Source organism: Leucoraja erinacea, chromosome 6 (genome assembly GCF_028641065.1).
Source record: "Leucoraja erinacea ecotype New England chromosome 6, Leri_hhj_1, whole genome shotgun sequence".
Lineage (NCBI taxonomy): Eukaryota > Metazoa > Chordata > Chondrichthyes > Rajiformes > Rajidae > Leucoraja > Leucoraja erinaceus.
In genome coordinates, this window is record NC_073382.1 from 86,104,129 (window position 1) to 86,175,160 (window position 71,032).

Genomic DNA, 71,032 nt, shown 5'->3' on the forward strand with positions numbered 1-71,032 from the left:
AGAAGGTTCGCCAGAATGATTCCTGGGATGTCAGGACTGTCTTATGAAGAAAGACTGGATAGACTTGGTTTATACTCTCTAGAATTTAGAAGATTGAGAGGGGATCTGATAGAAACTTACAAAATTCTTAAGGGGTTGGACTGGCTAGATGCAGGAAGATGGCTCCCGATGTTAGGGAAGTCCAGGACAAGGGGAAATCCTTTAAAACCGAGATGAGAAGAACTTTTTTCACACAGAGAGTGGTGAATCTCTGGAACTCTCTGCCACAGAGGGTAGTTGAGGCCAGTTCATTGGCTATATTTAAGAGGAGTTAGATGTGGCCCTTGTGGCTAAGGGGATCAGGGGGTATGAAGAAAGACTGGATAAACTCGGCTTGTACTCGCTATAATTTAGAAGATTGAGGGGGGATGTTATAGAAACTTACTACATTCTTAAGGGGTTGGACAGGCTAGATGCAGGAAGATTGTTCCCGATGTTGGGGAAGTCCAGAACAAGGGGTCACAGTTTAAGGATAAAGGGGACCGAGATGAGAAACACGTTTTTTTACACAGAGAGTGGTGAATCTCTGGAATTCTCTGCCACAGAATGCAGTTGAGGCCAGTTCATTGGCTATATTTAAGAGAGAGTTAGATGTGGCCTTGTGGCTAAAGGGATCCGGGGGTATGGAGAGAAGACAGGGATGGGATACTGAGATGGATGATCAGCCATGATCATATTGAATGGCGGTGCAGACTTCTGCACCTGTTTTCTATGTTTCTATGTTTCTATGACTGCGTCCAGCTTCTGGTTCGTTGATCGGTTTGCTAGATATGAACTGTTTTGGGAGAAAAATGCTCACAGCAGACCAAACGTGTTAAACAGAAATTGGTCAGATATTGAGCTTTACACAGTGAGAAATCATGTGAAATAATCACTGAATTTAATTTTAAATGAATGTACCTGCATGTTATACTGTTTAGTTTGGAGATACAACCAGATAGTCTGGTTGATAGAACCAGATTAATTTCGAGATACAACCAGATAGTCCACTTAGTTTGCACCGACCAGCGATTTTTGTTGCATATTTGACAATTTTATTTGGCGGCCAATCAAACGCTGTCTCTAAGGTGGTTGCATCCAATCACCAACCAGCTTGCCTTAAAATTCCCGTCCAATCAACAACAAATAGGTCTCCTCCCATCCAATCAGCTGCTGTCTCCAAGGGCATTGTGTCCAATCATATAATTAGCAGCTACGGTAAATGTTGGAAGCCAGCGGAGCTACTGACAGTCAAACGGGAGGGAGCAGGAGACATTCACACAGTGTATAATCCATAGCACCCAGTGTACAATTTCATAATATATACTAAATAAACTGGGCTGACAGACCTTGGCTGGGAATCTGGGGTTCACCAAAATTGTTCCCAAGTGGGCCGCGCACCCCCTAAGGCCGGACCTGACTGCAGTGATAACAGTCAATGTGAATTATCTAGGCAGATAGAAGGGCCTGCACTTTATCATCAGGTATTTCAGGTCAGCAGAGCAGTGACTACCAGTCATAACAGCGTCCGTACACCATGAGTTGTTTACATAAATGCACATGTTTCCACTAGAGGGGCATTGTAGGACTAGTGGTCTGCACCTCAGAATTAAAGGACGTTCCTTTAGGAAGGAAATGAAGGGCAATTTCTTTATAGGGTGGTGAATGTGGAATTCTTTGCCACAGAAGGCTGTGGAGGTCGTCAATTGATATTTTTTAAGGCAGAGATAGATAGATTCTTGATTAGTACGGGTGTCAGGGGTTATAGGGAGAAGGCAGGAGAATGGGATTAGAATGGAGAGATAGATCAGCCATGGTTGAATGGCGGAGTGGCTTTGATGGACTGACTGGCCTAATTCTGCTCCTATCACTTATGACTTTATAATCTGCGTGGACTTTTTCCTGGTGCTCCGGTTTCCACCCCACATGCCAGACATACAGGTTTGTAGACCAATTGGCTTTGTGTAAATTGTATCGCCTGTGCATGTACAGTAGCGTTAGTTTGCGGGGATCGCTAGTCAGCATGGTGTCAGTGGGCTGATGGGCCTGCTTCCGAGTTGTATCTCTAAACTAAAAAATAACTAAACTAAACTCTGTATCAATCCTAGTCCCGATGCCTTTCTCTCTCCTCAAAAGTTAGTATCAATCCCAAACTAATCCCACAGCTCCCCCCGCCCCGCAGCTCTGTATCATTCACACACTAATCCCGCAGCCCTGCTCTCTCCCCAGTCTTGATTCAAGCCACAAACTTAACCCACTCCTCTCCTCTCTTCACAGCCCTGTATCAATTTCACATGAATCCCACGGCCCACTCTGTCCCTAAAGTAATCCCATTCCACACTCTCTTGCCACAGCCCTGTATTGATCCTCAAACTAATCCCACCGCCTACTCTCTCTTCACAGCCCTGTATCTCACCTAAATCATCCCATTATACTGTACTATCTGCACAGCCATGTATCAATCCTGAAGAATTCCCACTGTGCCATGCTCTCCCATGAGCCTTGTGTCAATCCCCAAATTAGTTCCACTGCCCCACTCCACTCTTCCCACAGCCCTGTATCACACGCAATCCATTGCGCACTCTCTTCCCACAGCTCTGCTTAATCCACAAACTAACCCATTGCCCGCTCTCTCTCTCCCCCAGCCTTGTATTGATCCCAATCTCACTGCTCTACTGTCTCCACAGTTTTCCAACCTACACTAATCCCTTCACTCTGCTCTCCTTTAATGTCAATTTCCTTTCTCTGAATCCCTCCTCTCTCTCTCTCTCTCCTCTCTCTCTCTACTCTCTCTCTCTTCTCTCTCTCTCTCTCTCTCTCTCTCTCTCTCTCTATCTCTCTCTCTCCTCTCTCTCTCTCTCTCTCTCTCTCTCTCTCTCTCTCTCTATATCTCTCTCTCTCCTCCAGTATATATAGAAAAAAACAAACAGAAAAATAAATAAATAAATCGACATTGGTAGTATAAGTAAAAAAAAATACTGTCCCGAGGCTATATACGTGGATCTTATTTGGATGTTGTAGTGTATAATAGTCCGATGGGCGAACGGAAAAAGAAACATTTACTTCAGGCTGGAGGTGTCACCGGTTTTTGAGGCTCCTGTAATGTCTACCTGATGGCAGCGGTGCAATTTAGCGTGGCCAGGGTGGCGTGGGTCTCTGATGATGCTGGCTGCGTGTTTGAGGCAGTGACTCTTGTGGATCCCTTCGATGGTGGGGAGGTCAGTATTTGTGATATGGTTGAGTTCTTCATTAGGATGGAGAGTGACATTGTTAATTCAGAAACAATGGTTCTGAACTTTCAAGAAAGGTAACTTTGAGGGTATGAGACGTGAATTGGCCAAGATTGACTGGCAATTAATTCTAAAAGGGTTGATGGTGGATATGCAATGGAAGACATTTAAAGACTGCATGGATGAACTACAAAAATTGTTCATCCCAGTTTGGCAAAAGAATAAATCAGGGAAGGTAGTACATCCGTGGATAACAAGGGAAATCAGGGATAGTATCAAAGCAAAGGATGATGCGTACAAATTAGCCCGAAAAAGCAGCATGAACCGGAGGACTGGGAGAAATTCAGAGACCAACAGAGGAGGACAAAGGGCTTAATTAGGAAAGGAAAAATAGATTATGAAAGAAAACTGGCAGGGAACATAAAAACTGACTGCAAAAGTTTTTATAGATATGTAAAAAGAAAGAGATTAGTTAAAACAAATGTAGGTCCCTTGCAGTCAGAAACAGGTGAATTGATCATGGGGAACAAGGATATGGCGGACCAATTGAATAATTACTTTGGTTCCGTCTTCACTAAGGAAGACATAAATAATCTACCGGAAATAGCAGGGGACAATGGAGTTGGAGGAATTGAGTGAAATCCAGGTAAGCCGTAAAGTGGTGTTGCGTAAATTGAATGGATTAAAGGCCGATAAATCCTCAGGGCCAGATAGGCTGCCTCCCAGAGTACTTAAAGAAGTAGGTCCAGAAATAGTGGATGCATTAATAATAATCTTTCAAAACTCGTAGATTCTGGAGTAGTTCCTGAGGATTGGCGGGTAGTAAACGTAACCCCGCTTTTTAAGAAGGGAGGGAGAGAAAAAAAACGGGGAATTACAGACCAGTTAGGTCTAACATCGGTAGTGGGGAAACTGCTAGAGTCAGTTATTAAAGATGGGATAGCAGCCACATTTGGAAAGTGGTGAAATCATTGGACAAAGTCAGCATGGATTTTACGAAAGGCAAATCAAGTCTGACGAATCTTATAGAATTTTTCTCGAGGATGTAACTAGTAGCGTGGATAGGGGAGAACCAGTGGATGTGGCTGTATCTGGACTTCCAGAAGGCTTTCGACCAGGTCCCACAATGATCTGGATGAGGGAATTGAAGGCAATATCTCCAAGTTTGCGGATGACACTAAGCTGGGGGACAGTGTTAGCTGTGAGGAGGATGCTAGGAGACTGCAAAGTGACTTGGATAGGCTGGGTGAGGGGGCAAATGTTTGGCAGATGCAGTATAATGTGGATAAATGTGAAGTTATCCATTTTGGTGGCAAAAAACAGGAAAGCAGACTATTATCTAAATGGTGGCCGACTAGGAAAAGGGGAGATGCAGCGAGACCTGGGTGTCATGGTACACCAGTCATTGAAAGTAGGCATGCAGGTGCAGCAGGCAGTGAAGAAAGCGAATGGTATGTTAGCTTTCATAGCAAAAGGATTTGAGTATAGGGGCAGGGAGGTTCTACTGCAGTTGTACAGGGTCTTGGTGAGACCACACCTGGATTATTGCGTACAGTTTTGGTCTCCAAATCTGAGGAAGGACATTATTGCCATAGAGGGAGTGCAGAGAAGGTTCACCATACTGATTCCAGGGATGTCAGGACTGTCTTATGAAGAAAGACTGGATAGACTTGGTTTATACTCTCTAGAATTTAGGAGATTGAGAGGGATCTTATAGAAACTTACAAAATTCTTAAGGGGTTGGACTGGCTAGATGCAGGAAGATGGCTCCCGATGTTGGGGAAGTCCAGGACAAGGGGTCACAGCTTAAGAATAAGGGGGAAATCCTTTAAAACCGAGATGAGAAGAACTTTTTTCACACAGAGATGGTGAATCTCTGGAACTTTCACACGAGGCCAGAGCTATATTTCTCTACAGAGAGTGGAACCTCTGCCACCAGAGGGTAGTCGAGGCCAGTTCACATTTGGCTATATTTAAGAGGAGTTAGATGGGGCCGGAGTTCATTGGGACACAGGGAGTGGTGATTCCGGTAGGCGGCGCGGCTCTGGCCAGCAGCGGCCTCTGCAGCCTGTCCGCGTTTTTATTATTTTTTGTCTGTGTTTTTATTTAGTTTTTGTTATTTTATGTTCCTGTTGGGGGGTGTGTGTGTGGGGGGGGTTGGGGTGGGTGGGAGGCAGGGGGGGGAAACTTTTAAATCTCTCCCTGCACTGGAGACCCGAGGGATCCTTGCCCTTTTCCTCGTCGGGTCGCCAGTCGTCGTTGAGGCCAGTCAACGATGAGCGGCCTCCAACAGGAAGAGAGACCGGGACTCAGCCTGTGTGACTGACGGTCATGCACGTTGCCGTCGCGGAGCTGGCCGAGTTGGCCGACGAGCGGTAAGGAGCGCTTCAGAGCTGAAATGCGGTTGTGTAGGCTAATGGCTCTGCTTTTTTAGTGCTGAGTGTCTCGCTGCTGCTAAGTTCATGCCGGAGAGTCGGAGGGCTCTCTACAGGTCTGTGGAAGAGTGAGTCAGGGCCGGGAGTTTCCCACGGCTCCCTGGTGGGAGACCGCTTTTTTCGGTGGACTGGCTTCTGTGCGGCGGCGACTTCTCCCGCCCGAGTTGCGGGGTCGAAGAGCCTCCTGGAGCGGGGCTGACATCCACTGCCCCGCGCAGGCTGGAATGGCCGCGGACCCTCTGCGAGCGCACACCGGGGGCTCCAACATCAAGAACCCGTGTGTGCGAACCTCGCACGACCCCGGCGTGGCTTTAATGGGCCGCGGGACAATCGCCATCGCCAGCCGGGGCTATGACTTTGACTCTGACATCGGGGGGGGAGAGAGTGCAGTGGAGAGATAAGTTTATTTGGCCTTCCATCCCAGCTATGTGATGGATGTTTATGTTAAATGTAATTATGTTGTGTCTGGGGTCTATTTGTGTGTAATGTATGTCTGCAGAAACGGCATTTCGTTTGGACTCTCTCTCTCCAGGGTCCAAATGACAATTAGCAAATTGACTCTTGACTCTCTCTTTGAATCTCGGGAACTCTCTGCCACAGAGGTTAGGTTCCAGGCCAGTTCATTGCTATCTTTCAGAGGAATCCAGTGGGGCGGCGCGACTCTTGGTCCCAGCAGCGGCCTCTGCAGTCTGTAACCCTATCCGCGTTTTATTATTTTCTGTCTGTGTTTTTATGTAGTTTTGTTATTTTTTGTTGGGGTGTGTGTGTGGGGGGCGGGGGTGGGATGGGAGGGGGGGAAACTTTTTAAATCTCTCCCTGCACACGGGAGGCAACCCCCGACCTTTTCCCTCGTCGGGTTTCCGTTTCGTTGGTGGGGGCCCCGCAACGAGGAGCGGCCTCCAACAGGAAGAGACCCGGTGACTCTGGTGCTACGACTCACTGTCACCGTCGCGGGGGCTGGCCGAGTCCGGAGCGGGTGGAGCGGTGGAGGAGCGCTGCTGCTGCTGCTGCTTGCTGCGGCCCGACCCGGAGAGTCGGAGGCTTCAAACGGCAGGACTGTGGACGGCGGCCCCGGGGAGCCCGCGGGTCCCTGGAGGGAGACCGCTTTTCATGGCTCTCGCAACGGCGGGACTCGCCAGGAATACTTACCCGCCCGAGTTGCGGGGTGTGGAAGAGATTTGGCCTGGAGAGCGGGGCCTACTACATCTGCCCCCGCTGAGTGCTTGGAATGGCCGCGGAAAAAAAAAAAACTCTGCGAGCGCACTTCCGTGGGGCTCTACACCCCAAGACCCGGTGTGCGACCTCGCACCACCCGGCGTGGCTTTAATGGCCGCGGGACATCGCCATCGCAGCCAGGGGCTTTGACTTTGACTCTGACATCGGGGGGGGGGGAGAGTGCAGTGGAGAGATTAATTTTTTTTGGCCTTCCATCACGGCAATGTGATGGATGGTTTATGTAAATTATGTTGTGTCTTGGTCTCTATTCTGTTTGGTGTAATGTATGGGCTGCGGGAACGGCATTTTAAATGTATCCTCTTGTATGTGGCCCTTGTGGCTAAGGGGATCAGAGGGTATGGAGAGAAGGCAGGTACGGGATACTGAGTTGGATGATCAGCCATGATCATATTGGACTGGCGGTGCAGGCTCGAAGGGACGAAATGTCCCTACTCTCCTTGCACCTAATTTCTAGGTTTCTATGTGAGGGGCGGGCAGTGTTCATCTTCACCTTTGCAACTTCCTTTTGTTCTTTGGGCACTAGAGTTGCCGAATCGCGTGGCCATGATACAACAAATCAATATGGTCTCGACCGTACACCTGTAGCGTTGAAGAGAGAATCTGCTGAAATACCAAATCTCATCAATCTCTTGAGGAAGTAGAGGCATTGATAGGCTTTGCTATGATAGCATTAATGTGCTGGTTCCAGGACAGATCTTCAGAGATATGCACACCCTGGAATTGTTCTGTCCATGAAGACAGGTTTATGGATCCGCATTCCTTCTCTTCCGAAGGCAACAATCAGTTCCCTTGGTCTTGCTGACATTGACAGCAAATTTGTTTGTTCATCGCCAACCAAGCTGCCCATCTAAACATGCTCTCAGGAATTTCTACTTGATGGTCACCATGGACATGGAGGCCTCAAAGTATCTGTGTCTATGATGTGTAACATTGTGATTCTAAATCCCTTGCAGTTATTGCTGAGTGAAGCTTTGCTGAATTACTTTGTTGACCCATTTTTCTGTTCCAGCCTCTGTCCCCCTCCGTCTGTATCTGAATGGGAACAACATGTGCTCCGGAAGAGTGGAGATCTATCATAACTCCACCTGGGGCACCGTCTGCGGCAGGAGCTGGGATATCAATGCGGGGAACGTGGTCTGCAGGGTGTTGAAACTGTGGGGGACAGCACGGTCCAGTACAACAGCTGTCCTCCTACGGAGAGGCCACTGGGAACCATCTGGCTGGATGGGTGAACGTGTAAACGGGACAGAGCCTGCCCCATCGACCAGTGTCCTGCCAGCCCTTGGGGGTGGAATAACTGTATCACACGGAGAATACGCTGGAGTCTCCTGCTCAGTGAGTGTAGGATAGCGTGCTCAGGGTGTGGGCATTGTGTGTGGTCAGCAATTTTAACCTGGAAACAGTATTCGTTTGGTTATGGAGGGCTTTTTCCAGGAATTGCTTTCCAGAGAACAAGTAAAATTGTGGGAAATATGAGGAAGTTTTGTGAGCAGGACATGGATTCAGTGGGGGCACAGTGGTGCAGTGGTTGCTGCCTTACAGCGCCAAATACCCGGATTTGATCCCGACTACGGGTGCTGTCTATATGGAGTTTGCACATTTTCCCGATCTCCTCCCACATTCCAAAAACGTATTGTACGTTTATTGGCTTCAGTAAAAATTGTACATTCTCCCTAGTGTGTAAGATGGTGCTTGTGTACAGGATGACCGTTGGTTGGCGCAGACTCGGTGGGTGGTAGGGTTGTTTCCGCCGCTGTATCCCTAAAATAAACGAATGATGCGTTGAAAATACGGGCAGAGAAATGGCTGATGGAGTTTAATCTGGACAAGTGTGGGACCACATGGAAGAGGGAAGAGTACAGTAAATGTCAAGACCCTTGGGAGCACTGATGCACATGGGGCTACTGTAGTAAAGAAAGATGTCGAGAAAATGCAACACTGGGATGGTTCTGCAATCCATGATACATCTGGCTGCTCGTGACCCCCCTGTCCCTCCAACCCTGCCTGCACTTGAGTGTCCAAATGCATCTTAAATGTTGCTGTGTTGAATTGACTTCCATCGCCACCCATGGCCACTTCCTGTTTTGCTTTTTCATGATTTTTTGAAAAACTGCCACTTATGGCTGTGATTTTTGGCCGTTTACTCATAAGTGCCCCTCCGCTGCGTAGACATGAGAGTTTTTCCATCGATGAAAAATAAAACAGTTATTACGTGGTTTTCAAAATGTTAACATTCTCTCTCTGCCGCCTGCTGGTGGAGGGGTGAAGGGACTATAAAAACCCAGAAGTGTTGTTGTTCCTCATTCAGTCTCTGCAAGATGGCGGAAGCAAGAGGGTCACGTCTCTCTGATCTGTGAATATACACTGAACACATGTCTACTCAAATGTGAGTGCTCTTAATGCGGTTTGAAAATGCTAAACTTGTGGTTGCTTCGAAATGCTGCACTGCAAATGGTTGTTGCCTGGTGGGTAACTGCTTTGAAATGCTGCACTCCAAATGGGTGTTGGCAGTGGTAACTGCTACCCTTCGAAATGATGCACTGCAAATGGTGGTTGTCGGTGGTAACTGCTTCCAAATGCTGCAATGCAAATGGTTGTTGGCGGTGGTTACTGGACAAATTCCTGTTTTGCCACTTTATTGTATGATTTTAGATAAAATTGCTACCACCTACGGCTGTGAATTTTGGCCATTTTATTCAGTCTCCCTCCGCTCATCAGGAGCAGAGGATTCTTCCCATCAATTAAAATAAAAGTGTTATTAGTGTTAAAAAAACTGTGGAGACTCCTGTCAATCACGCCATTATAAAACCTCGGAAGTGTGGGTGTGGCTCAGTCCCTGCAAGATGGGGCTTTTGTTACTGCACGTGGAAAAAAAAGCTGTTTTTATGTCTGGCTGTGGCGGGCGTTGGACAGTCTGTAGTCGCCTTCCAGAGAGATGTGATTCAAAGAGTTTGTGGCCAGGGTGAGAGGGGTCAGAGATAGATGATCTTACACGCTCGCTTTCTGGCCTTTGCAGTGTACAGTTCGTTAATGTAAGGAAGGTTTGTTGCAGCCTCTGGATGGAGAAGGTGAGGCCAGATGGCCATATAGAATTGGACCATCATTGCCTGTGGATGCCGCAGTGAAAGTACATCTCTGTTGGGCCTTTTTGAATGTGGAGTCAATGGTGGCCCCCCATTTAAGGTGCTGCGGAGATGATGGTTCCAAGGAACTTAAAGGACTCCACAGATGTGACTGTGGTGTTTGTTGATGGTGAATGGGGGGAGGGGAGGGGGAGCTCTTCTAAAGTCTACTATCAATTCCACTGTCTTAAGAGCATTGTGCGCAAGGTGGTTACGAAGGCATCAGGTTGCCAGCTGGTTTACTTCCTGTCTGTAGGCAGATTCCTCCCCATCCTGGATTAGTCCAATCAGGGTGTGTCATCTGCAAACTTGAGATGCTGACAGAGCAGTCAGTGGAGGGTTGCAGTCAGTGGTGTAGATATAGAAGCGGAGAGGGGTGAGTACGCAGCCATGTGGTGCTCCTATGCTGATGGGTCTGCGAGTCCGAGATGGGCTTTCCCAGCTTCACATGCGCTCCTGCCCTGTCAGGAAAAGCTGGTATTCCACTGACAGAGGGGTTCAGGCACAGCCAACTGGGAGAGGTTGAGTGGTAGTAGTTCGGCTGGCCAATGGTGTTAAATGGCAGAGCTCAAAATCCACAAACAAAATCCCTTGCATAGGGGTCCCCTGCCGATGCAAGTGCTGGCAGATGAAGTGCAGGCCGAAGTTGTGACCGTATCCACTGATCTATGTGGTCCGGTATGCAAACTGCAGAAGGTCCAGCAGGGTTTTTTCAGCTGGGCCAGCACAGGTCTTTCTTTAGGAACTTCATGGACTACAGAGGTCAGGGGGGCTGGCCTGTTTGTCATTCAGACCAGTAATCCTGTCTTTTTGGGTACAGGGACAATAGTGGAGACTTTGAAGCAGGCAGGGACAGTACAGCTTTGCTGAGACTGGAAAATGTACTGAACAGAAACTGCCAGAAACTTTAAACGAATCTACAATAACACTTATACTAAAAACTGATAAGGATCTTGAAGACTCAGGTTCATATAGAGCAATAGCTCTCTTAAATACCGATCAGAAAATATTAACTAAAATCCTAGCACAGATACAGTAATTAATAAATGACTACACCTGACCAAACAGGTTTATCCTGAAACGTTACTCATCTTTATAATTTGAGATGATTATTTATAATAATATACTCAAAGAGAATCACTAGCGTAGACCTAGTAATCATTTCGCTAGATGCTGAGAAAGATTTGATCAGGTTGAATGGCCCTGTTTATTTTCGGTGATGGAAAAATTTAAACTGGGTTCTGTTCTGTACAGTGGGGTCTGTACATGTTCTGTACATGGGTAAATATTGTATACACTACCGAACAGCTAGAATATTAACAAATCAAATGTTATCAAACTAAATTTAATTTATCTAGAGGTTGTAGACAAAGGATGCCCGTTATCTCCATATTATTTGCACTCGCTATTGAGCGACTTCCTGAAAGTGTTTAGGGCCCATCCAGAAATATACAGGTATACTACTAAAGACACTGTGAATTACATTTCTTTATATGAAGATGATGTATTAATTTACATTACAAAACCAGAAATTGTATCCCAAACTTATTAAATCTAATAACTCAATTTGGGTGTTTTTTCCGGATTACAGAATTAATTCGATTTAAAAGCAATATCATGCCAATAATGGAACTCAATCCACATATAATACACCAATACCTTTTAAAATAGTTATTGAAAATTTAAATATCTAGGAATTTATGTCACTAAGACATATGCCTCATTATTTAAATTAAATTTCCCCCCCTTTATTGAATACAACTACACAAGAATATTCAGTATTGGAAAAACACTCCCTATTTCAATGTGGTACGGTAGAATTAATGCCATAAAAATGATTTTTTTTACCGCAATTATTATACCTCTTTCAATTCATATATCCCCAAAATATATTTTTTAAAAGGTGGACTCCATCGTCACTGATTTTATCTGGGATTATAAGAATCATCAGAATAAGCAAAAAACATTTATGCAAATCAAAGATAAATGGAGGTTTAGCTTTACCGAATTTTTATGTTTTATTTCTGGGCAGTTAATATGAAAAATATGAAATTTGGCTGGAAGAAATGGACCAACAACCAGATTGTGTTTAAAGATGGGAAAGGAAGATGTTTACCTTTTGAAATTGGTTCGATTCTGTTTGTTACCTCAAAATTGAATAAAAAAAACTTACTGGAAAATCCTATAATATGCAGTGGTATGCAAATTTGGAAACAATTAAAAAAGACATTAAAAATAGATAACTTATCTCTTTTTCTTCCAATTGTGAATAATTCATTGTTTAAGCCTGCTATGTTGTAGACGGGGGTTATACACAATGGAAAAATTATGGAATTAAAAGGATGGGACAACTTTATAAGAAAGGCATCTTTCTTTCATTTCAGGAATGACAAAATACTTACGGACTGCACTCAAATGATTTTTTTAGATATTTACAACTTAGAGATCATGTTAAATAAAATACACAAAACCTTAGAACTAGAGATCCAGAAATTCTTGATGATTGTTTGAATAAACATCCTAATACAGATAAAATTAATCTCATATTTATAATATCCTATTAGATAGTGAGATACCACCGATGGGTTTATATAGACAAACATGGGAAAATGAACTAAGCCAACCAATAACGAAAGATATTTGGAATGAAAGTTTACAACATATACATCAATGTTCATTAAATGCCAGACACTCTTTAATACAATTTAAAGTACTACATAGATTACATTACTCCAAAACAAAACTAAATAGAATCTTCCCACATATCTCCCCTGTCTTTGATAAATGTAAACATTTAGAGGCTAACCTAACTCACACATTCGCAAATTGTGTAAAAATCAAAAACTTCTGGCCGGACATTTTAAAAATAATATCTATAGTTGTCAACACTCAATTGGATCCCGATTTAAAAACTAACTAGGAATATCAGAACAAAGCCTAACACTTAAAACAACCACAAAGAAACTTTATCGACCTATAGTATAATAACTGGGGGGAAAAAATTAATATTAAAATTTTGGAAAGGTCCTATAAACCCTACAAATAAAATGTGGATTGTGGAAATGTTAGAGACCTTACATTTGGAAAGAATCAGACTTGTCGTAATGGACAAACAAGACTTTTTATCAGAGTATGGTCTCCATTCATTGACTACTTGAAGGGGCAGACGGGTTCGGCACAGGAAACCTGACTGAAACTCGAATTAAGGATTAGGTGAAAAGTTATACTTTATAATTTACGAACTTATCTCCAAGTTTGTATTTTTAGTAAATTATTCCATTCTTCTTTATCATACTTTTTCTTTTTTTTATTTCTCTTTCTTATTTTTAAGGTGTTTTATTATGATATGTACCTGCCTCTAATAAAAAGATTATTTAAAAAAAAAAATAAAAAAAATGTCTGTGGAAATGTGGTGCCAGCTGTGCACAGAGCTCAGGGGGGGTAGAGGCGGGAAAAACATTGTCTGGTCTGGGTATGAGCAATAAATGCTAGTACCCTTCACAGAACTGATGTGCACGGGGATCTTGGGAAACACATCTGCAGCTCCCTGAATGTGGCAGCAACAAGAAGTTCACAGCTTTAATTGTTGTTATTGTACTTGCAGCAACTACACTCTCTGGTAGCTCAGTCCATGTACCAATCTCTTTCTGCTTGAAAGAGTTGCCCCTCAAGTTAATTTTTAATCTTCCTCTTCTCAACTTAAACCTGTCTTCCCAGATTCCTGATTTCACTATACTGGGGAAAAGATAATGTGAAGTCACCCGATCAATTCCTCAAGGTTTTATACGTGTCCATAAAATAACCCCTTATCCTCTTGTCTGGAAGTAGTAATAAACTCCGAGGGAAAAGTTGGATAACATTGAAACCTGATAATTGTTTATAAATTAATGGGAAGCGTAGACAGGGTGGGCAGTCAGATCTTTATTCCTTAGAATAAGGCAAGGCAGTGCCTTTACCACCTCAGGCAATTGAGGAAATTCAGCATCTTGTCCGGAAATATCACAATCTGGTTTGGGAATTGCTCTGTCCAGGACAAGAAGGCTCTGCAGAGAGTAGTGTGTTCGGCCGAACGCGCTGTGGGTACTACACTCGCCCCTCTGCAGGAACTATACATCAGGAGGTTCCACTCCAGAGCCAATAAGATCATGGGAGACCCCTTCCACCCCTGCAATGGACTGTTATAGCTGCTACGGTCAGGCAACCGCCTCCGTTGCCACGCTGCGAGAACGGAGAGGTTGAGGGTTTCTTCCCAGAGGCCTTTAGGACTGCCTTAAACTCCTACCTCACCAGGGACTAACTTTATTGTACCATTCTACTGTGTTTTTAAAAAAAAAATATATTTTTAATTGCTGTTTTTTTCCCCTCTTTCCTTCCGCCCACAATATTTAATATGTAAAATAATATGTGATTCTCTTCCATTCCGTTTGTTTGTTTTTTGCACAAAGTCCACGAGCATTGCAACTTTTCATTTCACTGCACATCTCGTATGTGTATGTGACAAGTAAACTTGACTTGGCTTGACTTGACTTGACTTGCAATGGAAATATTAAATACAAGTCAGCACAGGTTTAAGATGAGAAAGGGATGATTTAACGAAGATTTTCAAATGTGAGTTTTTACTACTTAAATCGAATTTTAACCTAATTTCCCCTCTGTTGCAGGTCCGGTGCCCGTTCGTCTGGTGAATGGGAACAACATGTGCTCCGGGAGAGTGGAGGTCTATCATAACTCCACCTGGGGCAATGTCTGTGGCAGGAGCTGGGATATCAATGCGGGGAACGTGGTCTGCAAGGTGTTGAACTGTGGGACGGCCTGGTCAGTAACAAAAGCTGTCTCCTACGGAGAGGCTACTGGGAACATCTGGCTGGATGGGGTGAAGTGTAACGGTACAGAGCCTGCCCTTGACCAGTGTGCTGCCAGCCCATGGGGGGTGAATAACTGCACACACAGAGAGTTCGCTGGAGTCTCCTGCTCAGGTGAGTGAATGAATGAATAAATTAATGTTTATTGGCCAAGTATGTACACATACAAGGAATTTGTCTTGGTGCTCCGCTCGCAAGTAACATATTGACATACAGTCACAAAACCATTAAGAATAAAACATAAAACATTAAAACATTAAGAGTATGTCACTAGAGTTTAAACATGTGAATTAAATAAAATACCTGAGCAAAAGGAGGCTACAGATGTTTGGTTATTGAGTAGAGCTACTACTCATGGGGAAAAAAGCTGTTTTTATGTCTGGCTGTGGCGGCTTTGACGGTCCGGAGTCGCCTTCCAGATGGAAGTGATTCAAAGAGTTTGTGGCCAGGGTGAGAGGGGTCAGACATGATCTTACCCGCTCCCTTCCTGGCCCTTGCAGTGTACAGTTTGTCAATGGAAGGAAGGTTTGTTGCAGACTCTGGATGTCGTGCTGGGCGGCTGAGCCAAACCAGACAATGATGGAGAAGGTGAGGACGGACGCTACGATGGCCGTATAGAATTGGCCATCATTGCCTGTGGCAGATTGTGTTTCCTCAGCTGCTGCAGGAAGTACATCCTCTGTTGCGCCTTTTTGACTGTGGAGTCAATGGTGGCCCCCCATTTAAGGTGCTTGGAGATGATGGGTCCAAGGAACTTAAAGGACTCCACAGTTGTAACTGTGGTGTTGTTGATGGTGAATGGGGGGAGGGGGGGGGGGAGCTCTTCTAAAGTCTACTATCAATTCCACTGTCTTAAGAGCATTGTGCGCAAGGTGGTTACGAAGGCATCAGGTTGCCAGCTGCGTTACTTCCAGTCTGTAGGCAAATTCCTCCCCATCCTGGATCAGTGCAATCAGGATTGTGTCAACTGCAAACTTGAGAAGCTTGACAGAGGAGTCAGTGTATGTGCAGTCATTGGTGTAGATATAGAAGAGGAGAGGGGAGAGTACGCAGCCTTGCGGTGTTCCTATACTGAGTGTCTGCGGGTCCGAGATGCGCTTTCCCAGCCTCACATGCTGTTTCCTGCCTATCAGGAAGCTGGTGATCCACTGACAGAGGGGTTCAGGCACAGTCAACTGGGAGAGTTTGGAGTGTGGTAGCTCTGGTACAATGGTGGTGAATGCAGAGCTAAAATCCACAAACAAAATCCTCGCATAGGTTCCCTGGCGGACTAGGTGCTGGAAGATGAAGTGCAGGCCGAGGTTGACTGCATCATCCACTGATCTATTGGCCCAGTATGCAAACTGCAGAGGGTCCAGCAGGGTTTTTGTTCAGCTTGACCAGCACGTCCTTCTATAGGTTATTCATTACTACAGAGGTCCGTGCGACAGGCCTGTTGACATTAAGACCAGTAATCCTTGTCTTTTTGGGTACAGGGACAAGGGTGGAGACTTTTGAAGTTGGCAGAGACAGTACAGATTTGCAGAGACTGGATGAAAATGTCTGTGGAAATTGGTGACAGCTGTTGCACAGTGCTCGAGGGTTGACTTGACTTGACTTGAGTTGCGATGGAAATGTTAAAATACAAGTCGGCACAGGTTTAAGACGAGAAAAGGGATGATTTAACGAAGATTTTCGGTGAGTTTTTACAACTTAAATCGAATTTTAACCTAATTTCCCCTCTGTTGCAGGTCCGGTGCCAGTCCGTCTGGTGAATGGGAACAACATGTGCTCCGGGAGAGTGGAGGTCTATCATAACTCCACCTGGAGCACCGTCTGCGGCAGGAGCTGGGATATAAATGCGGGGAATGTGGTCTGCAGGGTGTTGAACTGTGGGACGGCCCGTCAGTAACAACAGCTGCTTTCCTACGGAGAGGCCACTGGGAACATCTGGCTAGATGGGGTGAAGTGTAACGGGACAGAGCCTGCCCTCGACCAGTGTCCTGCCAGCCCATGGGGGGTGAATAACTGCACACACGGAGAGTACGCTGGAGTCTCCTGCTCAGGTGAGTGTGGGTGGGGCTGGTACTCTCTCAGCAGGGTGGGCTTCAGGCGGGGCTCGGTGAGGGGGAGCACCTGCAGCAGCGGAATGGGAGGGCTTCAGGTGGAGGCCAGTGGGGGGGCTTTCGGAGGGCTAGTATGGGTGTTGTGGGTTGAAGGGTGTGGCCTCTGGAGGGCTTATATGCACATGTGGGCGGAAAGGACTGTTCTTTGGCTAGTCCTGCAGCTGGAGACGGGGTGGCTTCAGGTGGGGGTTGGAGGGAGCACTCTGTCTATTGAAAAGATTCAGGAGGATTTTACCAGGAGTGAAAGGTTTGAGTTATAGGGAGTCACTGGATAGAATAAGAGAATAATAATAGAAGGTAAACAGGAGGATAGAGCAGGGAAACTGGCCCTTCAGCCCACAGACTCCGCACTGATCATCACCCATTCACTCATACTAATCTCAGATCTCAGATCACTCACCACACATTTCCGTCAACTCCCCAGACTCCCACCCTTATTGACACACTCGGGGAATTAACGCCAGACGATTAACTCAATTAGCTGAGATATGAGAGAGAATTGGTGCATCCGGGGGGGAAATTCATGCAGATCAGAGGGAGTGGGAAGACCAGATAAGCTGGAGTGAACGGACCAGGATCTGAAAGAGGTTCATAAAATCACAAGGGGCACAGATAACGTGGACATCACAACATATATGTGGGAAGGGACTGCAGATGTTGATTTAAACCGAAGATGGACACAAAAAGTTGTGTAACTCAGCGGATCAGACAGCCTCTCTAGAGAACAGGAAATGGTTTCGGTACGTGAACCGGCTTCTGACTGAAAAAGGTCTCGACCTTAAAAATCACCTGTTCCTTCTCACCAGAGATGCTGTCTGCCCGCTGAGTTACTCTGGCTTTTTGGTGTCAATCACAATATATGTCCCTGGGCATGAGAGTGGGACGACATAGAGGGCACAGGTTGAAGGTGAAAATGCAAAGATTTAATAGGAACCTGAGACGTAACACACAGAGGGTAATGGGTGCATGGACAGAGCTGCCAGAGGAAGTGATTGAGGCAGGTGCAGTAAAAGCAACATTTAAAAGACATCTGGACAGATAAATGAATAAGAAAGCTTTGGCCAGCAGGGTAGCAGCGACCTGCTGGCTACCCTGCTGAAAATCACATGCAATCCTGCTGCAGATTTAACTTTATCCCCCCTCTGTTGCAGGACCGGTGCCCGTCCGTCTGGTGAATGGGAACAACATGTGCTCCGGGAGAGTGGAGGTCTATCATAACTCCACCTGGAGCACCGTCTGCGGCAGGAGCTGGGATATCAATGCAGGGAATGTGGTCTGCAGGGTGTTGAACTGTGGGACGGCCCGGTCAGTAACAACAGCTGCTTCCTACGGAGAGGCCACTGGGAACATCTGGCTAGATGGGGTGAAGTGTAACGGGACAGAGCCTGCCCTCGACCAGTGTCCTGCCAGCCCATGGGGGGTGAATAACTGCACACGCGGAGAGTACGCTGGAGTCTCCTGCTCAGGTGAGTGTGGATGGGGCTGGTACTCTCTCAGCAGGGTGGGCTTCAGGCGGGGCTCGGTGAGGGGGAGCATCCTGCAGCAGCGGAAGGGGAGGGCTTCAGGTGGAGGCCAGTGGGGGGGCTTTCGGAGGGCTAGTATGGGTGTTGTGGGTTGAAGGGTGTGGCCTCTGGAGGGCTTATATGCACATGTGGGCGGAAAGGACTGTTCTTGGGCTAGTCCTGCAGCTGGAGACGGGGTGGCTTCGGGTGGGGGTTGGAGGGAGAAACTCCGTAGCTGAGGGAGGGGCCAGCTTCAGGCAGGGGCTGGTGGGGAGTGCTGCCATGGCCTACTGCTGCCTTGGCCTGCCACTGGGTGGGGGGGGGGGGGGGTGTGGGGGGGGGGGGGGTTGGGATTGTGTGGGCGGGGGTGGTGTGCCCCACTAGCACCTGGCCCTGTCAGCGCCTGGCCCCACCAGAGCCAGGCCCCACCAGAGCCCTGCTCCTTCAATTACCCTCACTTCTGGACTCAGTCACTCAGTCCCTGCTTCTGGACTCACTCACTCACGGCTTCTGGACTCACTCATGGACTCAGCCCGGCCTCCTGGGCTTTATTCTCTTCGCCTCAGTAAATGACAGTGGGTGCCGGAAGGGGCGTTGCCGTCCTGACGACTGACAGGAGAGAGGGCCTATCGGCTGATCTTATGATTTTTAAAACGTCATAACTTTTGAAATATTGCACTGATCGGAACATAAGTAGATGTGCTTGGAGCACAGGAGAACAGCGAGTAAGATGCCAAAAAATCATAGCGCTATCGGTACCATTTTTCGGCAAATTTAAAGACAACTTAAAAACCGGAAGATGACAAAGTTTTAGTTAAGTATAGATAGATAGAACATACTGCATCTGCCATGCATCTGCCCACTCACTAAACCTGTCCAAGTCTCCCGGCAATCTCCTAGCATCCTCTTCGCAGTTCACACTGCCACCCAGCTTTGTGTCATCTGCAAATTTGCTAGTATCACTTTTAATCCCTTCATCTAAAGGTATTATAATAATATTAACTCGACTAAGTGGGACCCGTTGGGTCCCATAATCACACGGGAAAGCTGGTCCCCCAACGCAATATTCCACATCTCCGCCATTGCTGGCCAGTGGGGGGGCTTTCTGGAGTGCTAGCATGGGTGTTGTGGGCTGAAGGGACTGGTTTCCAGAGGGCTAGTATGGACATTGTGGGCCAAATGGAATCTTGGGCTGGCAGCTCAGTCACTCAGACCTGGTAGGCTGGCAGCTCAGTAACAGGCATGGCTGGCTGGCAGCTCAGAAACTGCCAGAAATTCTGCATAAAACAGATGACAGACTCTGTGAGGGAGAAATGGGAGAGGGTGGACAATCAATTTTAGACATTTTCATCTTTTTTTAGATCACAACCATGAAGGATGAAAGTCTATCCTTGTGTGGATATCTGGAGTACTAGTATGGGTGTTATGGGCCTAAGAGACGGGTTTCCAGAGGGCTAGTATGCACATTGTGGACTGAATGGATTCTTGGACTTGCAGTTCAGTGAGTCATGGCTGGTGGGCTGGCACTTCAGTCACTTACAGCTGGTGGGCTGGCAGTTCACTTACTCATAGCTGATGGGCTGGCAGTCCAGTCACTCATGGCTGGTGTGCTGGCAGTTCACTCAGTCATCCTACCCCCCCCCCCCCCCCCCCCCCCACTCTTGCCATTCCCCAGCAAATTCACACACACACACATAAACACCCTACAAACACACACACACACACACACACACACACACACACACACACACACACACACACACACACACACACACACACACACACACACACACACACACACACACACACACACACATCTGAACATTTTATGCTTTATTTCTCAACTTATCCTTGAATCACTACTGATTAAATGTCTAGAAACATCAAAAGACTTTGAAATTAAAACCACCGGCTTCAACTGATGGCGTCACAATGTCTCAGCGAACAGAGATTAGCCTCAATGAAGATTTCATCCTAGTGCTGGAATCTTTCATTCAGGAACAGTTTGAGTTGGAGGTCCACACCTACGTAAGGGCTACGGGTAGGGAGCAGGTGCGAGGGTGGAGCAGACACATTGGGTCTGCACTTGGTCTAGTATATTGTAAATAGTTGCGGCCCCAGCCCCGAGCCTTGCGGCACTTCACTCGCCACTGCGTGCCATTCTAACAGGGACCCGTTTATTCCAACTCTTTGTTTCATGTCTGCCATCCAATTCTCTATCCATGTCAATACCCTACCCCAATACCATGTGCAATAATTTTGCCCACTAATCTCCTGTGTGGGATCTTATCAAAAACATTCTGAAAGTCCAGATACCCGATGTCCACTGGCTCGCCTTCATCCAGTTTACTTGTCACATCCACAAAAAATTCCAGAAGATTAGTCAGTTCCTCTGTGTCCCTAGACCCTCTGTCCTCTAGTACATCCGGAAGATTGCTTGTGTCTTCCATAGAGATGACTGAGCCAAAGCACCTTTTCAACTTCTCTGCCATTTCCTTATTCCCCATAATAATTTCACCTGGTTCTGCCTTCAAGGGGCCCACATTTGTGTTTACTAATCTTTTTCTCTTAACATATCTAAAGAAGCTTTTACTATCCTTCTTTATATTCTTGGCCAGCTTACCTTCGTACCTCACCTTTTAACCTCGTATTGCCCTTTTTGTTACCCTCTGTTGTCCTTTGAGAGTTTCCCAATCCTCTGGCTTCCCGCTACTCTTTGCGATGTTTTAGTTTTATTCCATCCCTATCTTCCATTGTCAGCCACGGTTGCCTCTTATTCCCTTTAGAATCTTTCTTCCTCTTTGGAATGAAATGATCCTGCATCTTCTGGATTATGCCTAGAAATTCCTGCCAATTCTGTTCCAACGTCATTCCTGCCGGTCGACCGTCGTCAGCTCCTCTCTCATGGCTCCATAGCCTCTTTGTTCAACTGCAATACTGACACTTATGATTTAATCTTCTCCCTCTCAAATTGCAGATTAAAATGTATCATATTATGGTCACTACCTCCTAGCGGTTACTTTATCTTGAGTTCCCTTATTAAATCCGGTTCATTAGACAACATTAAATCCAGAATTGCCTTCTCTCTGGTCGGCTGCAGTATAAGCTGTTCTAATAAGAATCCATCTCGGAGGCGCTCTACACACTCCCTTTCTTGGGGTTCAGCACATACCTGATTTACCCAGTCTACCTGCACATTGAAAACTTCCATAACCACAGTGGCATTACCTTTGTTGCATGCCAATTTTAACTCATGTTGCAACTTGCACCCTATATCCAGGCTACTGTTTGGGGGCCTGTAGATATCTCCCATTTGTCTCTTCTTACCTTTACAATTCCTCAATTCTATCCACAGTGACTTTACATTGTCAGTCCCTATGTCACCACTCGCAAGGGACTGAAATTCATCCGTCACCAACAGAACTACCCCACCTCTGCCCATCTGCCAGTCCTTTCTATAGGACATACAACCCTGAATATTCAGTTCCCAGTCCCGATCCTCCTGCAGCCATGTTTCTGTAATCCACACAATGTCATATCAACTAATCTCTAACTAACTTTCTTATACGTTGTGCATTCATATATAATACTTTTTTATCCATTATACACCTTGCCTTTCACATCGATTCCTATTTCTCTTGGCCATACTCTCCTATCCCTTTGTGAGCTTCCTGTCCATTTAATCCTGGTGTCTTTCTCAACTATTCCTCTACTCTTTATTCCGTTAACTCCAGCCTTATTTTTCCAATTTGTCTCCTACGGAGAGGCCACTGGGAATCTTTCCCTTTCATAATTCATGGTGGAAAGTCCATACTTCATTGAAAGTGACACAGAAGTAGATAGGATGTCATTGTAAGCATACGGTGTGATTGCCTCAATGGGTCAGGGTAATGAATATGAATGATGGGACGTCATTGGCAGTTGTATAAAACTTTGGTGAGATGACATTTGGAGAATTGTCTGTAGTTTGTCCCATTACAGGATAGATTCATAGTTATATATATGGTTAACAAAAGTTTCAAGATGTTGACTTGAATAGAGAATATTAGCTATTAGGATATTGTGGGGAAATTCAGAGTGTTTTCTCCAGATCACCGGAGGCTGAGGTGTTACCAGATAGAAGTGAATGACGTTTCCTCGACCATTATCTGTCCCACTCACCTCTCACTGCCAGCATCGTCATATTACACAGTCGAAACTGTCACTTTGTTAATTCTCAGCACCATTTGAGAAGTTATGTCTAATTTCATCCTCATCCCCCCTTTGTTGCAGGGCCGGTGCCTGTCCGTCTGGTGAATGGGAACAACATGTGCTCCGGGAGAGTGGAGGTCTATCATAACTCCACCTGGGGCATCGTCTGCGGCAGGAGCTGGGATATCAATGCGGGGAACGTGGTCTGCAGGGTGTTGAACTGTGGGCCGGCCCGGTCAGTAACAACAGCTGTGTCCTACGGAGAGGCCACTGGGAACATCTGGCTGGATGGGGTGAAGTGTAATGGGACAGAGCCTGCCCTCGACCAGTGTCCTGCCAGCCCATGGGGTGTGAATCACTGCACACGCGGAGAGTACGCTGTAGTCTCCTGCTCAGGTGAGTGTGGGTGGGGCTGGTACTCTCTCAGCAGAGTGGGCTTCAGGCGGGGGTCGGTGGGAGGTCGCATCCTGCAGCAGCGGAAGGGGAGGCCTTCATGTTGGGGACAGAGGGGTTTATTTCTGGACGGCTAATGTGGGTGTTGTGGGTTGAAGGGAGTGGCCTCTGGAAGGCTAGTATGCACACTGTGGGCAGAATGGACTGTTCTTGGGCTAGTCCTGCAGCTGGGGACGGGGTGGTTTCTGGTGGGGGCTGGAGAGAGCATTCTGTAGCTGAGTGAGGGGTCAGCTTCAGACTGGGGGGGGGGGGGGCTGGGGGGGGGGGGGAGGGGGGGGGAGGGGGGGGGGGGGGGGAAGAGTGCCCCTGGCTTCTGGACTTACTCATTCCCGCGTTCTGGACTCACTCATTCCCGGCTACTGGACTCACTCACTCTCGGCTTAGAAATTTCATATTCTGGGGCAATATGAAATTTCCCCAACTATTAATATCCCACCCTGTCTATAAATGCTGGAGTCTCCAGTTCAGTGGAGTGTGGGTGGTGAGGCAAGGTTGCAAACCTTCTACAGAACTTTTGTTGTATATTTGTGCTCTCATCCCTCCAGACTTATCATCTTGGTTTGCTGCTTGTTTCACTGTCTTGCTGTGACTATAGAACTCCAGAATGTAGGGGATTACATTTGTCTTTTTCATGTGCGCCTCTAATGAAATATAGGCATGTTTAAGGATTCAGATCAGTGAATGAAGAAGAACAATTCAGATTACAAACCACTATCTTTATTAAAAATAAATCCGAAACAAAGTTTAAAAGCAACGGCTTATGTCTTTTAAATGTCACTTTAGCATCTGCCTCCACCACCACATCTGGCATTGCGTGCCAGGCACCCTGTGTGAAAAAGAACAAGCCCCGTATATCATTCTTTTCAGTGATATGACTACAAGTGCTGTCTGTACGGAGTTTGCACGTTCTCCATGTGATCACGTGGGTTTTCTCCGGGTGTTCTAGTTTCCTCACACACTCCAAATACATGCAGGTTTGTAGGTTAATTGGCTTCTAGTGTGTAGAACAGGACTATTGTATAGGCAATCGCTGGAGATGTGGACAGTGGACTGAAGGACCTTTTTCCTTGCTGTATCTCTAAAACTAAAAACTAAAACTACATTGGGAAAGTGGGCCAAGGACCGGCAGATGGAGTTTAATTGTGACAAGCGCAAACTGATGCATTATGGGAAGGTAAAGCAGAGAACAATTTACAGAGTAAATTGCAGGGCCCTGGGAATGTTTGTAGACACAGAGACCTAGGGCTACAAGTACTCGATTCCTTGAAAGTAGCAACACAGACAGACAGGGTGGCGAAGAAGGCATTTGGCATAATTGCCTTCATTGGTCAGGGCTTTGACTAGAGAAGGTGGGAGGTCTGAATGTAGCTCTATAAGGCTTTAGTTTGAACAGTTTTGTAGTATTCTGTTATATTCTGGTTCGCTCCATTACAGGAAAGACGTGGACGCTTTGGAGAGGGAGCAAAAGTTCACCAAGAGGCTTTTAGATAGGCAGATGAATATGGAGGGAATAAGAATATGGACCATGTGCAGGCAGCGGAGAATAGCTTATCTTGACATCACATTTGGGCACAGGCATTGTGGGCCGATGGACCTGTTCTGATGTACGTCATGTATTGTGTGTTGTCTGGTAGTTCAAAGTGTGCAGAAAAGATTCAGGAGGATTTTACAAGGATTTACAAGGGTTTGAGGTATAGGGAGACACTGGATAAAATAAGAGAAGTTAATAGATGGCAAACAGGAGGATAGAGCAGGGCAACTGGCCCTTCAGCCCACCGACTCTGCACTGATCATCACCCATTCACTCATACTAATCTCAGATCACTCTTCACACATTCCCGTCAACTCCCCAGACTCCCACCCTTATTGACACACTCGGGAAATTAACGGCAGACAATTAACTCAATTAGCTGAGATATGAGAGAGAATTGGAGCATCCGGGGGGAAATTCATGCAGATCAGAGGGAGTGGAAAGTCCGGATAATCTGGAGCGAAGGGACTAGGGTCTGAAAGAGGTTCATAAAATCACAAGGGGCCCAGATAACATGGACATCACAACATATGTGTGGGAAGGAACTGCAGATGTTGATTTAAACCGAAGATGGACACAAAAAGCTTGTGTAACTCAGCGGATCAGACAGTCTCTCCAGAGAACAGGAATAGGCTTCGGTTCGTGAACCGTCTTCTGACTGAAAAAGGGCCTCGACCTTAAAAATCACCTGTTCCTTCTCACCAGAGATGCTGTCTGCTCGCTCAGTTATTCTGGGTTTTTGAGTCGATCACAAATATATGCCCCAGGTCATGAGAGTGGGATGACATAGAGGGCACAGGTTGGAGGTGAAAGGGAAAAGACTTAATAGGAACCTGAGACGTAACACACAGAGGGTAGTGGGTGCATGGACAGAGCTGCCAGAGGAAGTGGTTGAGGCAGGTGCAACAAAAGCAACATTTAAAAGACATTTGGACAGATAAATGAATAGTAAAGCTTTGCAGGGATATGGACAGAATTCAGGGAAAGGGACTGGCGTAGAGGGAGCATCTTGGTCTGTTGGGTGACTTGAGCTGTGTTGTGTCCTAGAGTCACCACTAGAGGGCTCTGCCTCGAGATGAATGTTTCCTAAGGTGGGTCCCTGGGAGATGTGCAGGGGTTTTGCAGCAGCCATGTTAGGCTTGTAATAAACACACTTCGGGTTTGTACACCAAGTGTAGATTGTGAATTATTTAGCCCTCGAACACAACATCTGGCGACGAGGATGGCTGGTTTAACACTCGCTGCACCATCTCCATTCTTGGAAACTCGAGGAGAGCCTCCAGTACCATGGATATGCTGGTATGAATGTTTCAAGACTTACCTGATCGCAAGTGGCCTGGACGGGGCGGCCATTTTGGACATTCGCCACAGAGCGATTCTGCTGCATTGCCTCGGAACGGAGGGACAGCGAATCTTCGCGCTGCTCGACAGAGTGAGTACAGTACTGCTGTTAACGCACTGGGCAAATATTTCGTGTGCTGATAGAATGATACCGGTTTCGCCAGCGGTCACAGGGACAGGGCGAACTGCATTGATAGCACTGCCTGCAAAGTGCAATTTTGGAGCACTGACGGATGTGCTGGTGAGAGACCAGCTGATCGAAAAGACTTTGGTCCAGCGGATTAGAGAGCGCCTTCTCACGGAGGATGATGCTCTCACACTCGAAAAGGCACAAGCGTTAGCTGTGCAAACTGAAAGTGCCATGCATAACGTCGAGGTGCTCAAACAACAGCAGATGGCATGCTCGGAGGGAGCATTTAGTCCTGCATCCTGTCAGATGAACACAGCACCAGTGCAGGACATTCAGAGGCAACCAAGACACGGTCGCTCAAACAAGCAGTGTCCGAATTGTGGCCGGACACACGCTCCCGGGGAATGTCCAGCGTACGGTAAACGATGCAACGCGTACTCAAAGCTAAATCATTTAGAGAAAGTATGCCGGTCATCAAAGGAGAAGGCGTCATCGGTCTGCCAAGTAGATGATGCATCTCCGGGTGGACACGATGTATATTCCATAAAGGACAGCGCTGACCAGGATGTTCGGTCAGCAGGGACTTTCAAAGACTGCAAGGTCGAGATCACTGGACCTCGGTCTGGCTCCTCATAGATGTGGGGGCAAAGGTTTTAATTTTGAGCGTTGACCTCTACAAAAGGTACTTTTTGGTTTACCCACTTACTTCCCTGAGGGACACTCTTCACGCTTATGATGTTTTAACACTACCCACAAGAGGGCTAGTGACCATTCCTGTTTGCTACAAAGGAGTTAAGCTTGATAGCTTCACATTCTACATCGCAGAAGGAAAGAGTCTGATGGGAGTCAATTTGTTTGACCAACTAGTGTTCAAGCTTCAGGGATTCAACCAGCATGAACATCAATGTGATCAGTGACGCAGACCATGGACATGTGTACCCCCTCTCTTTTCTCGGGTTTTGGGATAGTTAAAGGGTACTGCCACGCACGTCGTGTAAACACATCAGTCCGGCCCGTTTCACAACGTCTACCATTTTCCGTTCGCGTGGAAATCTCAACAGAACTGAAACGACTCGAAAAGGATGGTATCATTGAGCGCAACGATTCATCCCCTTGGATATCGAATCTGGTCATCGCACAACGCAAGAACGGTGAACTCAGGCTGTGCATCGATCTCAAAGCGGTCAACAAAGCCATTATTTCAGACAAATACCCTCTGCCAACAATACAAGAGCTAGCTGCATCGTTCCACGGTTCAATGGTGTTCGCAAAACTGGACATGCACCAAAGCTACCTTCAGGTACCACTAGCAGAATGCAGTCGGCATTTGTCAGCATTCATTACACATGAAGGAGTATTTCAGTACCGTAGGATGCCGTATGGACTGTGCTCAGCGCCCAGCGCATTTCATAAAAACGTGGCATCAGTTCTGACAGGCATTGACAGAGCACTCAATCTCCTCGATGATGTCGTGGTCCATGGAAGCGACAAAGAGGAACACGACCGACGACTGCATGCAGTGTTAGCTCGTCTCGCGCTACACAACTTGACGTTCAACGCAGTAAAATGCACATTTACAGCATCCGAGATTGACTTTCTTGGGTACAGAGTGACAGCATCTGGAGTTGAGCCTACTCAGGACAATGTCCAAGTCATTAGCGTGATCCCTGCCCCAACTAACATGAAAGAGTTAGCATCATTTCTAGGCACCACCAACTTCTACCGCAAGTTTGTGCTGCAGTACGCGCAGATCGCAGAACCGCTACAGAAGCTGTTACCGAAGGACACACAGTGGGAAAGGACTGATGAGCTGGACTTCGCGTTCAACACGCTGAAAGACAAAATAGCATCTCCGCCTATTCTCACACACTTCGCCCCAAGTGCGGAAACGTACGTCAGAACAGATGCTTCCGATATAGCGATCGGAGCAGTGTTCTTGTAGAGTATCGTTGGGAGCGAACGACCGATCGCATTTGTGTCCCATCCCTTGACTGCCACATGACGCAAGTACTCCATCGGGGAACGCGAAGCATTAGCGTGCATCTAAGCGTGTGAATACTGGCACGTATACCTATACAGGAGACCATTCACTCTCCGTACAGATCACCTAACGCTAACTACGTTGTTGGACACGTCAAGCTCAGGACACCGTCTGCTCAGGATCTACAGATGTTCCGATCGCCTTCACCAGTACAACTTCAAAGTAGAATACCTCGCAGGTTCACACAATCGCATCGCAGACATGCTCAGTTGCGTCTCAACGGCGGCACCCGCAAGCACAAGCGATAGCGACGCTTTAAGCGACATCGACAAATACGTTCTTGCGGTAATTTTGCACGAGAAGGCTAATCTTGTTAGGGAGAGCTGAAACCGCACACTGCAAATCATCTGCCAATATCTCAGGACAGACTAGCCGAAGGAGATGGCAGTAGAAGATCGCGTAGAAGATTTCGTAAAAAATTGTGAAGCATGCACAATTAGTGAGAAAGAAACAAGACCATGTCCTGCCCCTCTTCAGCCAATCCCATGGCCGGACAAACCATGGAGGCACTTGCAACTCGATATCTTTGGAGAGGTGCAAGCTGCGCCAAGAAGCCAGCGGTTTCTACTTGTAGTACACGATCTCCACAGCAAGTGGCCTGAGATCGCAACTACTTTCTCAGTCACGACAAGATCGATCATCATGATCCTCGAAAAGCTGTTCACTAAGTTGGAACTGCAGGAGGTCAAAACGACGGACAACGGCCCTCAGTTCATATTTGAACAGTTCTCCACTTTCCTCGCGAGCTACGACATTCAACACTGGGTACGAATCAGCAGCCCTAACAGACAACATAAGCTTGCAACTGCCCTCTCCAAGCCGATACAGTTGAAACGGAGATTCGGCGAGAACGCGTACCTCCTCCAAGATAACACCAGATGGAACACGAGGCGTCTAATTGCAACTAGACAGGGACAGGAAGAAGACGAATTGGACACTTTTCCTTTCCCAATATCCAATCAAGACAGTAATTGTGGTCAGCATACAGCAGAGCACACAGCAGAGCAGTCTATTCCCGCTCAACGCTCTCAGCGACAGAGGAGACTTCAAAATCTGTAGGATTATCAGCTGTGAAGCCTTAAGCGTTATGTGCACCGAGCTGTTATGTTGGACTGATTGCATATGGACATATTTTGGTGGGTAACGGGACTTACCCACTTACCAAGAACTTTCGTTTATAAGGAGGGAAATGTGTTGTGTCCTAGAGTCACCACTAGAGGGCTCTGCCTCGAGATGAATGTTTCCTAAGGTGGGTCCCTGGGAGATCTACAGGGGTTTTGCAGCAGCCATGTTAGGCTTGTAATAAACACACTTTGGGTTCTGTACACCAAGTATAGATTGTGAATTATTTAGCCCTCGAACACAAGCTGAAGGGCCTTCTCCTGTGCAGTGCGACACAGAGTCTGTTGGGGGTGGTAGTCGAGGTTTGTGGAAGACTCGGGTTTTGTAGGGTGGTCTTGCTCTCGAGTGGCTGTGCAGCATCCGCCTGTCACCTGCGCTGTGAGGAGCGGAGAGCGACCTGCTGGTTACATGCAATCTTGCAGCAGATTTAACCTCATCCCCCCTATGTTGCAGATCTGCTGCCCGTCCGTCTGGTGAATGGGAACAACATGTGCTCCGGGAGAGTGGAGGTCTATCATAACTCCACCTGGGGCACCGTCTGCAACAGGAGCTGGGATATCAATGCGGGGAATGTGATCTGCAGGGTGTTGAACTGTGGGACGGCCCGGTCAGTACCAACAGCTGTCTCCTACGGAGAGGCCACTGGGAACATCTGGCTGGATGAAGTGACGTGTAACGGGACAGAGCCTGCCCTTGACCAGTGTCCTGCCAGCCCATGGGGGGTGAATAACTGCACACACGGAGAGTACGCTGAAGTCTACTGCTCAGGTGAGTGTGGGTGGGGATGGTCCCTCCTTGAGGAATTTTACATTGAAACTCAAAGTGATGTTATCCATAGATAAAGACAACATGAAAATGAAGTTGTGGGCAGTGAGGGAGGTTGTGAACGGATGCTGCGGGATATAGATTAGTTGGGTATTAGAGCAGAGAAATGGCAGATGGAGCATAAATGTACAAGAACGAAGTGATGCATTGCAAGAGACCAAATACACCCGGGAAGTACACAGTAAATGGCAGGACCCTCAGGAGCAGTCATATACAGTGATAGCGTGGGTTAACAAGAGCTTGTTGAGGATGTTGCCTCCAATGAAGAGTATTTGTTACATGGAGATTGTGGATGAATGTGTAGCTTTTTCTCTGAAGCGCAGATGCTGATGGGTGACTAGGTGGAAGAATATGAAATGTCCTCAACTATTAAAGTCCCACTCTGTCTAATCCATTCCCCTCTCACTCCTGGCACCACGTCATATTACAGTCTCACCTCGCCTTTCACCAGTCTCAGAAGCTTTTCTTGACTTGATTCTGAATCTAACCTCATTCCCTATCTTGCCGAGGTAAGACAGGGATGGTTTAAAGGAAATTTAAGAGGTAGCCAGATCTTTATTCCTGAGATGGATTTGTCGATTTCCAGGGGGTACATGTTTAAGGTGAGAAGGAGAAGGATTAAAGGAGAGTTATGAGGTGAGTTCTGAGATCTTGACTCTAATTTCAACCTCATTCCCCTCTGTTGCAGGTCCGGTGCCCGTCCGTCTGGTGAATGGGAACAACATGTGCTCCGGGAGAGTGGAGGTCTATCATAACTCTACCTGGGGCACCGTCTGCGGCAGGAGCTGGGATATCAATGCGGGGAACGTGGTCTGCAGGGTGTTGAACTGTGGGCCAGCCCGGTTAGTAACAACTGCTGTATCTAACGGAGAGGCCACTGGGAACATCTGGCTGGATGGGGTGAAGTGTAACGGGACAGAGCCTGCCCTCGACCAGTGTCCTGCCAGCCCATGGAGGGTGAATAATTGCACACACGGAGAGTACGCTGAAGTCTCCTGCTCAGGTGAGTGTGGGTGGGGCTGGTCCCTCCTTGAGGAGTGGGTTTCATTGCTCCGGTCAGGAATTTTACATTGAAACCGAAAGTGATGTTATCCATAAATAAAGACAACATAAAAATGAAGTTGTGGGCAGTGAGGGAGGTTGTGAACGGATGCAGTGGGATATACATTGGGAAAGTGGGCCAAGGACCGGCAGATGGAGTTTAATTGTGACAAGTGCAAACTGATGCATTATGGGAAGTTGGGTATTAGAGCAGAGAAATGGCAGATGGAGCTTAAATGTACAAGAACGAAGGGATGCATTGCAAAAGACCAAATGCACTCAGGAAGTACACAGTTAATGGCAGGACCCTCAGGGGATTAATGTACAGGGATAGTGTAGGATAACCAGAGCTTGTTGAGGATGTTGCCTCCAAAGAAGAGTATTTGTTAACTGGAGATTGTGGATGAAGGTGGAGTGTTTTCTCTGAAGCACAGATGCTGATGGGTGACTAGGTGGAAGAATATGACATTTCCTCAACTAATATCCCACCCTGACTAATACACTCCCCTCTCACTCCTGGCACCACATCATATTACACAGTCTCACCCTCCCCTTTCACCAGTCTCAGAAACATTTGTTGACTTGATTCTGAATCTAACCTCATTCCCTATCTGGCCCAGGTAAGACAGGGAAGGTTTAAAGGAGATTTACGAGGTACTCAGATCTTTATTCCAGGGATGGATTTGTCCAATACCAGAGGGCACAGTTTTAAGGTGAGAAGGAGAAGGTTTAAAGAAGAGTTTTGAGAACTTGACTCTAATTTCAAGCTCATTCTCCCTCTGTTGCAGGTCCGGTGCCCGTCCGTCTGGTGAATGGGAACAACATGTGCTCCGGGAGAGTGGAGGTCTATCATAACTCCACCTGGGGCACCCTCTGCAGCAGGAGCTTTGATATCAATGCGGGAAACGTGGTCTGCAGGGTGTTAAACTGTGGGACGGCCCGGTTAGTAACAACTGGTGCATTCTACGGAGAGTCTACTGGGAACATCGGGCTGAATGGGTTGAAGTGTAACGGTTCAGAGCCTGCCCTCGACCAGTGTTATGCCAGCCCATGGGGGGTGAATAACTGCAACCACAGTGAGGAGGCTGGAGTCTCCTGTTCAGGTGAGTGAAAGTGGTGAGGCAAGGTTGCAAACCTTCTACTGAACTTTAGTTGTATATTTGTGCTCTCATCCCTCCATTCTTGTCATCTTGATTTACAGCTTGGTTCACTGTCTTGCTGTGACTATAGAACTCCAGAATGCAGGGGATTACATTTGTCTATTTCATGTGCGCCTCTAATGAAATATAGGCATGTTTATGGATTCAGATCAGTGAATGAAGAAGAACACTTTTTCCTCGCTGACTCTAAAACTAAAGCTAAAACTACATTGGGAAAGTGGGCCAAGGACCGGCAGATAGAGTTTAATTGTGACAAGTGCAAACTGATGCATTATGGGAAGTTAAAGCAGAGAACAATTTACAGAGTAAATTGCAGGGCCCTGGGAAAGTTTGTAGACAGAGAGACCTAGGGCTACAAGTACTAGATTCCTTGAAAGTAGCAACACATACAGACAGGGTGGCGAAGAAAGCATTTGGCACAATTGCCTTCATCATTCAGGGCTTTGACTAGAAAAGGTGGGAGGTTTTGAATGTAGCTCTAAAAGGCTTTAGTTTGACCACTTTTGTAGTATTCTGTTATATCCAGGATCGCTCCATTACAGGAAGGACGTGGAAGCTTTGGAGAGGGAGCAGAAGTTCACCAAGAGGGTTTTAGATAGGCAGATGGATATGGAGGGAATAAGAATATGGACCATGTGCAGGCAGAGGAGAATAGCTTATATTGACATCACGTTTGTGCACAGGCATTGTGGGCCGATGGACCTGTTCCGATGTACGTCATGTATTGTGTGTAGTCTGGTAGTTCGAAGGGTGCATGAAACGTATAAGCATGGAAATAAACAAGATGGATCTGAGGGAGCGGCAGTGAGGGAGCGGCCTTATGAGTAAAGTGTGAGTCTTTGGCTCGATAGTCTTCGGCGAGGAGGCTGAGGAGAGTAGGCTGAGTTGAGGACGCTACGCATAAAGCTCGAGAGGACGGAGCGTGGTGAGCACATGTCAGGGCAGATGAGACAGTGTGAGGCTTGCAGAATGTGGGAGCCCAGGGACACAGATGAATCCTCTGGCTGCTACATCTATGACAAGTGCATCCAGCTTCAGCTCCTAAAGGACCGTGTTGGGGCACTGGGGAAGCTGCTGGATGACCTCGGGGCCATTCCAGAAAACGAGAGTGAGGTAGTCATGCCGAGGATACAGGAAGGACCAAGGTGTGTGTCGGAGAGGAAGGGTGGAAATCATGGAGTGCAGTAGACTCGGGTGGCTGTGCCTAAAGAAAACAGGTACGCCCTCTTGTGAACTGTCCGGGGAGTCGATGTATCCAGTCCGAGCGGCGGACACGTTGGTGGCTCCAATCCTAGAGATGGGACTCGACCGGCGAGACCGACGTCGGGCAGAGCCCAAGTGGTGGGTGACTCCATTGTCCGAGGAGTGGACGGGAGATTCTGTGGAGGCAGACGAGATACGAGGATGGTCTGTTGCCTCCCTGGTACCAAGGTTCAGGATGTCATGAACCGAATTCAGAATATCCTCGATAGAGAGAGAAGGTGAACAGCCAGCAGTAGTCGTGCACGTAAGCACAAATGAAATTGGGAAGAAGAGGAAGGAGGTTCTCCAACATGAGTTCAGAGAGTTGGGAAGTAGACTGAAATGCCAGACTTCTAGGGTGGTTATCTCTGGACTGCTTCCGATACCTCGTGGTATTCCGGGAAAATCAGGTTGGTACTGGACCCGAAGAAAGGGACACAGAGTGCCTTTGTGATGGATTCTTTGAACAGCTTGTATTGGAGCCTACCAGGGAGAAGGCAATTCTGGATTTAGTGTTATGTAATGAACCGGATTTGATAAAGGACCTCGAGGTTCATAAGTCATTAGGAGGCAGTGACCATAACATGGTCAGGTTTAATCTACATTTGGAGAGGGAGAAGGGTACATCGGAGGTGTCAGTGTTACAGTTGAATAAAGGGGACTATGGGGCCATGAGGGAGGAGCTGGCCAAAGTTGACTGGAAAGATACACTAGCAGGGATGACAGTGGAACAAAAATGACAGGTATTTCTTGGAATAATACAGAAGGTGCAGGATCAGTCATTCCTGAGAGGAATAAAGATTTCAAGGGGAGAAAGGGACGACCATGGCTGACAAGGGACGTCGGGGACGGTATAAAAATTAAAGCGAAGATGTATAACGTAGCAGAGATGAGCGGGAAGCAAGAGGATTGGGTAATGTTTAAAGAACAACAGAAGATAACCAAAAAGACAATACGGGGAGAAAAGATGAGGTACGAAGGTAAGCTAGCCAAGAATATAAAGCAGGATAGTAAAAGCTTCTTTAGGTATGTGAAGAGGAAACAATTAGTTAAGACCAAAGTTGGACCCTTAAAGACCGAAAAAAGGTGAATTTATTATGGGGATCAAGGAAATGGCAGATGAACAGGTACTTTGGATCTGTCTTCACTAAGGAGGAGACAAACAATCTTCCTGATATAGTAGTGGCCAAAGGGTCTGGGGTGACAGAGGAACTGAAGGAAATCCACATTAGGCAGGAAATGGTGTTGGGTGGACTGATGGGTCTGAAGGCTGATAAATCCCCAGGGCCTGCTGGTCTCCATCCCAGGGTAGATAAGGAAGTGGCTCTAGAAAAATCGTGGAAGCATTGGTGAGAATTTTCCAATGTTCTATTGACTCAGGATCAGTTCCTGGATTGGAGGGTAGCTAATGTTATCCCACTTTTTAAGAATGACGAGAGAGAGAAAACAGGGAATTATAGACCAGTTAGCCTGACATCGATGGTGTGGAAGATGCTGGAGTCAATTATAAAAGATGAGATAGCCGAACATTTGGTTAGCAGTAACGGGATCGGTCCGAGTCAGCATGGATTTACGAAGGGGAAATCATGCTTGACTAATCTTCTGGAATTTTATGAAGATGTAACTAGGAAAATGGACAAGGGAGAGCCAGTGGATGTAGTGTACGTAGACTTTCAGAAAGGATTTGATAAGGTCCCACTAAGGAGATTAATGGGCAAAATTTGGGCACATGGTGTTGGGGGTAGAGTGCTGACATGGATAGAGAAGTGGTTGGCAGACAGGAAACAAAGAGTAGGGATTAACAGGTCCCTTTCCGAATGGGAGGCAGTGGCTAGTGGGGTACCGCAAGGCGCAGTGCTGGGACCGCAGCTATTTACAATATACATCAATGATTTGGATGAAGGGATTCAAAGTAACATTAGCAAATTTGCAGATGACACAAAGCTGGGTGGCAGTGTGAATTGTGAGGAGGATGCTATGAGTGCAGGGTGATTGGACGGGTTGGGGGAGTGGGCAGATGCATGGCAGATGAAGTCTAAAGCGGATAAATGTGAGGTTATCCACTTTGGTAGCAGTAACAGGAAGGCAGATTATTATCTAAATGACATCAAGTTGGGAAAAGCGGAAATACAACGGGATCTGGTGGTCCTTGTACATCGGTCAATGAAAGTAAGCATGCAGGTACAGCAGGCCGTGGCATGTTGGCCTTTATAACAAGACGAATCGAATATAGGAGCAAAGAGGTCATTCTGCAGTTGTACAGAGCCCTAGTGAGACCACACCTGGAGCATTGTGTACAGTTTTGATCGCCTAATTTGAGGAAGGATATTCTTGCTATTGAGGGAGTGCACCGTAGGTTTACAAAGTTAATTCCCAGGATAGCGGGACTGTCATATTCTGAGAGAATGGAGCAGCTGGGCTTGTACACTCCGGAGTTTAGAAGGATGAGAGGGTATCTCATTGAAACATATAAGATTGTTAAGGGTTTATACACGCTAGAGGCAGGAAATATGTTCCCGATGTTGGGGGAGTCCACAACCAGGGGCCACAGTTTAAGAATAAGGAGTCAGCCATTTAGAACGGAGACGATAAACACATTTTCTCACAGAGAGTGGTGAGCCTGTGGTGGAGTCAGGTTATCTGGATGCTTTCAAGAGAGAGCTAGATAGGGCTCTTAAAGATTGCGGAGTCAGGGGATATAGGGAGAAGGCAGGAAAGGGGTACTGATTGGGGATGATCGGCCATGATCACATTGAATGGTGGTGGTGGCTCGAAGGGCTGAATGGCCTACTCCCGCACCTATTGTCTATTGTCTATTGAAAAGATTCAGGAGGATTTTACCAGGAGTGAAGGGTTTGAGTTATAGGGAGTCACTGGATAGAATAAGAGAATAATAATAGGAGGTAAACAGGAGGATAGAGCAGAGAAACTGGCCCTTCAGCCCACAGACTCCGCACTGATCATCACCCATTCACTCATACTAATCTCAGATCTCAGATCACTCACCACACATTTCCGTCAACTCCCCAGACTCCCACCCTTATTGACACACTCGGGGAATTAACGCCAGACGATTAACTCAATTAGCTGAGATATGAGAGAGAATTGGTGCATCCGGGGGGGAAATTCATGCAGATCAGAGGGAGTGGGAAGACCAGATAAGCTGGAGTGAACGGACCAGGATCTGAAAGAGGTTCATAAAATCACAAGGGGTACAGATAACGTGGACATCACAACATATATGTAGGAAGGGACTGCCGATGTTGATTTAAACCGAAGATGGACACAAAAACTTGTGTAACTCAGCGGATCAGACAGCCTCTCTAGAGAACAGGAAATGGTTTCCGTTCGTGATCCGGCTTCCGACTGAAAAAGGGTCTCGACCTTAAAAATCACCTGTTCCTTCTCACCAGAGATGCTGTCTGCCCGCTGAGTTACTCTGGCTTTTGGTGTCAGTCACAATATATGTCCCTGGGCATGAGAGTGGGACGACATAGAGGGCACAGGTTGAAGGTGAAAATGCAAAGATTTAATAGGAACCTGAGACGTAACACACAGAGGGTAATGGGTGCATGGACAGAGCTGCCAGAGGAAGTGATTGAGGCAGGTGCAGTAAAAGCAACATTTAAAAGACATCTGGACAGATAAATGAACAAGAAAGCTTTGGCCAGCAGGGTAGCAGCGACCTGCTGGCTACCCTGCTGAAAATCACATGCAATCCTGCTGCAGATTTAACTTTATCCCCCCTCTGTTGCAGGACCGGTGCCCGTCCGTCTGGTGAATGGGAACAACATGTGCTCCGGGAGAGTGGAGGTCTATCATAACTCCACCTGGAGCACCGTCTGCGGCAAGAGCTGGGATATCAAAGCGGGGAACGTGGTCTGCAGGGTGTTGAACTGTGGGCCAGCCCAGTTAGTAACAACTGCTGTCTCCAACGGAGTGGTCACTGGGAACATCTGGCTAGAGGGGGTGAAGTGTAACGGGACAGAGCCTGCCCTCGACCAGTGTCCTGCCAGCCCATGGAAGGTGAATAATTGCACACACGGAGAGTACGCTGAAGTCTCCTGCTCAGGTGAGTGTCGGTGGGGATGGTCCCTCCTTGAGGAGTGGGTTTTCATGCTCGGGTCAGGAATTTTACATTGAAACCGAAAGTGATGTTATCCATAAATAAAGACAACATGAAAATGAGATGAAGTTGTGGGCAGTGAGGGAGGTTGTGAATGGATGCAGTGGGATATAGATTAGTTGGGTATTAGAGCAGAGAAATGGCAGATGGAGCTTAAATGTGCAAGAACGAAGTGATCCATTGCAAGAGACCAAATGCACTCGGGAAGTACACAGCAAATGGCAGGACCCTCAGGGGAATTAATGTACATTGATAGTGTAGGTTAACAAGAGGTTGTTGAGAATGTTGCCTCCAATGAAGAGTATTTGTTACATGGAGATTGTGGATGAATGTGGAGTGTTTTCTCCGAAGCGCAGATGTTGTTGGGTGACTAGGTGGAACAATATGAAATTTCCTCAACTAGTAATATCCTACCCTGTCTAATCCACTCCCCTCACTCCTGTCACCACGTCATATTACACACTCACCTCCCCTTTCACAAGTCTCAGAAGCTTTTGTTGACGATTCTGAATCTAACCTCACTCCATATCTGGCCCAGGTAAGACAGGGAAGGTTTAAAGGAGATTTATGAGGCAGTCAGATCTTTATTCCTGGGATGGATTTGTCAAATTCCACAGGTTTAAGGTGAGAAGGAAAAGGTTTAAAGGAGAGTTATGAGGTGAGTTTTGAGAACTTGACTCTAATTTCAACCTCATCCCCCTCTGTTGCAGGGCCGGTGCCCGTCCGTCTGGTGAATGGGAACAACATGTGCTCCGGGAGAGTGGAGGTCTATCAAAACTCCACCTGGGGCACCGTCTGCGGCAGGAGCTGGGATATCCATGCGGGGAACATGGTCTGCAGGGTGTTGAACTGTGGGACGGCCCGGTCAGTACCAACAGTTGCATTCTACGGAGAGGCCACTGGGAACATCTGGCTGGATGGAGTGAATTGTAACGGGACAGAGCCTGCCCTCGACCAGTGTCCTGCCAGCCCATGGAGGGTGAATAACTGCACACACGGAGAGTACGCTGGTGTCTCCTGCTCAGGTGAGTGTGGGTGGGGATGGTCCCTCCTTGAGCAGTGGGTTTCATTGTTCGGATCAGGAATTTTACATTGAAACCGAAAGTGATGTTATCCATAAATAAAGATAACATGAAAATGAGATGAAGTTGTGGGCTGTGAGGGAGGTTGTGAATGGATGCTGCGGGTTATAGATTAGTTGGGTATTAGAGCAGAGAAATGGCAGATGGAGCCTAAATGTACAAGAACGAAGTGATGAATTGCAAGAGACCAAATACACCCGGGAAGTACACAGTAAATGGCTGGACCCTCAGGAGCAGTCATGTACAGTGATAGCGTAGGTTAACAAGAGCTTGTTGAGGATGTTGCCTCCAATGAAGAGTATTTGTTACATGGAGATTGTGGATGAATGTGTAGCTTTTTCTCTGAAGCGCAGATGCTGATGGGTGACTAGGTGGAAGAATATGAAATGTCCTCAACTATTAAAGTCCCACTCTGTCTAATCCATTCCCCTCTCACTCCTGGCACCACGTCATATTACACAGTCTCACCTCGCCTTTCACCAGTCTCAGAAGCTTTTCTCGACTTGATTCTGAATCTAACCTCATTCCCTATCTAGCCCAGGTAAGACAGGGATGGTTTAAAGGAAATTTAAGAGGTAGTCAGATCTTTATTCCTGAGATGGATTTGTCGATTTCCAGGGGGCACAGGTTTAAGGTGAAAAGGAGAAGGATTAAAGGAGAGTTATGAGGTGAGTTCTGAGAACTTGACTCTAATTTCAACCTCATCCCCCTCTGTTGCAGGTCCGGTGCCCGTCCGTCTGGTGAATGGGAACAACATGTGCTCCGGGAGAGTGGAGGTCTATCAGAACTCTACCTGGGGCACCGTCTGCGGCAGGAGCTGGGATATCAATGCGGGGAACGTGGTCTGCAGGGTGTTGAACTGTGGGATGGCCCGGTTAGTAACAACTGCTGTATCTAGTGGAGAGGCCACTGGGAACATCTGGCTGGATGGGGTGAAGTGTAACGGGACAGAGCCTGCCCTCGACCAGTGTACTGCCAGCCCATGGGGGGTGAACAATTGCACACACGGAGAGTACGCGGAAGTCTCTTGCTCAGGTGAGTGTGGGTGGGGATGGTCCCTCCTTGAGGAGTGGGATTCATTGCTCCTTTCAGGAATTTTACATTGAAACCGAAAGTGATGTTATCCATAATTAAAGACAACATGAAAATGAAGTTGTGGGCAGTGAGGGAGGTTGTGAACGGATGCTGCGGGATATAGATTAGTTGGGTATTAGAGTAGAGAAATGGCAGATGGAGCTTAAATGTACAAGAAAGAAGGGATGCATTGCAAAAGACCAAATGCACTCAGGAAGTACACAGTTAATGGCAGGACCCTCAGGGGCATTAATGTACAGGGATAGTGTAGGATAACAAGAGCTTGTTGAGGATCTTGCCTCCAAAGAAGAGTATTTGTTAACTGGAGATTGTGGATGAAGGTGGAGTGTTTTTTCTGAAGCACAGATGCTGATGGGTGACTAGGTGGAAGAATATGACATTTCCTCAACTAATATCCCACCCTGACTAATACACTCCCCTCTCACTCCTGGCACCACATCATATTACACAGTCTCACCCTCCCCTTTCACCAGTCTCAGAAACATTTGTTGACTTGATTCTGAATCTAACCTCATTCCCTATCTCGACCAGGTAAGACAGGGAAGGTTTAAAGGAGATTTACGAGGTAGTCAGATCTTTATTCCAGGGATGGATTTGTCCAATACCAGAGGGCACAGTTTTAAGGTGAGAAGGAGAAGGTTTAAAGAAGAGTTTTGAGAACTTGACTCTAATTTCAAGCTCATTCTCCCTCTGTTGCAGGTCCGGTGCCCGTCCGTCTGGTGAATGGGAACAACATGTGCTCCGGGAGAGTGGAGGTCTATCATAACTCCACCTGGGGCACCGTCTGCAGCAGGAGCTTTGATATCAATGCGGGAAACGTGGTCTGCAGGGTGTTAAACTGTGGGACGGCCCGGTTAGTAACAACTGGTGCATTCTACGGAGAGTCTACTGGGAACATCTGGCTGAATGGGTTGAAGTGTAACGGTTCAGAGCCTGCCCTCGACCAGTGTTATGCCAGCCCATGGGGGGTGAATAACTGCAACCACAGTGAGGAGGCTGGAGTCTCCTGTTCAGGTGAGTGAGGGTGGTGAGGCAAGGATGCAAACCTTCTACTGAACTTTAGTTGTATATTTGTGCTCTCATCCCTCCATTCTTATCATCTTGATTTACAGCTTGGTTCACTGTCTTGCTGTGACTATAGAACTCCAGAATGCAGGGGATTACATTTGTCTATTTCATGTGCACCTCTAATGAAATATAGGCATGTTTATGGATTCAGATCAGTGAATGAAGAAGAACACTTTTTCCTCGCTGACTCTAAAACTAAAGCTAAAACTACATTGGGAAAGTGGGCCAAGGACCGGCAGATAGAGTTTAATTGTGACAAGTGCAAACTGATGCATTATGGGAAGTTAAAGCAGAGAACAATTTACAGAGTAAATTGCAGGGCCCTGGGAAAGTTTGTAGACAGAGAGACCTAGGGCTACAAGTACTAGATTCCTTGAAAGTAGCAACACATACAGACAGGGTGGCGAAGAAAGCATTTGGCACAATTGCCTTCATCATTCAGGGCTTTGACTAGAAAAGGTGGGAGGTTTGAATGTAGCTCTAAAAGGCTTTAGTTTGACCACTTTTGTAGTATTCTGTTATATTCTGGTTCGCTCCATTACAGGAAGAACGTGGAAGCTTTGGAGAGGGAGCAGAAGTTCACCAAGAGGCTTTTAGATAGGCAGATGGATATGGAGGGAATAAGAATATGGACCATGTGCAGGCAGAGGAGAATAGCTTATATTGACATCATGTTTATGCACAGGCATTGTGGGCCGATGGACCTGTTCCGATGTACGTCATGTATTGTGTGTAGTCTGGTAGTTCGAAGGGCGCAGAAAACGTATAAGCATGGAAATAAACAAGATGGATCTGAGGGAGCGGCAGTGAGGGAGCGGCCTTATGAGTAAAGTGTGAGTCTTTGGCTCGAGAGTCTTTGGCGAGGAGGCTGAGGAGAGTAGGCTGAGGAGAGGACGCTACGCATAAAGCTCGAGAGGACGGAGCGTGGTGAGCACATGTCAGGGCAGATGAGACAGTGTGAGGCTTGCAGAATGTGGGAGCCCAGGGACACAGATGAATCCTCTGGCTGCTACATCTATGACAAGTGCATCCAGCTTCAGCTCCTAAAGGACCGTGTTGGGGCACTGGAGAAGCAGCTGGATGACCTCAGGGCCATCCGGGAAAACGAGAGTGAGGTAGTCATGCCGAGGATACAGGAAGGACCTAGGTGTGTGACGGAGAGGAAGGGTGGAAATCATGGATTGCAGTAGATTCGGGTGGCTGTGCCTAAAGAAAACAGGTACGCCCTCTTGGGAACTGTCCGGGGAGTCGATGTATCCAGTCCGAGCGGCGGACACGTTGGTGGCTCCAATCCTAGAGATGGGACTCAACCCGCGAGACCGACGTCGGGTAGAGCCCAAGTGGTGGGTGACTCCATTGTCCGAGGAGTGGACGGGAGATTCTGTGGAGGCAGACGAGATACGAGGATGGCCGGTTGCCTCCCTGGTACCAAGGTTCAGGATGTCATGAACCGAATTCAGAATATCCTCAAGAGAGAGAGAAGGTGAACAGCCAGCAGTAGTCGTGCCCGTAGGCACAAATGAAATCGGGAAGATGAGGAAGGAGGTTCTCCAACATGAGTTCAGAGAGTTGGGAAGTAGACTGAAATGCCGGACTTCTAGGGTGGTTATCTCTGGACTGCTTCCGGTACCTCGTGGTATTCTGGGAAAATCAGGTTGGTACTGGACCCGAAGAAAGGGACACAGAGTGCCTTTGTGATGGATTCTTTGAACAGCTTGTATTGGAGCCTACCAGGGAGAAGGCAATTCTGGATTTAGTGTTAATATTTGATAAAGGACCTCGAGGTTCATGAGTCATTAGGAGGCAGTGACCATAACATGGTCAGGTTTAATCTACAATTGGAGAGGGAGAAGGGTACATCGGAGGTGTCAGTGTTATAGTTGAATAAAGGGGACTATGGGGCCATGAGGGAGGAGCTGGCCAAAGTTGACTGGAAAGATACACGAGCAGGGATGACTGTGGAACAAAAATGACAGGTATTTCTTGGAATAATACAGAAGGTGCAGGATCAGTCATTCCTGGGAGGAATAAAGATTTCAAGGGGAGAAAGGGACGACCATGGCTGACATCAGGCCGTCGGGGACGGTATAAAAATTAAAGCGAAGATGTATAACGTAGCAGAGATGAGCGGGAAGCAAGAGGATTGGGTAATGTTTAAAGAACAACAGAAGATAACCAAAAAGACAATACGGGGAGAAAAGATCAGGTACAACGGTAAGCTAGCCAAGAATATAATGCAGGATAGTAAAAGCTTCTTTAGGTATGTGAAGAGGAAACAATTAGTTAAGACCAAAGTTGGACCCTTAAACACCGAAAAAGGTGAATTTATTATGGGGATCAAGGAAATGGCAGATGAACAGGTACTTTGGACCTGTCTTCACTAAGGAGGAGACAAACAATCTTCCTGATATAGTAGTGGCCAAAGGGTAAGGGGTGACAGAGGAACTGAAGGAAATCCACATTAGGCAGGAAATGGTGTTGGGTGGACTGATGGGTCTGAAGGCTGATAAATCCCCAGGGCCTGCTGGTCTGCATCCCAGGGTAGATAAGGAAGTGGCTCTAGAAATCGTGGAAGCATTGGTGAGAATTTTCCAATGCTCTATTGACTCAGGTCAGTTCCTGGATTGGAGGGTAGCTAATGTTATCCCACTTTTTAAGAATGACGAGAGAGAGAAAACAGGGAATTATAGACCAGTTAGCCTGACATCGATGGTGTGGAAGATGCTGGAGTCAATTATAAAAGATGAGATAGCCGAACATTTGGTTAGCAGTAACGGGATCGGTCCGAGTCAGCATGGATTTACGAAGGGGAAATCATGCTTGACTAATCTTCTGGAATTTTATGAAGATGTAACTAGGAAAATGGACAAGGGAGAGCCAGTGGATATAGTGTACCTCGACTTTCAGAAAGGATTTGATAAGGTCCCACTAAGGAGATTAATGGGCAAAATTTGGGCACATGGTGTTGGGGTAGAGTGCTGACATGGATAGAGAAATGGTTGGCAGACAGGAAACAAAGAGTAGGGATTAACAGGTCCCTTTCAGAATGGGAGGCAGTGACTAGTGGGGTACCGCAAGGCGCGGTGCTGGGACCGCAGCTATTTACAATATACATCAATGATTTGGATGAAGGGATTCAAAGTAACATTAGCAAATTTGCAGATGACACAAAGCTGGGTGGCAGTGTGAATTGTGAGGAGGATGCTATGAGTGCAGGGTGATTGGACAGGTTGGGTGAGTGGGCAGATGCATGGCAGATGAAGTCTAAAGCGGATAAATGTGAGGTTATCCACTTTGGTAGCAAAAACAGGAAGGCAGATTATTATCTAAATGACATCAAGTTGGGAAAAGCGGAAGTACAACGGGATCTGGTGGTCCTTGTACATCGGTCAATGGAAGTAAGCATGCAGGTACAGCAGGCCGTGGCATGTTGGCCTTTATAACAAGACAAATCGAATATAGGAGCAAAGAGGTAATTCTGCAGTTGTACAGAGCCCTAGTGAGACCACACCTGGAGCATTGTGTACAGTTTTGATCGCCTAATTTGAGGAAGGATATTCTTGCTATTGAGGGAGTGCAGCGTAGGTTTACAAGGTTAATTCCCAGGATAGCGGGACTGTCATATTCTGAGAGAATGGAGCAGCTGGGCTTGTACACTCCGGAGTTTAGAAGGATGAGAGGGTATCCTTTCATCCAATGGTTCTGAACTTAAAGAAAGGTAACTTTGAGGGTATGAGACGTGAATTGGCCAAGATTGACTGGCAATTAATTCTAAAAGGGTTGACGGTGGATATGCAATGGAAGACATTTAAAGACTGCATGGATGAACTACAAAAATTGTTCATCCCAGTTTGGCAAAAGAATAAATCAGGGAAGGTAGTACGTCCATGGATAACAAGGGAAATCAGGGATAGTATCAAAGCGAAGGATGATGCGTACAAATTAGCCAGAAAAAGCAGCATACCGGAGGTCTGGGAGAAATTCAAAGACCAGCAGAGGAGGACAAAGGGCTTAATTAGGAAAGGAAAAATAGATTATGAAAGAAAACTGGCAGGGAACATAAAAACTGACTGCAAAAGTTTTTATAGATATGAAAAAAGAAAGAGATTAGTTAAAACAAATGTACGTCCCTTGCAGTCAGAAACAGGTGAGTTGATCATGGGGAACAAGGATATGGCGGACCAATTGAATAACTACTTTGGTTCCGTCTTCACTAAGGAAGACATAAATAATTTTCCGGAAATAGCAGGGGACCGCGGGACAAAGGAGTTGGAGGAATTGAGTGAAATCCAGGTTAGCCGGGAAGTGGTGTTGGGTAAATTGAATGGATTAAAGGCCGATAAATGCCCAGGGCCAGATAGGCTGCATCCCAGAGTACTTAAGGAAGTAGCTCCAGAAATAGTGGATGCATTAGTAATAATCTTTCAAAACTCTTTAGATTCTGGAGTAGTTCCTGAAGATTGGTGGGTAGCAAACGTAACCCCACTTTTTAAGAAGGGAGGAGAGAGAAAATGGGGAATTACAGACCAGTTAGTCTAACATCGGTAGTGGGGAAACTGCTAGAGTCAGTTATTAAAGATGGGATAGCAGCACATTTGGAAAGTGGTGAAATCATTGGCCAAAGTCAGCATGGATTTACGAAAGGTAAATCATGTCTGACGAATCTTATAGAATTTTTCGAGGATGTAACTAGTAGCGTGGATAGGGGAGAACCAGTGGATGTGGTGTATCTGGACTTCCAGAAGGCTTTCGACAAGGTCCAACATAAGAGATTAGTACACAAACTTAAAGCACAAGGCATTGGGGGTTCAGTATTGATGTGGATAGAGAACTGGCTGGCAAACAGGAAGCAAAGAGTAGGAGTAAACGGGTCCTTTTCACAATGGCAGGCAGTGACTAGTGGGGTACCCCAAGGCTCAGTACTGGGACCCCAGCTATTTACAATATATATTAATGATCTGGATGAGGGAATTGAAGGCAATATCTCCAAGTTTGCGGATGACACTAAGCTGGGGGGCAGTGTTAGCTGTGAGGAGGATGCTAGGAGACTGCAGGGTGACTTGGATAGGCTGGGTGAGTGGGCAAATGTTTGGCAGATGCAGTATAATGTGGATAAATGTGAGGTTATCCATTTTGGTGGCAAAAACAGGAAAGCAGACTATTATCTAAATGGTGGCCGATTGGGAAAGGGGGAGATGCAGCGAGACCTGGGTGTCATGGTACACCAGTCATTGAAGGTAGGCATGCAGGTGCAGCACGCAGTAAAGAAAGCGAATGGTATGTTAGCTTTCATTGCAAAAGGATTTGAGTATAGGAGCAGAGAGGTTCTACTGCAGTTGTACAGGGTCTTGGTGAGACCACACCTGGAGTATTGCGTACAGTGTTGGTCTCCAAATCTGAGGAAGGACATTATTGCCATAGAGGGAGCGCAGAGACGGTTCACCAGACTGATTCCTGGGATGTCAGGACTGTCTTATGAAGAAAGACTGGATAGACTTGGTTTATAATCTCTAGAATTTAGAAGATTGAGAGGGGATGTTATAGAAACTTACAAAATTCTTAAGGGGTTGGACAGGCTAGATGCAGGAAGATTGTTCCCGATGTTAGGGAAGTCCAGGACAGGGGGTCACAGCTTAAGGATAAAGGAGAAATCCTTTAAAAACCGAGATGAGAAGAACTTTTTTCACGCAGAGAGTGGTGAATCTCTGGAACTCTCTGCCACAGAGGGTAGTTGAGGCCAGTTCATTGGCTATATTTAAGAGGAGTTAGATGTGGCCCTTGTGGCTAAGGGGATCAGGGGGTATGGAGAGAAGGCAGGTACGGGATACTGAGTTGGATGATCAGACATGATCATATTGAATGGCGGTGCAGGCACGAAGGGCCGAATGGCCTACTCCTGCACCTAATTTCTATGTTTCTATGTTTCTATCTCATTGAAACATATAAGATTGTTAAGGGTTTATACACGCTAGAGGCAGGAAATATGTTCCCGATGTTGGGGGAGTCCACAACCAGGGGCCACAGTTTAAGAATAAGGAATCAGCCATTTAGAACGGAGACGATAAACACATTTTGTCACAGGGAGTGGTGAGCCTGTGGTGGAGTCAGGTTATCTGGATGCTTTCAAGAGAGAGCTAGATAGAGCTCTTACAGATTGCGGAGGCAGGGGATATAGGGAGAAGGCAGGAAAGGGGTACTGATTGGGGATGATCAGCCATGATCACATTGAATGGCGGTGGTGGCTCGAAGGGCTGAATGGCCTACTCCCGCACCTATTGTCTATTGTCTATTGAAAAGATTCAGGAGGATTTTACCAGGAGTGAAAGGTTTGAGTTATAGGGAGTCACTGGATAGAATAAGAGAATAATAATAGAAGTTAAACAGGAGGATAGAGCAGGGGAACTGGCCCTTCAGCCCACAGACTCCGCACTGATCATCACCCATTCACTCATACTAATCTCAGATCTCAGATCACTCTCCACACATTTCAGTCAACTCCCCAGACTCCCACCCTTATTGACACACTCGGGGAATTAACGCCAGACGATTAACTCAATTAGCTGAGATATGAGAGAGAATTGGTGCATCCGGGGGGGAAATTCATGCAGATCAGAGGGAGTGGGAAGACCAGATAAGCTGGAGTGAACGGACCAGGATCTGAAAGAGGTTCGTAAAATCACAAGGGGCACAGATAACGTGGACATCACAACATATATGTGGGAAGGGACTGCAGATGTTGATTTAAACCAAAGATGGACACAAAAACTTGTGTAACTCAGCGGATCAGACAGCCTCTCTAGAGAACAGGAAATGGTTTCGGTACGTGAACCGGCTTCCGACTGAAAAAGGTCTCGACCTTAAAAATCACCTGTTCCTTCTCACCAGAGATGCTGTCTGCCCGCTGAGTTACTCTGGCTTTTAGTGTCAGTTACAATATATGTCCCTGGGCATGAGAGTGGGACAACATAGAGGGCACAGGTTGAAGGTGAAAATGCAAAGATTTAATAGGAACCTGAGAGGTAACACACAGAGGGTAATGGGTGCATGGACAGAGCTGCCAGAGGAAGTGATTGAGGCAGGTGCAGTAAAAGCAACATTTAAAAGACATCTGGACAGATAAATGAATAAGAAAGCTTTGGCCAGCAGGGTAGCAGCGACCTGCTGGCTACCCTGCTGAAAATCACATGCAATCCTGCTGCAGATTTAACTTTATCCCCCCTCTGTTGCAGGACCGGTGCCCGTCCATCTGGTGAATGGGAACAACATGTGCTCCGGGAGAGTGGAGGTCTATCATAACTCCACCTGGAGCACCGTCTGCGGCAAGAGCTGGGATATCAAAGCGGGGAACGTGGTCTGCAGGGTGTTGAATTGTGGGACGGCCCGGTTAGTAACAACTGCTGTCTCCAACGGAGTGGCCACTGGGAACATCTGGCTAGAGGGGGTGAAGTGTAACGGGACAGAGCGTGCCCTCGACCAGTGTCCTGCCAGCCCTTGGAAGGTGAATAATTGCACACACGGAGAGTTCGCTGAAGTCTCCTGCTCAGGTGAGTGTGGGTGGGGATGGTCTCTCCTTGAGGAGTGGGTTTCCATTCTCGGGTCAGGAATTTGACATTGAAACCAAAAGTGATGTTATCTATAGATAAAGACAACATGAAACTGAGATGAAGTTGTGGGCAGTGAGGGAGGTTGTGAATGGATGCAGTGGGATATAGATTAGTTGGGTATTAGAGCAGAGAAATGGCAGATGGAGCTTAAATGTACAAGAACGAAGTGATCCATTGCAAGAGACCAAATGCACTCGGGAAGTACACAGTAAATGGCTGGACCCTCAGGGGCATTAATGTACAGGGATAGTGTAGGTTAACAAGAGGTTGTTGAGAATGTTGCCTCCAATGAAGAGTATTTGTTACATGGAGAATGTGGATGAATGTGGAGTGTTTTCTCTCGAAGCGCAGATGTTGTTGGGTGACTAGGTGGAACAATATGAAATTTCCTCAACTATTAATATCCTACCCTGTCTAATCCACTCCCCTCACTCCTGTCACCACGTCATATTACACAGTCTCACCTCCCGTTTCACCTGTCTCAGAAGCTATTGTTGACTTGATTCTGAATCTAACCTCACTCCATATCTGGCCCAGGTAAGACAGGGAAGGTTTAAAGGAGATTTATGAGGCAGTCAGATCTTTATTCCTGGGATGGATTTGTCAAATTCCACAGGTTTAAGGTGAGAAGGAAAAGGTTTAAAGGAGAGTTATGAGGTGAGTTTTGAGAACTTGACTCTAATTTCAACCTCATCCCCCTCTGTTGCAGGTCCGGTGCCCGTCCGTCTGGTGAATGGGAACAACATGTGCTCCGGGAGAGTGGAGGTCTATCATAACTCCACCTGGGGCACCGTCTGCGGCAGGAGCTGGGATATCAATGCGGGGAACGTGGTCTGCAGGGTGTTGAACTGTGGGACGGCCCGGTCAGTAACAACAGCTGTCTCCTACGGAGAGGCCACTGGGAACATCTGGCTGGATGGGGTGACGTGTAACGGGACAGAGCCTGCCCTCGACCAGTGTCCTGCCGGGCCATGGGGGGTGAATAACTGCACACACGGAGAGTACGCTGGAGTCTCCTGCTCAGGTGAGTGTGGATAGCACTCAGGGTGTGGGCAGTCCATATCTGGCCCAGGTAAGATTCAGGAGGATTTTACCAGGAGTGAAGGGTTTGAGTTATAGGGAGTCACTGGATAAAATAAGATAAGTTAATAGAATGGCAAACAGGAGGATAGAGCAGGGAAACTGGCCCTTCAACCCACAGACTCCGCACTGATCATCACCCATTCACTCATACTAATCTCAGATCACTCTCGACACATTTCCGTCAACTCTCAAGACTCCCACCCTTATTGACACACTCGGGGAATTAACGTCAGACGATTAACTCAATCAGCTGAGATATGAGAGAGAATTGGAGCATCGGGGGGAAATTCATGCAGATCAGAGGGAGTGGAAAGACCGGATAAGGTGGAGCGAAGGGACCAGTGTCTGAAAGAGGTTCATAAAATCACAAGGGGCACAGATAACGTGGACATCACAACATATGTGTGGGAAGGAACTGCAGATGTTGATTTAAACCGAAGATGGACACAAAAAGCTTGTGTTACTCAGCTGATCAGCCAGCTTCTCCAGAGAACAGGAATAGGCTTCGGTTCGTGAACCGTCTTCAGACTGAAAAAGGGCCTCGACCTTAAAAATCAACTATTCCTAGCTTTTTGTGACGATCACAATATATGTTGCAATCCATGTTATCAGGATACCTAAATCTAAATTTTATTAGTTATTTATGTTATGACATCGGATGGAAGCTGCATAACAAATCTTATGCGCAATGACAATAAAAGATATTATTATTATTATTATTATTACTTTTATTATTATATCCCAGGGCATGAGTGAGACTGGGACGACATAGAGGGCACAGGGTGAAGGTGAAAGGGAAATTATTTAATAGGAACCTGAGACGTAACACACAGAGGGTAGTGGGTGCATGGACAGAGCTGCCAAAGGAAGTGGTTGAGGCAGGTGCAACAAAAGCAAAATTTAATAAACATCTGGACAGATAAATGAATAGTAAAGCTTTGCAGAGATATGGACAGAATGATGTCTGGTGTAGAGGGAGCATCTTGGTCGGGTTGGATGACTTGAGCTGAAGGGCCTTCTCCTGGGCAATGTGACACAGAGTCTGTTGGGGTGGGAGCCGAGGTTTGTGGAAGAGTCAGGTTATGTAGGGTAGTCTTGCTCTTGAGTGGCTGTGCAGCATCCTCCTGTCACCTGCGCTGTGAGGAGCGGAGAGCGACCAGCTGGCTACCCTGCTGAAAATCACATGAAATCCTGCAGCAGATGTAACCTCATCCCACCTCTGTTGCAGGTCCGGTGCCCGTCCGTCTGGTGAATGGGAACAACATGTGCTCCGGGAGAGTGGAGGTCTATCATAACTCCACCTGGATCACCGTCTGCGGCACGAGCTGGGATATCAATGCGGGGAACGTGGTCTGCAGGGTGTTGAACTGTGGGACGGCCCGGTTAGTAACAACAGCTGCCTCCTATGGAGAGGCCACTGGGAATATCTGGCTGGATGGGGTGACATGTAACGGGAAAGAGCCTGCCCTCGACCAGTGTCCAGCCAGCCCATGGAGGTTGAATAACTGCACACATGGAGAATACGCTGAAGTCTCCTGCTCAGGTGAGTGTGGGTTGGGAAGGTCGGAGTGGGATTCATTGCTCGGGTCAGGAATTTTACTTTGAAACTGAAAGTGATGTTATTCATAAATAAAGACAACATGAAAATGAGATGAAGTTGTGGGCAGTGAGGGAGGTTGTGAATGGATGCAGCGGGATATAGATTAGTTCGGTATTAGAGCAGAGAAATGGCAGATGGAGCCTAAATGTACGAGGATGAAGTGATGCATTGCAAGAGAACAAATGCACCCGGGAAGTACACAGTAAATGGCAGGACCCTCAGGAGCAGTCATGTACAGTGATAGCGTAGGTTAACAAGAGCTTGTTGAGGATGTTGCCTCCAATGAAGAGTATTTGTTACATGGAGATTGTGGATGAAAGTGGAGTGTTTTCTCTGAAGCGTTGATGCTGTTGGGTGACTAGGTGGAAGAATATGAAATTTCCTCAACTATTAATTTCCCATTCTGTCTAATCCGCTCCCCTCTCACGCCTGGCACCACGTCATATTACAGAGACTCGCCTCCCCTTTCACCAGTCTCAGAAGCTTTTGAAATGAAATGAAATGATTCAATTTATTGTCATTGTCAGTGTACAGTACAGAGACAACGAAATGCATTGTTGACTTGATTCTGAATATAACCTGATTCTCTATCTGGCCCAGGTAAGATTCAGGAGGATTTTACCAGGAGTGAAAGGTTTGAGTTATGGGGTAAAATCAGAGCAGTTAATAGATGGCAAACAGGAGGATAGAGCAGGGAAACTGGCCCTTCAACCCACAGAATCCGCATTGATCATCACCCATTCACTCATACTAATCACAGATCACTCTCCACACATTCCTGTCAACTCTCCAGACTCCCATCCTTATTGACACACTCGGGGAATTAACGCCAGACGATTAACTCAAGCAGTTGAGATATCAGAGAGAATTGGAGCATCGGGGGGAAATTCATGCAGATCAGAGGGAGTGGAAAGACAGGATAAGGTGGAGCGAAGGGACCAGGGTCTGAAAGAGGTTCATAAAATCACAAGGGGCCCAGATAACGTGGACATCACAACATATGTGTGGGAAGGAACTGTAGTCGTTGATTTAAACCGAAGATGGACACAAAAAGCTTGTGTTACTCAGCTGATCAGACAGCCTCTCCAGAGAACAGGAATAGGCTTCGGTTCGTGAACCGGGTTCCGACTGAAAAAGGGTCTCGACCTTCAAAGTCACTTATTCCTTCTCACCAGAGATGCCGTCTGCCCGCTGAGTTACTCTAGCCTTTTATGTCGATCACCTACGTCGATCACCTGTGTCCCAGGTCATTAGAGTGGGACAACAGAGAGCGCACAGGTTGAAGGTGAAAGGGAAATGATTTAATAGGAACCTGAGAGGTAACACGCAGGCGGTAGTGGGTGCATGGACAGAGCTGCCAGAGGAAGTGATTGAGGCAGGTGCAACAAAAGCAACATTTAAAAGACATCTGGACAGATAAATGAATAGTAAAGCTTTGCAGGGATATGGACAGAGTGCAGGAACGGGAACTGGTGTAGAGGGAGCATATTGGTCGGGTTGGGTGTCGTGCTGAAGGGCCTTCTGCTATGCAGTGTGACACAGAGTCTGTTGGAGTGGGAGTCGAGGTTTGTGGAAGAGTCAGGTTTTGCTGGGTGGTCTTGCTCTCGAGTGGCTGTGCAGCATCCTCCTGTCACCTGCACTGTGAGGAGCGGAGAGCGACCTGCTGGCTACCCTGCTGAATATCACATGCAATCCTGCAGCAGATTTAACCTCATCCCCCCTCTGTTGCAGGTCCGGTGCCCGTCCGCTTGGTGAATGGGAACAACATGTGCTCCGGGAGAGTGGAGGTCTATCATAATTCCACCTGGGTTACCGCCTGCGACAGGAGCTGGGATATCAATGCGGGGAATGTGGTCTGCAGGGTGTTGAACTGTGGGACGGCCCGTTTAGTAACAACTGCTGTCTCCTACGGAGAGGCCACTGGGAACATCTGGCTGGATGAAGTGACGTGTAACGGGACAGAGCCTGCCCTCGACCAGTGTCCTGCCGGGCCATGGAGGGTGAATAACTGCACACACGGAGAGTACGCTGAAGTCTCCTGCTCAGGTGAGTATGGGTTGGGATGGTCCCTCCTTGAGGAGTGGGTTTCATTGCTTGTGTCAGGAATTTTACATTGAAACCGAAAGTGATGTTATCCATAAATAAAGATAACATGAATATGAGATGAAGTTGTTGGGCAATGAGGGAGGTTGTGAATGGATGCTGCGGGATATAGATTAGTTGGGTATTAGAGCAAAGAAATGGCAGATGGAGCTTAAATGTACAAGGACGAAATGATGCATTGCAAGAGACCAAATGCACCTGGGAAGTACACTGTAAGTGGCAGGACCCTCAGGGGCATTACCAAGATGAGAAAATCATTTTTTACTCGGAGAGTGGTGAATCTGTGGAATTCTCTGCCACAGAAGGTAGTTGAGGCCAGTTCAATGGCTATATTTAAGAGGGAGTTAGATATGGCCCTTGTGGCTAAAGGGATCATGGGGTATGGAGAGAAGACAGGTACAGGATACTGAGTTGGAAGATCAGCCATGATCATATTGAATGGCGGTGCAAGCTCGAAGGGCCGAATGGCCCACTCCTGAACTTATTTTCTACGGTTCTATATTTCTACGTGTAGAGGGAGCATCTTGGTCGGGTTGGTTGACTTGAGCTGAAGGGCCTTCTCCTGTGCAGTGTGACACAGTCTGTTCAGGTGGGAGTCGAGGTTTGTGGAAGAGTCAGGTTTTGTAGGGTGGTCTTGCTCTCGAGTGGCTGTGCAGCATCCTCCTGTCACCGGCGCTGTGATGAGCGGAGAGCGACCTGCTGGCTACCCTGCTGAAAATCACATGAAATCCTGCAGCAGATTTAACCTCATCCCCCCTCTGTTGCAGGTCCGGTGCCCGTCCGTCTAGTGAATGGGAACAACATGTGCTCCGGGAGAGTGGAGGTCTATCATAACTCCACCTGGGTCACCGTCTGCGGCAGGAGTTGGGATATCAATGAGGGGAACGTGGTCTGCAGGGTGTTGAACTGTGGGACAGCCCGGATAGTAACAGCAGCTGTCTCTGATGGAGAGGCCACTGGGAACATCTGGCTAAATGAAGTGACGTGTAACGGGACAGAGCCTGCCCTCGACCAATGTCCTGCCAGCCCATGGAGGGTGAATAACTGCACACACGGAGAGTACGCTGAAGTATCCTGCTCAGGTGAGTGTGGGTGGGGATGCTCCCTCCTTGATGAGTGGGTTTCATTGCTCGGGTCAAGAATTTTACATTGAAACCGAAAGTGATGTTATCCATAAATAAAGACAACATGAAAATGAGATGAAGTTGTGGGCAGTGAGGGAGGTTGTGAATGGATGCAGCGGGATATAGATTAGTTGGGTATTAGAGCAGAGAAATGATGATGGAGCTTAAATGTACAAGAACGAAGTGATGCATTGCAAGAGACCAAATGCACTTGGGAAGTACACAGTAAATGGCTGGAACCTCAGGAGCATTGATATACAGGGATAGCGTAGGTTAACAAGAGCTTGTTGAGGATGACATTCATCCACAATTTCCATGTAAAAAAATACTCTTCATTGGAAGAGTATTTGTTACATGGAAATTGTGGATGAATGTGGAGTATTTTCTCTGAAGCATTGATGCTGTTGGGTGACTAGGTGGAAGAATATGAAATTTCCTCAACTATTAATATCCCACTGTCTAACCCACTACCCTCTCACGCCTGGCACCACATCATATTCCAGAGACTCTCCTCCCCTTTCACCTGTCTCAGAAGCTTTTGTTGACTTGATTCTGAATATAACCTCATTCCATATCTGGTCCAGGTAAGATTCAGGAGGATTTTACCAGGAGTGAAGGGTTTGAGTTATAGGGAGTCACTGGATAATATAAGAGAAGTTAATAGATGGCAAACAGGAGGATAGAGCAGGGAAACTGGCCCTTCAGTCCACCGACTCCGCTCTGATCATCACCCATTCATTCATACTAATCTCAGATCACTCTCCACACATTCCCGTCAACTCCCAAGACTCCCACGCTTATTGACACACTCGGGGAATTAACGGCAGACGATTAACTCAATTATCTGAAATATGAGAGAGAATTGGAGCATCCGGGGGGAAATTCATGCAGACCAGAGGGAGTGGAAAGACCGGATAAGGTGGAGCGAAGGGACCAGGGTCTGAAAGAGGTTCATAAAATCACAAGGGGCACAGATAATGTGGACATCACAACATATGTGTGGGAAGGAACTGCAGATGTTGATTTAAACCGCAGATGGACACAAAAAGCTTGTGTAACTCAGCGGATCAGACAGCCTCTCCAGAGAACAGGAATAGGCTTTGGTTCGTGAACCGGGTTCCGACTGAAAAAGGGTCTCGACCTTCAAAGTCACTTATTCCTTCTCACCAGAGATGCCGTCTGCCCGCTGAGTTACTCTAGCTTTTTGTGTCGATCACAATATATGTCCCCGGTCATGAGAGTGGGACGACATAGGTTGTAGTTAGGGAAAAGATTTAATCGGAACCTGAGACGTAACACATAGAGGGTAGTGGGTGCATGGACAGAGCTGCCAGAGGAAGTGGTTGAGGCAGGTGCAACAAAAGCAATATTTAAAGACATCTGGACAGATAAATGAATCGTAAAGCTTTGTAGGGATATGGACAGAATGCTGGAAAAGGCAACTGGTGTAGAGGGAGCATCCTGGTTCGGGTTGGGAGATGTGCTGAAGGGCCTTCTGCTATGCAGTGTGACAGTCTGTTGGGGTGTGAGTCGAGGTTTGTGGACGAGTCAGGTTTTGTAGGGTGGTCTTGTTCTCAAGTGGCTGTGCAGCATCCTCGTGTCACCTGCGCTGTGATGAGCGGAGAGCAACCTGCTGGCTACCCTGCTGAAAATCGCATGCAATCCTGCAGCAGATTTAATCTCATCCCCCCTCTGTTGCAGGTCCGGTGCCCGTCCGTCTGGTGAATGGGAACAACATGTGCTCCGGGAGAGTGGAGGTCTATCATAACTCCACCTGGGTCACAGCCTGCGACAGGAGCTGGGATATCAATGCGGGGAACGTGGTCTGCAGGGTGTTGAACTGTGGGACGGCCCGGTTAGTATCAACAGCTGCCTCCTACGGAGTGGTCACTGGGAACATCTGGCTGGATGGGGTGAAGTGTAACGGGAAAGAGCCTGCCCTCGACCAGTGTCCTGCCAGCCCATGGAGGGTGAATAACTGCACACACGGAGAGTACGCTGAAGTCTCCTGCTCAGGTGAGTGTGGGTGAGAATGGTCCCTCCTTGAGGAGTGGGATTCATTGCACGGGTAAGGAATTTTACATTGAAACTGAAAGTGATGTTATCCATAAATAAAGACAACATGAAAATGAGATGAATTTGTGGGCAGTGATGGAGGTTGTGAATGGATGCAGCGGGATACAGATTAGTTGGGTATTAGAGCAGAGAAATGGCAGATGGAGCTTAAATGTACAAGGATGCAGTGATGCATTGCAAGAGAACAAATGCACACGGGAAGTACACAGTAAATGGCAGGATCCTCAGGAGCATTGATGTACAGGGATAGCATAGGTTAACAAGAGCTTGTTGAGGATGACATTCATCCACAATTGCCATGTAACAACTACCCTTCATTGGAAGAGTATTTGTTACATAGAAATTGTGGATGAATGTGGAGTGTTTTCTCTGAAGCGTTGATGCTGCTGGGTGACTAGGTGAAAGAATATGAAAATTCCTCAACTATAAATTTCCCACTCTGTCTAACCCACTCCCCTCTCACGCCTGGCACCACGTCATATTACAGAGACTCACATCCCCTTTCACCAGTCTCAGAAGCTTTTGTTGACTTGATTCTGAATCTAACCTCATTCCATATCTGGCCCAGGTAAGATTCAGGAGGATTTTTACAGGAGTGAAGGGTTTGAGTTTTAGGGAGTCACTGGATAAAATAAGAGATGGCAAATAGGTGGTTAGAGCAGGGAAACTGGCCCTTCAGCCCACCGACTCCGCACTGATCATCACCCATTCACTCATACTAATCTCAGATCACTCTTCACACATTCCCGTCAACTCCCCAGACTCCCACCTTTATTGACACGCTCGGGGAATTAACGTCAGACGATTAACTCAATCAGCTGAGATATGAGAGAGAATTGGAGCTCCGGGGGGAAATTCACGCTGATCAGAGGGAGTGGAAAGTCCGGATAAGCTAGAGCGAAGGGACCAGGGTCTGAAAGAGGTTCATAAAATCACAAGGGGCACAAATAACGTGGACATCACAACATATGTGTGGGAAGAAAGTGCAGATGTTGATTTAAACCGAAGATGGACACAAAAAGCTTGTGTAACTCAGCGGATCAGACAGTCTCTCCAGAGAACAGGAATAGGCTTCGGTTCGTGACCCGTCTTCAGACTGAAAAAGGGCCTCGACCTTAAAAATCACCTATTCCTTCTCACCAGAGATGCTGTCTGCCTGCTGAGTTACTCCAGCTTTTTGTGTTGATCACAATATATGCCCCAGGGCATGAGAGTGGGACGACATAGAGGGCACAGGTTGAAGGTGAAAGGGAAAAGATTTAATAGGAACCTGAGACGTAACACACAGAGGCTAGTGGGTGCATGGACAGAGCTGCCAGAGGAAGTGATTGATGCAGGAGCAGCAAAAGCAACATTTAAAAGACATCTGGACAGATAAATGAATATGAAAGCTTTGAAGGGATACGGTCAGAATGCAGGAAAAGGATCTGGCATTGAGGGAGCATCTTGGTCGGGTTGGTTGACTTGAGCTGAAGGGCCTTCTCCTGTGCAGTGTGACACAGTCTGTTCAGGTGGGAGTCGAGGTTTGTGGAAGAGTCAGGTTTTGTAGGGTGGTCTTGCTCTCGAGTGGCTGTGCAGCATCCTCCTGTCACCGGCGCTGTGATGAGCGGAGAGCGACCTGCTGGCTACCCTGCTGAAAATCACATGCAATCCTGCTGCAGATTTAACATCATCCCCCCTCTGTTGCAGGTCCGGTGCCCGTCCGTCTGGTGAATGGGAACAACATGTGCTCCGGGAGAGTGGAGGTCTACCATAACTCCACCTGGAGCACCGTCTGCGGCAGGAGCTGGGATATCAATGCGGGGAACGTGGTCTGCAGGGTGTTGAACTGTGGGCCGGCCCGGTTAGTATCAGCAGCTTCCCCCTATGGTGAGGCCACTGGGAACATCTGGCTGGATGAGGTGACGTGTAACGGGACAGAGCCTGCCCTCGACCAGTGTCCTGCCAACCCATGGAGGGTGAATAACTGCACACACGGAGAGTATGCTGAAGTCTCCTGCTCAGGTGAGTGTGGGTGGGAATGATGTTATCCATAAATAAAGACAACATGAAAATGAGATGATGTTGTGGGCAGTGAGGGAGGTTGTGAATGGATGCAGCGGGATATAGATTAGTTGGGTATTAGAGCAGAGAAATGGCAGATGGAGCTTAATTGTACAACAACGAAGTGATGCATTGCAAGAGACCAAATACACTCGGGAAGTACACAGTAAATGGCAGGACCCTCAGGGGCAGTGATGTACAGGGATAGTGTAGGTTATCAAGCGCTTGTTGAGGATGTTTCCTCCAATGAAGAGTATTTGTTACATAGAAATTGTGGATGAATGTGGAGTTTTTTCTCTGAAGCGTTGATGCTGTTGGGTGACTAGGTGGAAGAATATGAAATCTCCTCAACTATTAATTTCCCACTGTCTAATCCACTCCCCTCTCACGCCTGGCACCACGTCATATTACAGAGACTCACCTCCGCTTTCACCAGTCTCAGAAGCTTTTGTTGACTTGATTCTGAATCTAACCTCATTCCATATCTGGCCCAGGTATGATTCCGAAGGATTTTACCAGGAGTGAAGGGTTTGAGTTATAGGTAGTCACTGGATAAAATAAGAGATGTTAATAGATAGCAAACAGGAGGATAGAGCAGGGACACTGACCCTTCAGCCCACAGACTCCATACTGATCATCACCCATTCACTCATTCTAATCTCAGATCACTCTCCACACATTCCCGTCAACTCCCCAGACTCCCACGCTTATTGATGCACTCGGCCAATTACCGGCAGACGATTAACTCAATCAGCTGAAATATGAGAGATAATTGGAGCATCCGGGGGGGAATTCATGCAGATCAGAGGGAGTGGAAAGACCAGATAAGCTGGAGCGAAGAGACCAGGGTCTGAAAGAGGTTCATAAAATCACAAGGGGCACAGATAATGTGGACATCGCAACATATGTGTGGGAAGGAACTGCAGATGTTGATTTAAACCGAAGATGGACACAAACAGCTTGTGTAACTCAGCGGATCAGACAGCTTCTCTAGAGAACAGGAATAGGCTTTGGTTTGTGACCCGTCTTCAGACTTAAAAAGTGTCTTGACCTTAAAAGTCACCTATCCGTTCTCACCTGAGATGCTGTCGGCACGCTGAGTTACTCTAGCTTTTTGTGTCAGTCACAATATATGTCCCTGGGCATGAGAGTGGGACGACATAGAGGGCACAGGTTGAAGGTGAAAGGGTAAAGATTTAATAGGATCCCGAGAGGTAACACACAGAGGGTAGTGGGTGAATGGACAGAGCTGCCAGAGGAAGTGATTGATGCAGGTACAATAAAAGCAACATTTAAAAGACATCTGGACAGATAAATGAATGGGAAAGCTTTGCCGGGATATGGAAGAATGCTGGAAAGGGAACTGGTGTAGAGGGAGCATCTTGGACGGGTTGGGTGACGTGAGATGAAGGGCCTTCTCCTGGGCAATGTGACACAGAGTCTGTTGGGGTGGGAGTCGAGGTTTGTGGATGAATCAAGTTTTGTAGGGTGGTCTTGCTCTCGAGTGGCTGTGCAGCATCCTCCTGTCACCTGCGCTGTGAGGAGCGGAGAGCGACCTGCTGGCTACCCTGCTGGAATTCACATGCAATCCTGCAGCAGATTTAACCTCATCCCCCCTCTGTTGCAGGTCCGGTGCCCGTCCGTCTGGTGAATGGGAACAACATGTGCTCCGGGAGAGTGGAGGTCTATCATAACTCCACCTGGAGCACCGTCTGCGGCACGAGCTGGGATATCAATGCAGGGAACGTGGTCTGCAGGGTGTTGAACTGTGGGACGGCCCGGTTAGTAACAGCAGCTGTCTCTAACGGAGAGGCCACAGGGAACATCTGGCTGAATGAAGTGAGTTGTAACGGGACAGAGCCTGCCCTCGACCAGTGTCCTGCCAGCCCATGGAATGTGAATAACTGCACACACGGAGAGTACAGTGAAGTCTCTTGCTCAGGTGAGTGTGGGTGAGGATGGTCCCTCCTTGAAGAGTGTGTTTTCCATTGCTCGGGTCAGGAATTTTACTTTGAAACCGAAAGCGATGTTATCCATAAATAAAGACAAAATGAAAATGAGGTGAAGTTGTGGGCAGTGAGGGAGGTTGTGATTGGATGCAGCGGGATATATATTCGTTGGGTATTAGAGCAGAGAAATGGCAGATGGAGCTTAATTGTACAAGAACGAAGTGATGCATTGCAAGAGACCAAATGCACCCGGAAAGCACACTGTAAATGGCAGGATCCTCAAGAGCAGTGATGTACAGGGATAGCGTATGTTAACAAGAGCTTGTTGAGGATGTTGCCTCCAATGAAGAGTATTTGTTACATGGAAATTGTGGATGAATGTGGAGTGTTTTCGCTGAAGCGTTGATGCTGTTGGGTGACTAGGTGGAAGAATATGAAATCTCCTCAACTATTAATTTCCAACTGTCTAATCCACTCCCCTCTCACGCCTGGCACCACGTCATATTACAGAGACTCACCTCCCCTTTCACCAGTCTCAGAAGCTTTTGTTGACTTGATTCTGAATCTAACCTCATTCCATATCTGGCCCAGGTAAGATTCAGGAGGATTTTGCCAAGATTGAAGGGTTTGAGTTATAGGGAGTCCCTGGATAAAATAAGAGAAGTTAATAGAAGGTAAACAGGAGAATAGAGCAGGGAAACTGGCCGTTCAGCCCACAGACTCCGCACTGATCATCACCCATTCACTCATACTAATCTTAGATCTCAGATCACTGTCCACAGATTCCCGTCAACTCCCCAGACTCCCACCCTTATTGACGCACTCGGGGAATTAACGGCAGACGATTAAAACAATCAGCTGAGATATGAGAGAGAATTGGAGCATCGGGGGGAAATTCATGCAGACCAGAGGGAGTGGAAAGTCCGGATAATCTGGAGCGAAGAGACCTGGGTCTGAAAGAGGTTCATAAATCACAAGGGGCCCAGATAACGTGGACATCACTAAATATGTGTGGGAAGGAACTGCAGATGTTGATTTAAACTGAAGAGGGACACAAAAAGCGTGTGCATCTCAGCGGATCAGGCAGTCTCTCCAGAGAACAGGAATAGGCTTCGGTTCGTGACCTGTCTTCAGACTGAAAAAGGGTCTTCACTTTAAAAATCACCGATTCCTTCTCACCAGAGATGCTGTCTGCCCGCTGAGTTACTCTAGCTTTTTGTATCGATCAGAATATATGCCCCAGGTCATGAGAGTGGGACGACATAGAGGGCACAGGTTGAATGGTGAAAGGGAAAAGATTTAATGGGAACCTAAGACGTAACACACAGAGGGTAGTGGTTGCATGGACAGCTGCCAGAGGAAGTTATTGATGCAGGTGCAACAAAAGCAACATTTAAAAGACATCTGGGCAGATAAACGAATGGGAAAGCTTTGCTGGGATATGGAAGAATGCAGGAAAGGGAACTGGTGTAGAGGGAGCATCTTGGTCGGGTTGGGTGACTTGAGCTGAAAGGCCTTCTCCTGTACAGTGTGACACAGAGTCTGTTGGGGTCGGAGTCGAGGTTTGTGGAAGAGTCTGGTTTTGTAGGGTTGTCTTGCATTCGAGTGGCTGTGCAGCATCCTCCAGTCACCTGCGCTGTGAGGAGCGGAGAGCGACCTGCTGGCTACCCTGCTGAAAATCACATGAAATCCTGCTGCAGATTTAACCTCATCCCCCCTCTGTTGCAGGTCCGGTGCCCGTCCGTCTGGTGAATGGGAACAACATGTGCTCCGGGAGAGTGGAGGTCTATCATAACTCCACCTGGAGCACCGTCTGCGGCACGAGCTGGGATATCAATGCAGGGAACGTGGTCTGCAGGGTGTTGAACTGTGGGACGGCCCGGTTAATAACAGCAGCTGTCTCTAACGGAGAGGCCACTGGGAACATCTGGCTGAATGAAATGACTTGTAACGGGACAGAGCCTGCCCTCGACCAGTGTCCTGCCAGCCCATGGAGGGCGAATAACTGCACACACGGAGAGTACGCTGAAGTCTCCTGCTCAGGTGAGTGTGGGTGAGGATGGTCCCTCCTTGAGGAGTGGGTTTCATTGCTCGGGTCAGGAATTTGAAACCGAAAGGGATGTTATCCATAAATAAAGATAACATGAAAATGAGATGAAGTTGTGGGCAGTGAGGGAGGTTGTGATTGGATGCAGCGGGATATAGATTAGTTGGGTATTAGAGCAGAGAAATGGCAGATGGAGCTTAATTGTACAACAACGAAGTGATGCATTGCAAGAGACCAAATGCACCCGGAAAGCACACTGTAAATGGCAGGATCCACAAGAGCAGTGATGTACAGGGATAGCGTATGTTAACAAGAGCTTGTTGAGGATGTTGCCTCCAATGAAGAGTATTTGTTACATGGAAATTGTGGATGAATGTGGAGTGTTTTCTCTGAAGCGTTGATGCTGTTGGGTGACTAGGTGGAAGAATATGAAATCTCTTCAACTATTAATTTCCCACTGTCTAATCCACTCCCCTCTCACGCCTGGCACCACGTCATATTCCAGAGACCCTCCTCCCCTTTCACCAGTCTCAGAAGCTTTTGTTGACTTGATTCTGAATCTAACCTCATTCCATATCTGGCCCAGGTAAGATTCAGGAGGATTTTGCCAAGATTGAAGGGTTTGAGTTATAGGGAGTCCCTGGATAAAATAAGAGAAGTTAATAGATGGCAAATAGGAGGATAGAGCAGGGAAACTGGCCGTTCAGCCCACAGACTCCGCACTGATCTTCACCCATTCACTCATACTAATCTTAGATCTCAGATCACTGTCCACAGATTCCCGTCAACTCCCCAGACTCCCACCCTTATTGACGCACTCGGGGAATTAACGGCAGACGATTAACTCAATCAGCTGAGATATGAGAGAGAATTGGAACATCCGGGGGGAAATTCATGCAGACCAGAGGGAGTGGAAAGTCCGGATAATCTGGAGCGAAGAGACCAGGGTCTGAAAGAGGTTCATAAATCACAAGGGGCCCAGATAACGTAGGAATCACTAAATATGTGTGGGAAGGAACTGCAGATGTTGATTTAAACTGAAGAGGGACACAAAAAGCTTGTGCAACTCAGTGGTTCAGGCAGTCTCTCCAGAGAACAGGAATAGGCTTCGGTTCGTGATCCGTCTTCAGACTGAAAAATGGTCTTGCCTTTAAAAATCACCAATTCCTTCTCTGGATGCAGCGGGATATAGATTAGTTGGGTATTAGAGCATAGAAATGGCAGATGGAGCTTAAATGTACAAGAACGAAGTGATGCATTGCAAGAGACCAAATGCTCCTGGGAAGTACACAGTAAATGGCAGGACTCTCAGGGGCATTGATGTACAGGGATAGTGTAGGTTAACAAGAGCTTGTTGAGGTTGTTGCCTCCAATGAAGAGTATTTGTTACAAGGAGATTGTGGATGAATGTGGAGTGATTTCTCTGAAGCTTTGATTCTGTTGGGTGACTAGGTGGAAGAATATGAAATTTCCTCCACTAATAATTTTCCACTCTAATCCACTCCCTTCTCACTCCCGGCACCACGTCATATTACAGACTCACCTCTCCTTTCACCAGTCTCAGAAGCTTTTGTTGACTTGATTCTGAATCTAACCTCGTTCCATATCTGGCCCAGGTAAGATTCCGGAGGATTTTAACAGGAGTGAAGGGTTTGAGTTATAGGGAGACACTGGATAAAGTAAGATAAGTTAATAGATGGCAAACAGGATAGAGCAGGGAAACTGGAAACTTCAGACCACAGACTCCGCACTGATCATCACCCATTCACTGATACCAATCTCAGACACTCTCCACACATTCCCGTCAACTCCCCAGACTCCCACCCTTATTGACACACTCGTGGAATTAACGCCAGACGATTAACTCAATCAGCTGAGATATGAGAGAGAATTGGAGCTTCCGGGGGGAAATTCATGCAGATCAAATGGAGTGGAAAGTCCGGTTTAGCTGGAGCGAAGGGACCAGGGTCTGAAAGAGGTTCATAAAATCACAAGGGGCACAAATAACGTGGACATCACAACATATGTGTGGGAAGGAACTGCAGATGTTGATTTAAACCGAAGATGGACACAAAATGCTTGTGTAAATCAGCGGATCAGACAGCCTCTCTAGAGAACAGGAATAGGCTTCGGTTCGTGACCCGTCTTCAGACGGAAAAAGGGTCTCGACTTTAAAAATCACCTATTCCTTCTCACCAGAGATGCTGTCTGCCCGCTGAGTTACTCTAGCTTTTTTTGTCGATCACAATATATGTCCCAGGGCATGAGAGTGGGACGACATAGAGGGCACAGGTTGAAGGTGAATGGCAAAAGATTTAATAGGAACCTGAGCCATAACACACAGAGGGTAGTGGGTGCATGGATAGACCTGCCAGAGGAAGTGGTTGAGACAGCTGCAACGAAAGCAACATTTAAAAGACATCTGCACACTTAAATGAATAGTAAAGCTTTGCAGGGAATATGGACAGAATGGAGGAAAAGGAACTGGTGTAGAGGGAGCATCTTGGTCGGGTTGGGTGACTTGAGCTGAAGGGCCTTCTCCTGTGCAGTGTGACACAGAGTCTGTTGGGGGTGGGAGTCGAGGTTTGTGGAAGAGTCAGGTTTTGTCGGGTGGTCTTGCTCTCGAGTGGCTGTGCAGCATCCTCCAGTCACCTGCGCTGTGAGTAGCGGAGAGCGACCTGCTGGCTACCCTGCTGAAAATCACATGCAATCTTGCAGCAGATTTAACCTCATCCCCCCTCTGTTGCAGGTCCGGTGCCCGTCCGTCTGGTGAATGGGAACAACATGTGCTCCGGGAGAGTGGAGGTCTATCAGAACTCCACCTGGAGCACTGTCTGCGGCACGAGCTGGGATATCAATGCGGGGAACGTGGTCTGCAGGGTGTTGAACTGTGGGACTGCCCGGTTAGTAACAACTGCTGTCTCTAACGGAGAGGCCACTGGAAACATCTGGCTAAATGAAGTGACGTGTAATGGGACAGAGCCTGCCCTCGACCAGTGTCCTGCCAGACGATGGCAGGTGAATAACTGCACACACGGAGAGTACGCTGAAGTCTCCTGCTCAGGTGAGTGTGGGTGGTGATGGTCCCTCCTTGAGGAGTGGGTTTCATTGCTCGGGTCAGGAATTTTTCATTGAAACTGAAAGTGATGTTATCCATAAATAAAGACAACATGAAAATGAGATGAAGTTGTGGGCAGTGAGGGAGGTTGTGAATGAATGCAGCGGGATATAGATTAGTTGGGTATTAGAGCAGAGAAATGGCAAATCAAGCTTAAATGTACAAGGACGAAGTGATGCATTGCAAGAGACCAAATGCACCCGGGAAGTACACAGTAAATGGCAGGACCCTCAGGAGCATTGATGTACAGGGATAGTGTATGTTAACAAGAGCTTGTTGAGGATGTTGCCTCCAATGAAGAGTATTTCATGGCCGTCCGAAAGGGGGGTGCATTGGATGCGACCACACCCCCCTTTTTTCCCTCAAGAGTAAGAAAAAATCCACACAAAAAAAAAAATCGGAAAAAAAAGGATTACTGGTCTTAAAGACCCCAGGCTTGTTGCACTGACCTCTGTAGTCATGAAGACCATTGAAATGCTTGTGCTGGCCAAGCTGAAAAATATCACAATCCCTCTGCTGGACCCCTGGACCGCTGGATTTTGCATATTGGGCCAATAAATCTGTGGATGACGCAGTCAATCTGGGCCTGCACTTCATCCTCCAGCACCCAGACCGCCAGGGGACCTATGCGAGGATTTTGTTTGTTGATTTTAGCTCTGCATTCAACAACATTGTGCCAGAGCTACTACGCTTCAAACGTTCTGAGTTGACTGCGCCTAAACCCCTCTGTCAGTGGATCACCAGCTTTCTGACAGACAGGAAGCAGCATGTGAGGTGGGAAATCAAATCACAGAACCGCAAACGCTCAACATAGGAGCACCGCATGATGCGTATTCGCCCCTCTCTCTCCTCTACTCTCGCCACACCAATGACTGCACCTCCACAGACACCTGTCAAGCTTCTCAAGTTTGCGGATGACACAACCCTGATTGGACTGATCCAGGATGGGGATCTCTGTACTCTTTTCAGTTTGACATCTTTCCTATAACATGTTGCCCAGAACTGAACACAATATTCTAAATGTGTTCTCACCAACGTCTTATGCAACTGCTACATGACCTCTCAACTTCTATACTCAATACTCTGACTGATGAAGGCCAAAGTGCCAAAATACTTTTTAACCACCGGATATACCTGCGACACAACCTTCAAGGAACCATGCAACCATTCCTCTGCCCACCTGGCTAATTGATCCTGCTGCAATCTTTCACAACCATCTTCACTATCTGCAAAAACACTCACTTCTGTATCATCAGCAAACTTGCTAATCTTGCCCTGTTCTGTGATGTTTTCCAGAGTGCTGGAGTAATTCAGCGGGTCAGGCTGAGTATAGAAGTTGGGAGGTCATGTTGCAGTTGCATAAGAAGTTGGTAATGCCGCATTCAGAGTATTGTGTTCAGTTCTGGGCACCATGTTATAGGAAAGATGTCATCAAACTGGTAAGGGTACAGTTAAGATTTACGAGGATGTTGCCAGGACTAGAGGGCCAGAGCTATAGGGAGAGGTTGAGTAGGCTGGGACTCTATTTCATGGAGCACAGGAGGTTGAGGGATGATCTAATAGTGGTGTACAAAATCATGATTTGAATAGATATGGTTGAGTCTTTTGCCCAGAGTAAGTGAATCGAGGAGCAGAGGACATAAGTTTAAGGTGAAGGTCAAAAGATTTAATAGGAATCTGTGGGGTATGTTTTTCACACAAAGGGTGGTAGGTGTATGGAACAAGCTGCCAGAGGAGGTAGTTGAGGCAGGGACTATCGCAATATTTAAGAAACAGTTGGACAGGTACAAGGATAGGACAGGTTCGGAGGGATTGGATCAAACGTGGGCAGGTGGGACTAGTACAGATGGGACATGCTGGGCCGAAAGGCCTGTTTCCACACTGTATCACTCTATAACTATCTATCTATGTATCTATGTATCTATCTTTCCCTCTCAACCCCATCCTCCTGCCTTCTCCCCATTACCTCTGACAGCCGTATAAATCAAGAATCTATCAAACTCCCCCTGAAAAATGTCCACTGAATTGACCTCCGCAGCTGACAGTTCCCCACCCTCTGACTTAAGAAATTCCCGCTCATCTCCTTCCTAAAGGAATGTCTTTTAATTCTGAGGCTGTGGCCACTGGTCCTAGACTCTCCCACTAGTGGAAACATCCTCTCCAAATCCACTCTATCCTGGTTTTTACCAGGCTGGGAAAGAAGGCAACAACTTCACACCATGTTCCAAAGCTTGTGTCGTGTCCTGCATCACCCAAGGCAGCAGAGACGTTATAGGAGAGGGCAAGCACCATAACACAGTAGCTCATGATGGTTTGGGTAACATTCAGGAATGCCTATGCATGGCACATCATGAATATTACTGAAGAACGGTCTTGACCCGAAATATAATCTATACCTTTTCTCCAGAGATGCTGCCTGTTACACTGAGTTACTCCAGCACTCTGTAACATGTCACCTTTCCATGTTCTCCAGAGATGCTGCCAGACCCGCTGAGTTACTCCAGCACTCTGTGAAACGTCGCCTATTCATATTCTCTGCAGATGCTGCCTGACCCACTAAGTTACTCCAGCACTTTGTGACTATTTTCCCTTCACCCATCTGCCCAAACTCACTCTCCCTCCTTTCCTATGTACCTTTCCACCCACAAACCTCTCTCTGCCTTTACAGTTCACTCCTCTTTCAAATCTGCTCTACTTATCTACATGCCTTTTTCTTCTTCACTTTTTATTCATAGAATGATGCAATGTGGAAACAGGCCCTTCAGCCCAACTTGCCCACATCGACCAACATGTCCCACCTAAACTAGTCCCACTCACACACGTTTGGCCCATATCGATCTAAATCTGTCCTATCCATGTATGTGTCCAAATGTCTCTTAAATATTAGGATAGTCCCAGCCTTAACTACCTCCTCTGGCAGCTTGTTACATACACCCAGCACCCTTTATGTGAATAAACGACCTCTCAGATTCCTGTTAATTTCTGAAATTTTGGTCTTAAATTTGGTGCAAAAATGCCCGAAAATAAGGCTCACAATGCATCCGAAAGCATCTAAAACCCCTTAAGCAGGCCCTGGACCCCGGCATCGAGGGACTTCACGCTTCGCGCTCGTGATGTGCGCAGCGTGCACATTATTTCACGTTAAGTTTTTTGTAACCCTGTCATGCCACCCGGCTCTTTGAAAAGCTTCGTACCGGCTTGTATTTGTTACATGGAGGTTGTGGATGAATGTGGAGTGTTTTCTCCGAAGCGCGGATGTTGTTGGGTGAATAGGTGGAACAATATGAAATTTCCTCAACTATTAATATCCCACCCTGTCTAATCCACTACCCTCTCACTCCTGTCACCACGTCATATTACACACTCGCCTCCCCTTTCACTAGTCTCAGAAGCTTTTGTTGACTTGATTCTGAAGGTAACCTCATTCCATATCTGGCCCAGGTAAGACAGGGAAGGTTTAAAGGAGATTTATGAGGTAGTCAGATCTATATTCCTGGGATCTATTTGTCCAATACCAGAGGATACGGGTTTAAGGTGAGAAGGAGAAGGTTTAAAGGAGAGTTATGAGGTGAGTTTTGAGAACTTGACTCTAATTTCAACCTCATCCCCCTCTGTTGCAGGTCCGGTGCCCGTCCGTCTGGTGAATGGGAACAACATGTGCTCCGGGAGAGTGGAGGTCTATCATAACTCCACCTGGGGCACCGTCTGCGGCAGGAGCTGGGATATTAATGCGGGGAACGTGGTCTGCAGGGTGTTGAACTGTGGGACGGCCCGGTCAGTAACAACAGCTGCCTCCTATGGAGAAGCCACTGGGAACATCTGGCTGGATGGGGTGAAGTGTAAAGGGACAGAGCCTGCCCTCGACCAGTGTTATGCCAGCCCATGGGGTGTGATTAACTGCACACACGGAGAGTACGCTGTAGTCTCTTGCTCAGGTGAGTGAGGGTGATGAGGCAAGGTTGCAAACCAACTGAACTTTGGTTGTATATTTGTGCTCTCATCCCTCCAGTCTTATAATCTTGGTTTGCAGCTTGTTTCACTGTCTTGCTGTGACTATAAAACTGCAGAATGCAGGGGATTACATTTGTCTATTTGATGTGCACCTCGATGAAATGTAGGCATGTTTAAGGATTCAGATCAGTGACTGAAGAAGAACAATTCAAATTACAAACAGCTATCTTTATTAAAGTAAATCAGAAAAAAAGTTTAAAAGGCACAGTTTATATGTCTTTTAAATGTCACTTTAGCATCTGCCTCCACCACCACATCTGGCATTGCGTGCCAGGCACCCATCACCCTCTTGTTGTTTTTAGTGATATGACTATAATTGCTGTCTGTACGGTGTTTGCACGTTCTCCTAGTGATCACGTGGGTTTTCTCCGGTTGCTCCAGTTTCCTCACACATTCCAAAGACATGTAGGTTTGTAGGTTAATTGGCTTATAGTGTATTGAACATGACTATTGTATAGGCAATCACTGATTGGCATGGACTCTGTGAGCTGAAGGGCCTTTTGCAACACTTTATCTCTAAAACTAAAAACTAAAACTACATTGGGAAAGTGGGCCAAGGACCGGCAGATGGAGTTTAATTGTGACAAGTGCAAACTGATGTATTATGGGAAGTTAAAGCAGAGAACGATTCACAGAGTAAATTGCAGGGCCCTGGGAATGTTTGTAGACAGAGAGACCTAGGGCTACAAGTACTCGATTCCTTGAAAGTAGCAACACAGACAGACAGGGTGGTGAAGAAAGCATTTGGCACAATTGCCTTCATTGGTCAGGGCTGTGACTAGAGAAGGTGGGAGGTCTGAATGTAGCTCTATAAGGCTTTAGTTTGACCACTTTTGTAGTATTCTGTTATATCCTGGTTCGCTCCATTACAGGAAGGATGTGGAAGCTTTGGAGAGGGAGCAGAAGTTCACGAAGAGGCTTTTAGATAGGCAGATGGATATGGAGGGAATAAGAATATGGACCATGTGCAGGCAGCGGAGAATAGCTTATCTTCACATCACATTTGTGCACAGGCATTGTGGGCCGATGGACCTGTTGCGATGTACACGATGTACCGTGTGTAGTGTGGTAGTTCAAAGGGTGAAGAAAAGATTCAGGAGGAATTTACCAGGAGTGATGGGTTTGTTATAGGGAGACACGTAATAGAATAAGAGATGTTAATAGACGGCTAACAGGAGGATAGAGCAGGAAAACTGGCCCTTCAGCCCACCGACTCCGCAATGATCATCACCTATTCACACATACTAATCTCGGATCACTCTCCATACATTCCCATCAATTCCCCAGACTCCCAACCTTACTGACACACTCGAGAA

General features: G+C 47.1%; 4 protein-coding genes across 4 annotated transcripts; all 4 read left to right on the plus strand.

Annotated features, from left to right (window-relative positions):
* Window positions 1–14,410: 14,410 nt before the first annotated feature.
* On the plus strand, window positions 14,411–16,794 carry LOC129698449 (deleted in malignant brain tumors 1 protein-like). Its single transcript, XM_055637594.1, has 2 exons — window positions 14,411–15,017; window positions 16,634–16,794. The coding sequence occupies exons 1-2, from the start codon at window positions 14,738–14,740 to the stop codon at window positions 16,792–16,794; spliced, it is 441 nt and encodes a 146-aa protein (XP_055493569.1). The 5' UTR covers window positions 14,411–14,737.
* Window positions 16,795–17,957: 1,163 nt separating this feature from the next.
* LOC129698450 (deleted in malignant brain tumors 1 protein-like) lies at window positions 17,958–42,062 on the plus strand. Its single transcript, XM_055637595.1, has 9 exons — window positions 17,958–18,474; window positions 22,783–23,097; window positions 29,773–30,087; window positions 30,833–31,147; window positions 31,974–32,288; window positions 37,345–37,659; window positions 38,424–38,738; window positions 39,516–39,830; window positions 40,590–42,062. Exons 1-9 carry the CDS (start codon window positions 18,195–18,197, stop codon window positions 40,910–40,912), a joined length of 2,808 nt encoding a protein of 935 aa, XP_055493570.1. The 5' UTR covers window positions 17,958–18,194; the 3' UTR covers window positions 40,913–42,062.
* A 5,885-nt stretch (window positions 42,063–47,947) lies between these two features.
* Window positions 47,948–51,934, plus strand: LOC129698451 (soluble scavenger receptor cysteine-rich domain-containing protein SSC5D-like). The gene is made up of 4 exons (XM_055637597.1): window positions 47,948–48,502; window positions 49,272–49,586; window positions 50,874–51,188; window positions 51,846–51,934. The coding sequence occupies exons 1-4, from the start codon at window positions 48,223–48,225 to the stop codon at window positions 51,932–51,934; spliced, it is 999 nt and encodes a 332-aa protein (XP_055493572.1). The 5' UTR covers window positions 47,948–48,222.
* A 517-nt stretch (window positions 51,935–52,451) lies between these two features.
* LOC129698394 (CD5 antigen-like) lies at window positions 52,452–54,745 on the plus strand. Its single transcript, XM_055637525.1, has 2 exons — window positions 52,452–53,291; window positions 54,116–54,745. Exons 1-2 carry the CDS (start codon window positions 53,012–53,014, stop codon window positions 54,499–54,501), a joined length of 666 nt encoding a protein of 221 aa, XP_055493500.1. The 5' UTR covers window positions 52,452–53,011; the 3' UTR covers window positions 54,502–54,745.
* Window positions 54,746–71,032: the final 16,287 nt, after the last annotated feature.

Excerpts from the sequence above, each read along its gene's own strand:
- LOC129698449 (XM_055637594.1), top strand. The coding sequence starts at position 14,738 with ATGTGCTCCGGGAGAGTGGAGGTCTATCATAACTCCACCTGGGGCAAT. Across the intron at positions 15,018-16,633 it reads CGCTGGAGTCTCCTGCTCAG|GTCCGGTGCCAGTCCGTCTG; the intron begins GTGAGTGAATGA and ends CCTCTGTTGCAG.
- LOC129698450 (XM_055637595.1), top strand. The coding sequence starts at position 18,195 with ATGTGCTCCGGGAGAGTGGAGGTCTATCATAACTCCACCTGGAGCACC. Across the intron at positions 30,088-30,832 it reads CGCTGAAGTCTACTGCTCAG|GTCCGGTGCCCGTCCGTCTG; the intron begins GTGAGTGTGGGT and ends CCTCTGTTGCAG. Across the intron at positions 32,289-37,344 it reads GGCTGGAGTCTCCTGTTCAG|GACCGGTGCCCGTCCGTCTG; the intron begins GTGAGTGAAAGT and ends CCTCTGTTGCAG.
- LOC129698451 (XM_055637597.1), top strand. The coding sequence starts at position 48,223 with ATGTGCTCCGGGAGAGTGGAGGTCTATCATAACTCCACCTGGAGCACC. Across the intron at positions 49,587-50,873 it reads CGCTGGAGTCTCCTGCTCAG|GTCCGGTGCCCGTCCGTCTG; the intron begins GTGAGTGTGGAT and ends CCTCTGTTGCAG. Across the intron at positions 51,189-51,845 it reads CGCTGAAGTCTCCTGCTCAG|GTAAGATTCAGGAGGATTTT; the intron begins GTGAGTGTGGGT and ends TATCTGGCCCAG.
- LOC129698394 (XM_055637525.1), top strand. The coding sequence starts at position 53,012 with ATGTGCTCCGGGAGAGTGGAGGTCTATCATAATTCCACCTGGGTTACC. Across the intron at positions 53,292-54,115 it reads CGCTGAAGTCTCCTGCTCAG|GTCCGGTGCCCGTCCGTCTA; the intron begins GTGAGTATGGGT and ends CCTCTGTTGCAG.